This window comes from Manacus vitellinus, unplaced genomic scaffold (genome assembly GCF_001715985.3).
Source record: "Manacus vitellinus isolate BGI_N305 unplaced genomic scaffold, ASM171598v3 scaffold_46_pilon, whole genome shotgun sequence".
Classification (NCBI taxonomy): domain Eukaryota; kingdom Metazoa; phylum Chordata; class Aves; order Passeriformes; family Pipridae; genus Manacus; species Manacus vitellinus.
The window spans coordinates 6012910-6081748 of NW_021940578.1; the positions used below are offsets into that span (position 1 = coordinate 6012910).

The following is a 68839-nucleotide window of genomic DNA, read 5'->3' on the forward strand; positions in this document are numbered from 1 at the left end:
CTTCCCCGGTCCTTCCCCCGGCTTTTCCCCCTGCCCTTCCTCTGATCCTTGTCCCGATCCTTTCCTCCGTGTTTCTCCCGGTCCTTCTCCCGATCCTTTTCCCAGCCCTTTTCCCGGTCCTTCCCCGGCCTTTCCGCCCCCCCGGCTCCCGGCCCCGCTCCCCGCGCCTTGCCTTGTCCGCTCTCACAGAATCCCAGGATCACTGAGGCTGGAAAAGCCCTCCCAGCCCTGGATCCCCCTGTGCCCGATGCCCACCTTGTCCCCCAGCCCAGAGCTCTGAGTGCCATGTCCAGTCCTTCCTTGGACACCTCCAGGAGTGGGGACTCCAAACCTCCCTGGGCAGCCCCTGCCAAGGCCTGACCACCCTTTCCATGATGAAATTCTCCCTGTTGTCTAATTTAAACCTCCCCTGGCGCAGTTTAAGACTCTGTCCTCTCATCTCTGTGCTTCTGGGCTTTGTAACTCCAACAAGTGCCCAAACCAGCAACGCTAAAGCACCGTGCAAGGATTTGGTGTTCTTTGCAGTGACTGGGACGATTCCAACCTGGGTAGAACCGTCCCGTGTGTAAGAGATTGCGAGACATAAAATAAAAATTTATGAGCTGTAGCAAACCACAAGATGGTGCTGCCAGAAAATTATTCCTTTGGAGCAGCAGTCCTTGGCGTCGGAGAACTAATGAATTTGTCTGATCCTCTTCAATCAGTTCCAGCATTTCGAAGCAATGATGCTCCTGGTAGGAATTGCTCCATCATCCAGATATCTTTCCCATTTCTGGGCAGGTGCTTATTAAGGAAGTGGAAATTTCACAGAATTAGAGGCTTGGGCAATCTCTCTTACTATCACTGGGATTTGTTTAACACTATCAGAAGAATCTTCAGAATCTGCATGTGTTGAATTTTTTTTCTCCAAAGGAAAATAAATTTACAGACCTCCCACAGGTTAAAATGTGTTTTCATTACAGCAAAAGAACTTTGGAAAGTTTCACTGGATTTAGCAGAGCTTTTTAGAATTTATGGCATTTTTATGACTAGTTAAGGAGCTTTGTGCTGTACTACCCCACTGTGCCCTCACCAGATGGTAAAACCAGCTGTAGGATTTTGAGTTGCCCAGCACCAAGCTCATCTTTCCATGGTTTAAGCCTAACCTCAATTGTTCTTCCTATAGTTTTGTGTTGGGTTCTTTGTGTGACTTGTCCTTTTTCCTCTTAGAAGGCATAAATCAAGCTTGAAAAAAATATTACATCTTTAAATCAGCAGCTTTTAGATGGCAGAGTAAATACTGGGACTCTTTCACTGCCTCCGTGCCACTAGTCACATTTATTACACCCAACACCATCTGGTTTCCTGCACAGATTCAGGCTTTATTAACACTGTCTCTCAGCACTGAAGGCAGGCTGGATTCAGCAGTTATTTCCCTCTGGATGTCTGGACAGACCTGTGAAGAAATTTCACATTTTGCAGCTTGAGTGGCCTGCAACCTCCCCTGGGAGCCATGTGAAGGAACATGATGAAAATGGACTTTTCGTGCCCTGATGTCTGTTTTAAAGGTTGTTTTTCTCTGTGTTTTTCAATCTTTCTCTCTTATTACCATGGCTGTATCTAAAAGGCTACATAAACATGCAGATGCCACTGTAATTCTTAAATAAAAGTGATCATATGAGGCAGATTAAATAATTGATAATTGCTGTGCCTTCACTACGAGAATATCAATATGTTCTGCAATCAGTAACAGTGATGACTGCAGGGGACAGATGATTTCTGAGGTATACAGTGATTGTTATCAATTTCTCTGAGATTTTTTTAATCTGAAGAGGAATTTTAGAAAATGAATCAGAGGCAGAACAATTGAGGTTGGAGAGGGACCATCTTTCCCTGGGGATGGATGGTTCGAGTGTGGCTCTTGGGTGCTGAGTGCTCAATCACATCCCTGGTGAGACAGATGTGAAGGATTGGCCAGCACAGAGAGCAGCTTCTGAGCCTGTTCTGTAAACAAAGCAGTGTTGCAAAGCTGAGAGCTGGCTCAGAAGGGACGACACTGCCTGGGTTTGAGTGTCTGTGAGCACAGACAGCTGAGAGCAGTGACACCACACACCGCTCCCATCCCCGCTTCCAGGTCTGCACCCCGTGGGCAAGGACTCCAGAGAGGGGAGAAACAGCTCCTGCTCTTTATCTTCACTGGTCACCTCGTTTGGGTGAGGCTTGAGCAGGAATATTTACATGGTTACAGGGTGAAGAGCATGGAAAGATGGTTTGAAGACTAGGAAGGGTCTGTCGGTGCCTAAGCCTGATATTCCTAAGAACCAGCAGTGCTCAAAGGTGGAGGAGGAGGACACTAAAGCCAGTCACCTTCTGGAACTGAGCAGCTGAGACAGCAACTGTTTGGGACCTCTTGGGATCATAACCCTGGGAAGAACAACAGCAAATTCAGTAGAACTCTGGATTCTAAACCAAGGTAATAACTACTGCCAAACTTCCAGCAGCCAGATTTACTTGGATCTGAGGTTGGGACACTGCTGGGAAACCACCTCAAGAAAACAACCTGTACTGGCGAGGTCCTGAGGAAGCAGGGGGCAAAGAAAAGAAGGAAGGAAAGACACCTTTCCTTCCTTGCTTCATAATGATCTCTGATTAAGGGTCCTTGTCCACGTGTGGAAGAGGCAGAAAAAGCCTTTGCAAATTGCTTCCGAAAGCAAAGAAACCATTTTGGATAAGAGCGTGGGCTGACTGATCTCCTTGAAGAATGTCTGCCCAGGACACCGAGGACTTTGGAGCAGAAAACCTCTCAGAAAAGTCTCAGATGATCCCTGGCCTCCCACCCTATGACATGGATGACCAGCTCCTGCCCAGGGAGCAACGCAATCCCTGGTGCTGCCTGGCGTGGACCCTGGCCATAGGCACCATGAACTCCTTGGTCTTTCTCATTAATTTGCTCCTGATGTTCGTTATTTTCACCGTTGTGCTGCTCCCCACCATCGTGGTGGTTTATTTTGGCTTCCAGTGCCACTCCCAGGTAAGAAAGCCTCGCTCCCTCTGGCTGCTCCCAGCCACTTTAGGGCCACCCCTGAGGGTTTATTTGAGCAGTGGCTGTAAAGGTAAGGTGAGACACCCCAAGCTTTGGCTTTGTTTTCATAAGGGGTGTGTGCCTGGACAGATTTTTTTCCTAAGGGGGGTATGTGTAGAATCTGGGCTGACAAGAACAGGTACTGTGGGAAATGGCAGCTTGATTGGGCAATAAAGTTGTGTCCCCATGGAAACACCAAGCAGCAGTGCCAGGTGAGGTGAACACACTCCCCAGCTTGATTTTGATTAAAATGCTGTTTGCATTTTAATGTCACAACATTTCTCTCTTGTCTGTGACTGAGAGCTGCCAACCTGAACTCCTCTGCAACTCACAGTCCTGCCTGGGCTCTGGAAGGCTTTGCTGCTTTCTGTTTAAGTAAGATAGAATTAATAAAGTCTGGCAGAATATTTAATCCCCTTCTTATGCCAGTCTAACGTTCAGATGTGTTCCTAAATATGCTGTGCACCCAAAATGAGCCCCCTCTGCTCATAAAGGCTCTGGCTGCATGTGTGATTCTTCCAGTTGTTTGCTGTGCTCTGGATTGCATTATTTCCTTACAAATTTCTTCTTGGTATATTCCTATAAATATTTTTAGGATCACTTGATGAAACATGGAGGTGAAAAAGCAGTTCTCCTGCTTCCCTTGCAGGCATTAACTGTTAGACCAGCTCAATATGACTGTTTTATAAGTCAGAATTTATTGGCTTCAAATTGGACTGAAAATGGGAAAAAAAGGAAAAAGATGAGAACTGGCTCCCAGAACTGCCCCTTCCAGCTTCCCTCACCTTGGAAAACCTCAAGTTCTCCTTTGCAGGCACAGCCAAAGGCTTTCAGGAGATGCAAAAGGTTTTTGAGTGCAGCCAAACAGACAGAAGTGAAAGCCCCTGTGTTGCTGGAAGCCACAAGGAGTCTTTTAACACAGACTTTTCTTTAATACAATCGTAGCAAGGGATTGTGGCAATTGGCTTCACAAGAGCAGTCCTTTTGTCTTTGGGCCTTTCAATGCCTTCCTGGTAGCCAGAGGCTGATTTCTGCACTGCAGGTCCATTAGATGGATTTATTGTTGGTTTTTTGCAGTATGATGGGTTGTGTTTCTTTTACTGCTGAAAGGACAGGGAAAAAGGAAAGAAGTCTGGGGATGTGGGGGCTGCCTGCAGCCTTTGTTAATGCACAACAACTGAGTGCTCAGCTCAGCTCTGCTGCTGCCAGCACGAAAGGAGGGCTTTAAATACCACTCAGTGAGGCCCAGTTGGTCTTTGCTTTGAAGCAAATGGAGTGAATGGTCTTTCCTGGCAGGTTTTTCAGTGCCAAGAGATGCTCAGAGGCAGAAATGAGTCCAGTGTGTACAGAGGACAAGGGTCTGCTCCAGGGCAGGGGTCTGGAGGGTCTCCAGCCAGCAAGCAGCTATGGAATGACCAAGCTCTGTCTGCAGGATCTCACATCTTGCTGTGTTTTTATTTACTCTGTTGTAATTTCCACACACATGGATGTAGCACCAGGAGGCCTTTTGCTGCCCATCAAATGCTATTTGATGATTTAATAAAGATTAGTGTTTCCTGCTTCAGGATCAGTGTGCAGTGTCCTTGTCCCACAGCGATGCTGGAATAATTACAATCTTGATTAAGATGTGATGTCATCACCTAGTGCAGCCTGAAGTGTGCTGAGCTCAGCTCAGAGGGAGGGAAGAGGTATTTTTTGTGTGAAAGCACCAGGAATTCAAGGGTTCCCACCCACCACCAGACCTGTGAGAAGCTGCAGATGTGGTGCTTAGGGGTGGATCTGGCAGTGAGTTAATGGTTGGACTGGATGATCTTGGAGGTGTTTTCCACTCTCAGTGGCTCTGTGGCTCTGGCAGTGTGGATTACTGGTTGGACTGGATGATCTTGGAGGTGTTTTCCCCTCTCAGTGGCTCTGTGGCTCTGGCAGTGTGGATTACTGGTTGGACTGGATGATCTTGGAGGTGTTTTCCCCTCTCAGTGGCTCTGTGGCTCTGGCAGTGTGGATTACTGGTTGGACTGGATGATCTTGGAGGTGTTTTCCCCTCTCAGTGGCTCTGTGTTTCTAAGCTCTGTCTCACTCTCCCCCCAGGTCCTGCACTCATCTGCCCGCTACTGCAAGAGCATCCTGGATGACAACAGCTCTTCTGCCCTCATCATCCTGGGCTTTGTCATCATGTCCCCTCTCATCGTGGTGGCCATGGCCATCTACTGCAGCCTGGCCCGGCGCCTGCGGCTCTTCATGTGCTTCCAGCCCTACAGCCTGGCCGTGTACAAGGGGGGCAGGTGGTGCCGCTACGAGGGGGGAGGTCCCTGTGGCTGTGCCAGGGGCTGGAACACTCAGGTCAAGGCCTGGGTGTGAGTTGGCAGCGCCAGCACCGTCCTCTCCCCGCCCCGTCCCTCCTCGTCCCCTCGCGGTCCCTCCCCGGGATTCTGCGGAGGTCCCGCGGACCATGAGCTGATGCTCAGCCGGGTCAGCCGGGGCTCCCTCGGGATTCCAGCGGTGTCTGAAGTGGTAGCACAGATCCCCTGTCACACGGCATTGCCAAAAACTGCACGGTGCGGGCGAGAGGCAGGGGAGGGCAGGGCAGCTCCGTCCCGTCGCATCCCCGCGGTCTCTGTAGCGGTGTTAGTGGGGTCTGTGTGCTGCTCGTCACTGCAGGCTGTGTGTTCCCGCTGGATGCTGTTCCCCTGCCTCCCCAGTATAACCATCTTCAGTGTTCTGTGGAAATAAAGGAGATTCCAAATGCCCCGAGGGAGTTTCTCTCTGTTCTGTCTCAAGCCACGCTGTACCTGTTGTTCCACACCACAAGCACTGTAAGGCAAAAGGTAATTTTTCTTTTCCTTCTGAGGATTGGTTTTTCCAGTCTCCTTGCCCTGCATGGCCCTGGTACCACGCTGAGAAACAACCAGGTGTGGCTACAGGTGCAAGTGAATTGGAGAGGAAAAAAAAAAGGAGAAAAATACCTGTCAGCTTCTGGCAGGGCTGAGCTAAAACAAGGAAGTTCTGTTCCATGGAAAGGGGATATCATGCTACAGGATAACAAGGTTTTGCCTGAGGGCAATGTCTGCTCACTGGGTACAGATATTTGATATGAGCTGCTGTTCCTTTTGCTCACCTGTTCAATCCAACTGCTTTTACCAGGAAAGGATTCTTCAGCCTGGCCGTGCTGCAAGCATTGCAGTGAACCATCCCCACTGCTGTCCCTGCAAAGAAGCTCAGAGTTATTTGCTACAGGCTTCCCAATAAAGCCAAAATCGATTTAATTTGGTATTTTATTTTACAGAAAAATTTAATAACAAAGGGGAAATGAATCTACCTGAAATCTCAGTAGCAGAACACACGGCTCAGGCTGTACCTCAGGGTGTCCTGGCACGGGCAGAGCCCACAACAAAGCATTCCCAGCAGTGCTGTAGCTCTGAGCTGAAATTTAGGTTTGATCCTAAATTTCCTGTAGAGAGCACAGAGCCACCCTCAATATCCTCAGCCTTGGATCAAGTGCTGAGGGCAGCTGTGTCAGCCTGCTGTGTGCAGGGCTGATGTGCCAGGCAGGGACTGTGCCCACAGATGTGGTGATGCCTCCTCTGCACTCCCACAGGCAGGGCTTTGTCCTGAGAGCTCCCAAACCAGCCCAGAGCACAGCTCTGCTCAGCAAAGTGCTGCAGGAGGACAGAAATGTGTTTTAACTGTTTTTTTTTTAAAGTCCAAACTATGTATGGATTTAGTTTCCCTGTGACATCTCCACACTCAAAGCCATGGCACTAACCTGGTACTGATGGACCTCAGAAGACAGTAAAATGCATTTCCATCCAGCCTTTGGTCAGGTCCATGTTTATTTGTACTTTCCTGCTCCTCCCTCATGAGTGAACAGTGAGGTGAAGGCATTAGGAAGACACCATTCTCAGTGGTTATCAGCCCTCTGGTGCCTCCAGTCGTTGGAGTTCTCAGCTGGGGGCAGTGCAAATACAAACCATCTGTCAAGCTGAACTGAAATCAGGAATATCATCTTTTAGAGCCAAGGACAACATGGAATTTATTGGAAGGATGCTGCACTCCTCCTCTGAGGGAGGCCAGGGAAAGGAAGCTGGAACCTGCTGCACATACCACGAGAGGATGTGTTGCTCCCCATCCCATCACGGGCAGTTGAACGCTCCAAGTGCTGAGTTTTCTGTGAATAACTCTCCAGGTTAATTTGGCAGGATTTGCATGGTAATATAACCCCAGTGACACATGTTCTGGACAGTCTTCTTGTGCTCTCTCCACTTGTGTTGCTAACAGCTTCATTGTAACTGGAATGGCTTCGGGGAAGCTTCCCCGTCCTCCTTCCCCTCCCTTCTCTTTCCCTGAGCTAACTGGTCACTGGTGATTGTTTCCAGCTCTGCTGGAGAACTTGGGTGAGAATGAATGGAAGGAATTAAAGCAGGAATAATCAGGGAGTGCCTGCCAAGGGATTCTTCCCTCTGCTGGTCTTCCTTGTATGTAAGTGCCTGCAGAATGGGTCACCAACTGCACCCCGTGCTGGGAATCCTCCCCTGGGACTTGGCTGGGCACTAACTGTGGTTTTGGTCCCCCCTTTAGCTGTCTGTCATCCCCCAGGATGGAATTTCCCTGGATTTCATGTATTGTTTGCAAATGCCTGCTGTAGCTGGTGCTGTGCCTTGGAGGAGCAGCTGCTCTGGGTGTGCCCAGGCCTCGAGATGGGGCTGTGGGGCTGAGCCTGGGACAGTCCCTGTGCTCTGGGACATCCAGCCTGGAGTGGCACTGACCATCCATGTACCTGGGCACGGATTCTGCCTTGGAGCCCTCTTACTGGGCAGGGCCATTGCTGGTTAACAGCGTCTGTCCCTGGAATTTTGGCCAGATCTGACCCTATTTAGCTGGTGAGGGCTGAAAAATGCCAAGTGGGAGGGAGTATGGGATGGTGTGATCCTACGATCCACTGCTGGAAAATACAGTGTCACTTCCCAAAAGGAGACTCGGGGGGATCAGTGTGTCCTGGCACAGTGCACACATCACCTCTAAGTGCCAGCAGTCACCTCCCAAACCTCAGTCACTGCTTTCCCTCCAACCCAAGCACCTCCTGCAGCTGAACAGGAACCCAATTCCCACAGAGCTGAGCTGCTGATGGGAACAATCCCTCTGCCTGTCTGTGGCAGCAGGATAGTTGGGGCTGCCATCATCCCCCTCCCTGTGAAAGAGCAATGCCAGGGCAGGCTGGGCAACATTCCCAGGTTTTGTGGTGGCAGCCCAAGGGAAGGACCTACACCCCATTCCCCAGGGGCAAAAAAATAGGGGCATTTATCAGCCCAACAACAGAGCCACTTTTCAAGAGAAGAGCCGTGGATTGTCCACGCTGGATGCTCAGAGCTGCAGGGATTGTCACGGCTGTGCTGGGCAGTTCTCCCTCTGCCAGGGCATGAGTTCATGGAAATGCTGGTGTGGGGAAGCAGGACCAGCCCAGGCTGTGGGTGGGTGCCCTTGGATGCCAGAAGCAATTAAATCCCTGTCAGCTTTCCCAGCCAGCTCCTCCCTGGCCACACACTCCGAGTGCCTGAGTCACAAGGGAGGGGAGGACAAGGGACACTCGGAGCATCTACTCCAGTTACACCAAGTGAAGTGCAACCTGAAGCTGTGCTCCAGGAACTCTGCCTCACTGGGGGCCTGTCCTTGGCTTCCTTCCCCAAAGCCAGGCCTAAGGAAGGACTCCTCTTTCCTGAGCCTGCTGCAAGGAAGAGCAAAGAGATGTTCACTCAGGACATTCCTGCACTCAGGAAGGTGACTGGGAGTTATTGGAAGGGACACTGGCCCTTAGAGAGCATCCCAGCTCTGAGCTGCCTGCTGAGCTGTGCCAGCTGAGGAGCATTCAGGGAGTTGTCTGCAGCTGCCAGAGCATTCTACAGAGGTGCTGGCTCTGTAACTCCTTGGCAGCAGAGCAGTGGTGATGGACAGGAGGGTTCATTCCTCCCTCTCCCCCAAAAGCACTGTTCTGCTCCTGCTCTTCAGCAGCAGAGTTAATAAACCAGGGTGCTAAAATCACTCTTTTGTCAACACCTTTCCATCAGCGTGGCACCAGGCAGGAGGCTGCTCAAGTGTGTTAAAGCCTTTGTGAAGTGTTGCAATGCCAACATGACTGCTCTGCCCATCCTGGGGGGCTGGCAGCTCGTGTTTTATCAGTGTAAGGGGATAATCACAACTTCCCAGCCCCTGCACCTACCTTGTCTCTCTCCCCAGGAAAGGATGAGAACCTGCCTAAGGGATCACGGAATGGTTTGGGTTGGAAGGGACTGTAAAGATCATCTGGTTCCAACCCCACCAAGGAAGAGGGTCTTAGATAACATGGTGAAAACTGCAAAGAGAAAGTGCTGGCTGGTGTGGGGGCAGACAGGGCAGGTGGCCAAGAGTGAAAAGGGAGCTGGCTCCAGGTCCCTGGTCTGCAGGAGGAAACACAGGGATGCACTTGACTGCAGTGGGTGTCCCTATGAAAGCAATCTGCCTTTGGGATCTGCTGTTCTGAAAAGCTGCCACTGAGCCCTTCTCAAATCCCTGGCACCTCCAGGGACAGAGCAGGATGCAGTCAAAGGCTGGTGAGGATTTCCCACAGGTACAGAGTGGCTGTGGCCCATCTTTGATACCACTGGAAGGAACTCCTTGTGACAGACTTTTGGGGAGGAAGAAGGGGAAACAGAATTGTGCTTTTTTCCTGTGGCCTTTCAGCATATTTTTGTCAGGCTGCAGAAACTGGGGCTTTGAGCAGCTCTACTGGCACAAGTTATCACGCTGGATATTTAAGGGGAAGCTGAAAAGCCATTCCCAGCCCTTTTAGGAGCTGGAGATTGTTCTGACATCCTGTCTCTGGGGCTACTTTGGGAGACAGGACATCTCTGCATGAAGCAGTTTGTTCCACTGTCGGCACAGCCGGGGGGTTCAGCATCATAAAGGTCAACCAGACCATCCTGGGAAGCACTGCTGGGTCACACCAGGAGACACTGGAGTGCTCCTGCCCCCTGAGACACGGTGGGCAACCCTCCAGCAGGTAAAAAAGAGACAGGATGTGCAGGGCTGGACCTGAGTTTCAATGGTTTGTGTGAAGCTCAGGGAGAGATAAGAAGCAAAGCCAAAAAAACCCCAGACAAACCACTCAGGGAAGCAGTGGTGCTGTTTGCTCTCTGCTTTCAGATGCCTCCAGTTCCACTCGTGCCTCCTTCATTGTTCCTCACGTACTTGGATAGAACTGAGGAAACCAAGCCCTACACAGAAGAACAGAAGTAAAATTGGAAGCCAGGGGAGCAGACTTCCTCCAGACAAAAGCATCCTGCTGCTCAAAGCCCAGAATATCTGCTTTGTCCCTGAAAAGCCCTCCTGGCTCCTTCACCAGCTTCCCCTCATCAGTCTGGGCTGTTTCAGCCCCAGTTGTGATGCTGAGCCTGGGGCTCTGCTCAGCACATTTTGGAAAGAATTGCCTTTTGGCCTTCTGGTTTCTGTTTTAGGTGTGGTGACCATGGTCCCATGCTGGCCATCAGCACTTACACCGGGTTTCCCACCTTTTCAGCCATCCTGGATCCCTCAGCCTCCCTAAATCAGCTGCTGCTGAGATGTAGACAGAGCCCTCCACTCACACAGCGCTCACTGTTTGAGAGGAACAAGTATTAGCAGAGTCCAGCTGGGAAATAAAACTCCTTATCCTTATCCTTGTCCCAAAACGAGCTCAGCCCTGCAGCACACCCAGGGACTGCCTTTCCTGCCAGAAAACTGGGCTTTACCACAACAGGGCATGGGAGAGAGGGAAGAGATCCAACTAGTTTTCTTGCAAACTGCTCTTGGATAGCTCCTATTTCTTCTTGGAAATGGCTTTCCCCTCTCACACTGCCTTTCCCCTCATGAGGTCTTGACCCACAGACAGGGAGGGTGGGATTGTCTCAGCTTTGGGCACAGATGCTGTTACAAAGGGCACTTTTCTTGCAGGCACCAGCTGCACTTCACCTGCTGCTGCACACATTTAATTTGCTGTGGGGTCTGAACTCCATCCGAGCCAGATGCACCAGGCAAACACTCTGCTTGGGATATTCTGGCATTTGCTTTCTAGTCACAGCTTAGAAACCCAGAGAACAAAACATTAAGCCTAGAGAGGAAATCAATCAGTCCAAGTGTTTCAGAGCACCAGAGGGTTTTAGTTCAGGTTACAGGGAAAGGGTTCATTCAGTCTCCTGATTTACTGCTTTTTAATAATGCAATACTCCATATCCAACATAAATAGAGGGGTAAGACAGAAAACCCTTTTGCCTGGTTGCAGTTAAGGATGTCATGCAGCTGAATAAGGGTGGGAAAACCTCTGCTATTTTTCTAGTTTGTTCTCAGTACCTGGGCATGGCTCTGTGCCTGGGCTAGACCATTCCTGTCAGCACTTGGCAAATCAGGTTTCCTTGGGATTGCACAGGTGCTGAGGGTGGAACTCACCTTGGTTTCTTGACGAAGGGCCCTTTGTTCATGGGGCTTTTTGGTGCTTGCCTTGACCATTTAACATCTCACTGCCCCTTGCCACAATTTCAGCCCCTCCAATGTGGTACCCAAAGGCTGTGATGAGCCTTTAGGGGTTGTCTCATCAAGACAGCAGTGATGGAGAACAGGGTTTGCTATGACCTGTGAGCTGGAAAAACACAGGTGGAGACTTCCTGGAGTACAAATGTTGCAGCTGCAGAATCCCCCCATTTCCCCCAGAAAGCAACAAAGCCGTGTTTGTGCTGAACCATTTCACAGAGACTCACGGATTCCCAATAATAATGGTTAGAGGGAAAAGCTGCAGACCAACAAGCCCCTTTTCTTATCCAGGAAAGACTAAAAGGATAGAACAGAGCAACCCACAGGTGGTGGAGGTTGTTCTCCCATGTAACTGTACCCCAGGGCAGGGCTGTTCACAACAGATGCACCATCTCTCCGTCAGTCCTGCTGGACGTGGCTGCTCAGCAAAACCCCATGAACGTTCTGGAGGCAAGGAAAATTCCCTCCAAAGCCTGGCCAAGCGTTCCTCTGGCACAACACATTTCCATGAGGTCACTGTTGGAGTTCCTCCTGCGTCTGGATCGTTCACAACCAGAAATTAAACACTTTCTCTTTGAGCTCATGACCCCCTCGTGTGCAGGATGTTTTACTAGGGTCTACCATGGGACATTAAGTGTCTTTGCATTCCTGCTGGCATCCTCCATATCTGCTCCAGAAGGATTTGGGATACTCACTGCAGCACACACGACGTGGCTCAGCCTCCAGCTTTCATGCTCCTTTCCAAAACTGCAACACAGGAAAGTCTTGTCACCCTGATTAATGACGAACCGTAACAAAAATGATTCCAGGAATCCCTGTACTAAAACTTGTCTGCTTTTTGATCCACAGTCCTGGAAAACGTTTGATTCCTGTTTGGGGTCAGAGGTCTGACACAAGGGGTGAAAACATTGTGGTTTTGCTGCGTTCTGCTGATGAAATGTGGAGCAATGGGTGCCCCCTCACATCCAGCCACGAGCTCGTCTGAAGGGGCAGGAGAGAAGAGGGAAGAACCCCCCAGAATTTGGAGGTTTGTAGGGAATTCCACACAGGCAGAGAAATCTTGATAGCCTACATGAATGATGATGCAAGCAATAACAAATAGTCTGGGGGAAAGACTGCAGGGAAAAGGTGCTTTTTTTCCAGTTTCACAGGTCCATTGCGCATCAATTTTCCTCGTTTACCCTCTGGGACACCTCTCCATCATGTTCCACGTGTCACCTCCATTCCTGACCAGCCTGCCACGGCCTCTCAAGAGCTTGTCAGTGATGGAGATGAGGAAAGGCACAGAACACACGAGAAGAGAAACTCTGAGTGTCTTTTACTGGCAGAGTATCACGACAGCAACGTCCTTGACAGGTGCCAGGAAGCAGAGGCAGAAAGAGCCCCATGTGTGGGAGAACTCTCCAAAACAGGATCTGCCAGATTTCCTCTGCAGGACCAGGGATCAGGGCAGGTCCCACACTTTGGGCAGCCCAGTTTGAACACAGCCTTCCCTGCCACCTCTCCTGAACAGCAACAGAAACACCTGGAATTTCCAGCTGAACGTGCCTGAGGCTGACGACCCCTCCCTCCCTTTTTTTCTGCCCTGCATCCCATCCACATATAAATCTGTGCACACAGAGCTCTCCTCTTCTTTGGAGAGCCAGGAGGGAAAATGACTGTGGAAGTGGTAAGTGTAACTTCATTTCTTGGTTCAGCTGGGGAGGGCAGGAATAGCTGGAATTGCAGATTTTCAGTAAAGACCAGGATTTGAGTCTAATCATGCACAGAGATGTGGGTCAGTGTTAGTGTGAGTGCAGCTGTTGCTCTGTTGCTGTTCCCATACTCTACTTCTCTGAATGTTTAAGTGGCATTAATGTGACCCATCACATTTTTGGGGGGATTTCCAAGACCATTTCTAGGAATTTGCTGCAGTGGCAGATTTCCACGAGGCTAATTTGTTTAGCTTAGTGGACTTCACCTCCTTTCCAACTTCTGTAATGTTTCTTACTGGATTTGATTTGACTCCTCTTTCCTGTTGGGAAGTGAGGAGTGTGGATGTGGCTCTGCACTCACATCACCTGCCTCTTCTTTCTTGAAGAAGCAAATTCCTCTTGCAGAAGGAGCCTCCCTGGAAGGGTGGGGAGCAGAGGGGACATTTCTGTCCAACAGTGCCACTTATTTGCGGGGGAATATTTGTGCTCTTGTTGTCCTTTCACCACTGGGTCAGGCATTACAGCACCCAGCTCTGGAACAAAAGTCTCTTATCCCCAAAATAGATGGGAATTGTTTTGATGGCTTTGCAGGCATCAAGTCACCTCTTTCTTTATGGACTGCTGGAATTGCAGCTATTTCCCTGGTGTGACGTGGGAGGACACAAGGCTGGCAGGACTTGCAGTGAGGAAGAGTCAGGCAGAGTGTTTCCCAGCAGAACCCTCCACTCCCTCGGGCTTGTTTATGCCACAGGAATTCTAATCTGCCTTCTTTTGACTGTAAACAGCAACTTGTTGATGGTAGGAAGTCTTTCCCCCCTTATCACTCTCAGATTTCATCCTGCCCTCTCAGAGCTCAGCATGGCTCTTTCCAGGAGTGAGTTCAAGTTGGATATTAAGGGTTATGTCCCCCAGTGTTGGCATCAGGTGCAGTGAAGCTCCTGCCTGCATTGGGTGGCTCAGGGTGGAATTGGTCCCTTCCCACAGAAACAAGTGACTGTTCAGTCCTTGGAAATCTCAGCAGCCCTCCTCTACCCCTTTAATTGATAAAATGACCTCAAACTGAGCCTGTGATGGTGAAAAGGGACACGAGAGCCTTGCCAGCTCCCGAGGGTTGGTTTGTGAGGGCAGTGGCAGCCTTGCCCAGGGACAGAGTGTGCCCTGCTCCACATCCTTTCCCTCCTGAGCTTCCCAGTGCTCCAGGAGCCTGACTGGCTCAGCTCTTTTGTGCCAGAAAAGTCAGCATGTGGATTGTCCCATCCTGTCTGTGGCTTTTGTGCACCAGAGCCTGGATCCACAAAGCACCTCCAGAACCTGATGAACGCGTGGAAAATGAAGAATCGGTGCCTTGAGGGAGAAACTTGGAGCTGACTCAGAGATGATCCCATGCTGTGCTCCCTCTGTCGCTGCCCAGCATGGGGGGGACAAGTTTCCAAGTGTTCCAGGAGCATGGAGTGAGCTGGCTGAGGTCAGCCGGGCTGGAGGAGCCCTGCTGACGGCACAGGGAGTCATTCCCTCTCCTCCCACTCACTGCCCGGCTGCCGGGCTGGCTTCACACAAAAAGGGGGATTGTTTCTTGTGCTCCGAGCTTTGTTCCTGCTCACGTGTTTTTGCCTTATTTCTGAGAGGGGGTAAAAGGCTCCAGATGCAAAGGGAGCCCCCAGCAAAGCCCACCTTAGAGGCAGCCCCATTATAAACCCCAAAACTGGAGGTCTGTGCCCTTCTGGCAGCCTGGACCAGAGAAATAACTGGAAATCCCTGTCTCACACTGGTCCAGTTGTGCTCCTGTGCTGCAGTGCTGAACCTGTTCCACCCCAGCATGCCAGTTTTTGGATGGCATTTATCCTGAAGCCAAGCTTCTCTAGTCCCAAAAGCTGTGCTGGCATGAGGGGGAGAACAGGAAAGCTGCAGAGCTGGGAGGGGAGAGGCTCGAGCTGTCACCTGGGTGTTGAGGCTGATGGAAAATCGGCCTCACTCCGGTCTGAATTCCAGGCTGTGAGCAGAGAGCAGAGCTTGGCCAGCTCTCCTGCAGCTGCACTTGAAGTGGGGGCCAGGCGGTCTCTCCTGATAGGAACTCAGCAGCCACCCTCTGCTTCCCTTTCCTGTTGTGGCTGGAGGGGCTGATGGGTGCTCAGAGGCTCATCCATCACTGTCTTTGCCTTGCTTCCCCCCACCCACCACGCTAAGAACTCCCAGAGCCTGGCAAGATTTAGAGAAGCCTCTAAAAATAGAGCACACCTAAAACACAGCTGATGGGAGCAGGAACTCTCCTGGAGGGGGGGTTGCTCTATTCCTGACCATCAATGGGCTGTGGCTCCCAGGGCACGAGCTTGGGAGGGGGAAATAACGCCCTGGTGGCCTCTCCTTATGCCACCACTGCCTGAAAGGTGAGGCAGGGATGGATGAACAGCACTGTTGTCCAAACAAGCTGCTAAAAGTCACGATGGAGTTAACTGAGCCCTCCAAAACCCACCCAGCAGCGTGTCAGAGCTGCAGGGGCATGAGGCTGTGAAACTGCCTCAACAATTACTGCTGGGACTCAAAAGAAATTGGGGACAGAAGGTAAAATAAGCAAAACAGATGACAAAGCAGCCTCCTGGGGAGGGAATCTGATACCCTTTGCTTTGGTTGTTTCTTTACTGGCTCCTCCCTGAGACACCCTGCAGACAAACAAGCTGGGAAGGCTGTCCAAATGCAGAACCTCCTCTGTGCAGGAGGCTTTCTCTGCCACGTCTGGCTCTTGTGTGTGTGTGGACATGCCTGCAGGATGCTCTAAATTGTCTCTTCCCTCTCTCCCAGACTGACATGTTAAGAGCCTACAATTCTTGAGAGAGGCTGAGAGTTCACAAGGCTGAGAACTTGCTGTTCAGTGGGAAAGAGCAGCTTATTGTGTCGCTGGAAATTCCTCAGGAAACCCAGTTTCTAAGGAGATTCTCTTAAAACTGGCCTTTCCCAGTTGTCTGGGCTTTCCTAACAGGATAGAGATAAGGGATAAAAGTCAAGCAATAAGGAAAAGGATCCACTCCAAAGAATAGCCTTTGGTTAAAAACTGACCACTACATCCAGACCTCACTTGTACTGCTTAGAAGTGGGTCCAATTCCTGGAACTATTTGGCTTCCTGGCAAGCAAAGAGAGGCTACAGTTTGGGTCCAGCTGGGAAAAAGGCAGTAAAATCCTGTTTTGTGGAGGAAATGAAGCAGGAATCTGAAGTCTTGGAGAATCTCTGCTAGAGATTCTCAGGGGTAAACATGAAGGTTCCCCCCTGATCAGAGCCATCAAACCCACATGCCCTGCTAAGCCCAAGGAATTAGACTTGGACATGCAGTAGGAGCTGCATGGAGAAGGTGGTTCATCAAGGATTTGGGAATCTGTGAGCTGAATCAGTCACTCTTCCCCAAGTCCTCTGTGTGACCAGGCACCTCTGAAGCATTTAGGACAAGTCTTTGGAAGGAGATGCTAGTCCTCAAGACCTGATGGGTCCCTGCTAGGGACTATCAGGGGCCCATCCAGGTTTGTACCCTCCCTGCTGTGCAGTTCCTGGCACTGTGGGGTCAGTTCTTTACAAGCAACATCCACTCCCTTATTTATGGCAGCACTGTCATTGCAAAGCAGGGACTGAGGACACTCTGCTGGGAAAACCTCAGGCCCCAGAAGTCAAAGGGTTTTGCCCATCTGTGCCCTCCTCCCCTGGGGCTGGGGCTGGGGTTGTGGTCACTGCACAGACAATGTGTGATTTGGGGGAATCTGTGCTTTGGGACACACCAGGATGGCTCAACCTGTGTCCTGCCTGTTCCTTTGGGGGATCAGTGTTCCCCACCCTACTCCTCCTCCTCCTCGTCCTGGGCTGAGCTGGAAGCCAAGGATGAAGCAGTGAGGCAAAGGCTCTGCCAGCTCCTCCTTGGTAGGGAAGCTGATGCCTGTGGACAGCACTGGCATCTCTGCAGAGGGGTGGAGGATCATTCTGACATCCCAACAGCTCTGAACTCAGCCTGCTGCACACCAGGGCAGCCCTCAGAGTAACAGGGAGGGACAGAGACAGGGAGCTGGGCTATTTCTGACCTACCTTACAACAGGAGACATCCAGAAACCTCTGAAAGACCAAAAGTCCATGTTGTCTTTTGCTGTTTCTCCTGGTTTACCCCTTCACTGGTTTGCCCTGTGTGGGGTAGCCTGCTCTAGCTGTGAGCAGTTAGGATGAGTCAAAGGAATTACAGCAGTTCCAGGCAGGAGAAAATGAAATCTTTGGGCTTGAGGTACTCTGAATTTAGGGTTGAGGCACTCTGAATTTAGGGTTGAGGCACTCTGAATTTAGGTTGAGGCACTCTGAATTTAGGTTGAGGTACTCTGAATTTAGGGTTGAGAGTCTAGGCTGCTCCTGCACTTCACCCCAGAAGTGGCTGTATTCTTGTGTTGTGTGACATTTTAGGATGCTTTGGGATAAAAGAGATCATCTATAAGCTAGATCTTACCTCACTGTGGAGTCATTCCTAGGCACTGGTCAACTCCTGAGAAACATAAAACTGGTGAATGCAGCAAGTAAACACATCTATTTTTGTAGTTTGTCTTCCAAGTCAAACAAAAATAAGAGATGACTTGAGGCTGGAGACTCCATGACACACTGTTAACTGAGAAGTGGCAGCACGGGGCCTGATCCTCTGCTGGGAGCCAGGCTGGCATGTCTGGGGTCAGGGAGTTCAGGTTCATGCCCTCTGGCCATGCAGCCTGGGGCTGTGTAGAAGCTGAGTGTGACTGGGGCAGTGGGATGAGCTGTGCCTGGTCATTTTGGGGCAAAACCTGGAGCTGGCTGGGAATGCTGTTGGTGTTTCAGTAGCTCTCAGCATCCTCTGCTGGGGTCTGGCCTTCCAGCCCAAGACCTGGTGCGTGGATTCCAGTTGGATCCCTGGCTCCTTGGGTATCTCCCCACCTGTGCTGGGCTGCACAAACCTGCCCTGGAGCTCAAGGGGAAGTTTTCACCCCCATCATCCTCCCGGTGCTTGTGAAGCCGCTCCGCTTCCTTTCCAAATGGGGAATTTCCAAACTGCCATATATAGATTCCCCCAGCAAACAAACCCGCCTATGTGGAGCTGAAACAAGGCTGTGTTCCCAAAAGCCCGTGTTTGTTCCAGCTGCAGTCATTTGTCTCGGAGAGGATGTTGCATCTCTCCAGAAATTGTGGGTTGTTTACATCCCTGGAGTGTCACAGCAGCCACAGCACGACACCAGAACAAGCTGAGGGCTTGTGCTCCATAAAATATGTGTGTACCTGCCTGAGCCTCACTCAGCAACACCACGACCAAACTGTGGTTGACTGGGGAGGGTGGGGGTGGCTTTCATTTGGGGATTTTTGTTTTTTTTCCTTCTTGCAGTTGTCAGCTGATCCTGAGCTGTTCTGTAACTCAGCACCTCGGTGCCTGGATCACCCCTGGGGGGAATTTTGGCCAAGTCCAAGGCAGGTGGAGAACCCGAGCTTAGCAGTGATGGGGAGCTGAGCCTGAGCTGAGATCTGCAGCCAGAGTCTGAGCTCAATTTATGCAGGAGCAGATCTGGAGTGACACTTCAAGAGTGCAGGATGCATCCAGGAAAGAATCAGCATGAGCAGGCACCAGCCTTACTGGAAACAGGATTTGCCAATTACTGTAAAGTTTAAAAATAAACCCGAACTGTGTTAAGATCTAATTATTTTCCAGGCTGCTTTTTCCTGCTTCCACCTATCCCAGCAGGACCTACAGGGACATAAAGGCTGAAATCCCTCCAGGCTGCAGGGTGTGAGGCTGAATGGCATTCACATTGATAAAATGGCAAAAAAAGGGAATTATTCTAAGATGAGCAACACTTCCTTGGGAAGTGAGTAATGGAAGGAAATCATCTCCAGATACCCACCAGCCCTGTTCAAGGGGCTCTAGATGTGCATCTGAGAGCCCTGGGAACAAGACCCAGAGCATTTCTAGATCATTTTCTCAGAACAGGAGGAGAATGGGGCAGGACTGTCTGGGCTAGTTGATGAGAAGCAAATGGTTTGCAATGGAGCAACACTTGCTTCCTCCAGCTCATCCCTTCGGTATCCCAGGTCCAGAATCCAGCCAGTGTGAGAGCAGCAAGCAGGACACACACACTAGGAGAGAACAAGGATGAGACTGGACAAAATCCTGCACTCAGCAGTGGCTTAGAAAGCCTTTTACCTTCTTGGCTGCCACCATGGTCAATACAGCAGCACCTGAATGGAATGTGAATCTGTGCAAAAGGAGCTGATGAATTTGCTCAGATTGGTGAATTAGACCATGGTGTGATTTGCTTTGCTTTGTAATTTTTCCCTGGAAGCTTTCTTGCCACATGAGGCTGCAGACTGACAGCTCCTCTGCCACAGTACCTGCTCCTCCTACCGCCTCAGGACCCAGACTGGCACCTTTGAGGGGATCTCAGGATGAGAGCAGGGGTATCTCCTTCTCTTGAGTCCCTGGGATAATGCTTATCCCAGCCTGTAGGAACCAGTGGATGATGCTGTCACTCATACAGGGCCACCTGGGACACAGTTATTGCACAGCCTGATACTGCACAGCTCCTTTGTGATGCACATGCTACCAGACTGGCAGGGGAACACCAACTAAGTGCCCAGGAGGTTTAATTAGTTGACTGAATCCACGGTCTCTCAATTATATCTGATTTCTTGGGCCTGTTCTGACTTTCCACTTGGAGGGTGAGTTTGGATACAACTTTTTTCCACCCTGCACACCCCTTGGCCCCTAACCCCTCTTTGCTTTTTTGGCAATCCCCGGGGGGGGGGAGAAAATCAAAGTGGGGGAAAATATTGCTCAATGGTTTCATAAATCCCACAAAATTCTGAGCATTCCTCCTCTGCTATTTTTCAGCCTGTCCTGTTGGTCAGGCTGAAACACTCCCTGTGTTAAGGAGGTGATGGTTGATGAGTCTCTTCATAATTAGGTGGAACTTGCCAGCTTTTTCCTCTACGAGTAACATCTTGGATCCATCCAGAAGCAGCCAAAAACCCACAGGGAAAGAGGGAAAAGGGCTGTTGTCACCTGTAGCTGATGAGAAGGAGCCAGAAGCAGATCCATGGAGAGCAGGACAGCCGGGAGAAGGGTAAGGTTTGGTTTGGTTTGTGTTCTGGCTGATTCTCCCACACAGGAGCATTGAGAGACTGCAGCCAGTGAAGGCTGACCCTTGGGGGCTTTGGTATTTGCTCTCTGCCAAACTCTGAGCCCCTCCATCCAGCAGGACGTTTGTCACAGGTTTATCTTTAGGCGTGTGAGCCCCCTGTGACTCAGGATCACAGACCCGAGGACGTGTTTAACACCACGCCGAGGGAGACGATCCACAATTCCCAGGATCGCTCCGTGCCCTTCCTGCAGGCTCTGTGACTGCACCAGCCCTTCCCCAGGGCACAGCAGGTCCGTGTGTCCCCCCGTGTGCCCCCCAGGCAGGGCAGGGACACGCTGGGCAGCACTAGGACCTGCGGAACGCTCCGTGCCTCCTCCCCGAAGATTAGCCAATATTCCCAGGGCAGGGCAGCTCCCCAGCCTTTCTACTTTTTTCTTTCCTTTATATACGTGTTTCTCCTTCTTCCAGCTCATTCCAGAGCAGAGAGCTTTGGATTTCTCTGAGCGTTTCCCTCCTTTTCCCCCCCCCCTGGCAGCTGGCCCGCTGCCAGTGTCTCGCAGGGCCAAAGTTTTTATCTGCGGGGATATATTTTTCAAACCAGCCCAGCTGCGCTCGGGCTGCAACCGAATCCCCCGCTCCTGGGGCAAAGCTGAACTCGGGGAGAGGAAGAGCAGCAGGGGTGCCGCGTGTGCCTCTCCTCCAGCTATTCCTGTCAAGATGGATTTATGACTCTAAAAGGAGTGTGGGGGGGGGCAGGGGGTGGAAGGAAGGAAAATTGCCTCCAGGAGCCAGAGCTCACACCACAGCCCAGCGAAACACACGGGGAGGAGCAGCCGGATCCCAAGGCATGAGCAGCGTGGAAGTGGCACCCCGGGATCTGGCGTACTATGACTGATCTTAAGCTTTTCATCTGCCTTCACAGAGCCCAGCTGTTGGATTTAAGGTAGCTTGCCCAGGACCAGGCTTTGCTATGTTGGCCAAGGCAGTGCTTTCTCTCGGGCTGTGGCTGCGGTTTGCTGCGGGACAGGACACACCTGAGCGAGGTGAGTGCCTGGAAAGGCGAGGCGTTCCCGCGGTGCTTTCCCCCATTTAATGCCTCCTGCTCCTCAGAGCTTCTCCCGAAACCTTTTCAGGATAAAAGCTGAGGTTGTATTGATGCTTTAGGTGTATAGTTATACTTGTATAAAGAACAAACAAACAAACCTGTCTAAAATCGCCTATTGGAAATGTTGCCCTGTTTGTTTCCAGTAGGGAAAAGGAAACTATTTCAAAAACTTGCAGAGTTTAGTGTAATCATATGGAAAAAAATCCTTGTTCCTCACTGTTACCTCTGTACTGGAGGACATGCGTTAAGAGAAGTAAAACCAGTGATTAACACTATCCTTGTCTTCTCCTCTTGCTAATCTCTGTAATTCAGTCATTACAGTTTCTCTTTAAAATGCTTTCTCTTGGATACTGTTCATGGAAAACGACTGTGGGTCAGTCCTGCAGAACTGACAGTGGGAAAAGGGATGTGGAGGAGGTGAATGTCTCATTCCTGGTCCCTGCACTGTGCTGCTGGGCAGAGACTCATCCCACACCGTGGTGGCTGAGCTGGTGCAATTCATTTTTGTACGGCCTTTTTCCTCACAGGTAGAAAAGGTTCTGTGGCTGCAGGGCTAGTGCTGGTTGTGTCTGGTTTTCACTGCACCTGGGAAGTGCAATCCAGTGGGAAAGGAGAGTGAACCTCATGTCTGTGTGGACAGGAGGTCCTCTGACTCAGCGAGCAGCTCAGACTGCTGGGGTTTGATTCTGTTTCTGGTACCCAGAGCAGGCTGTGTGTGTAGCTCAGATCTCCTTGCAGGGTGCTGGATCCTGTCCCTCAGTGTCCCAAGCTGGTTCAGGAATGGTACTGCTGCTTCTGGCATTGCCACAGTGCTCAAAGTCCACGCAGGCAGCCGTTATTCCTATTGTCCTGCCACTCTGCTGCCCTGGGAGTGTATGTGGCAGCTTCCCAGCCCGGGCTAAAAAACAATGCTCAGACCTTCAGGGTATGTGACAGAGCAAGCCACGGCATTCCAGAAGGGCTGTGCCTTGCTCCAGAGGCGGAGGTGTGTGCTGTGTTACTGCAGGGGAATGAACCTGCTGGGGGGAAGATCCCACCCAGCAGCTTTTTGATGTGGAGCCTCCTCAGCTCCTCTGGGTGCTCCCTAAGGCAGCCCTGAGTGAGCAGCTGGCCTGGGAGGGCTCCTGGGAATGGGATGGTGCTTGTCCAGAGGTGTTGGGATGCTGTGCCGTGATCACACGCCGAGAGGGGCTGTTTGAGAGGTCAGGATGCACGTCTATAACCCTGTTTCCTTGGGACCTGACCAAAGGTGAAGGATTGTGGCTTCATTCCACAGTTGCAGTGGGCAAAGGGAAGAAGCTGCTGGATGGCCAGTGGTGCTTCCACATGCTCAGGAATGATTAGATTGTTCAGGGCAGTGGGTACTGATTTCATGCACCAAGGCACAGAGTCAAGGCAGAGCATCACACGGTTCCACCACTTTCCTCTTTGGGTCCAGGTTCAGATCTCTGTTGCATCAGTGTAAAGTGTGACCATTTGATAGTCTGGGCTTTGATAAATGAAATCAGATTGTCATTACTGGGTTACTCTGGACTAGCATCAGCTGAAAATGATGGGAATGTTGCCATCCCTGTGGGGGCAGTGAGTGAAAAATAAATACTTGGCCCATCGATACCCACTTTGTAGGGAGCCCTTACTGATCTCTGAAGCACAGCTTAACACCTGCTGTAATTCCATGATTCCAGAACTCTTGAGGCTCCAAATAAAAGAGCAGAGATAATGAAACTCCCGAAAAGATCCTAAGAGGTGGCAGTACAGCTTCCTTCCTGCTGTTGGGATTTGTCTGAAGGGCCGTTTCTCAACCCTCAGCCCGAAATCCATGGCACAGACAAGCTGGAACCTGCACAGGCAGTTTGGGCTTTTAGTCACACAAGTTTATTGTGCTTGGTGGGGCTCAGCTCCTCAATCAAGTGTGTGATCAGCCCCTCTCCCCTGGCACAGCCCTCTCTGGCGTGGTTTGAAGTGTAAAACCCCTCCTGGGTGGCTTGGTGGGACACCTCTCTGTCTGGGAGAGGTGGTGCCTTTCCCCTCCTGCCTCTCACTGTGATCCAAAGGGGCCACAGGGAAGCAGAGTCCGTGTTCCTCAGCCTCCAAACCTGCCTCCACTCACAGGAGAACTTCTTTTCCCTCGCGTGGCCAAACAACGAGATGAGAAGACAAATGTGGAATGTCAAGCACAGTTAACCAAGACAGGACATGATCTTTTCTGGCTGTAATCATGCTCCACGAGCTCCAAGCCCCACGTAAATCAGGCGTGTGGCATGTGTTCAGGTCCCAGCTGAGAGCAGGGGGAGCTCTGGAAGCGGATGTCTCCTGTCAGCATCACAGGGAAGTCTGGCCAGCTGTTTTTCTCCTGGAAAAGCCAACAGGCAGCACCGTGTCTCCATAGTGATGTGTTGCTCCCCTATCAGCCCCTTCCAAACACTTCTCTGCGTGGCTGATCTGAGTTTATTGACCAGGCAGTGACAAGAGGATCCTGCCCTGTGCTCTCTGGAGTCAAGCAGAGCGCGGGGACTGCAGTGATGGGAGGTCTGCAGAGTTATTCCAAGCGAAGACCTGACAGGCTCATGGACGCCTCTTCCCTCCAAATCCCGCTGGAAGTGAGAGATCCTCACCTGGCACGCTGCCAAACAGCCAATCATCCCTCCGTCTGGAGCGAGGGAACGGCCCGAAAACAGCAGCCGCTTGCGTAAGGCAGGGATTTGGTGGCAACCAACCTCCCCGGCCCCACCTCTGGCACGGATGGCATGTTTGGGTTGGATGCGGGACAGGGAGCAGGAGGAAGGATGAGGGGAAGGACGAGGGGGTGCCCAGTGGCTTTGGAAGCGTTGCCACGCTCCCGGTGTAGCGAGAGCCTTTGTCTCGATTTTTTTTTTTTTTTTTTCTTTTACGGGTTCTTTCCGCTGCCAAAATCCGAACGGGAGCGACTTGTTTGCCTGTCATGCAGGGCTGAGCGTTAGGTAGGTGGCGTTTGTCTGCATGAAGGATGAGGCTTCTGCTCCACCCACAGACAGTCCCTTCAGCTCCAAAATACACCCTGCCCACCACTGGGTTTAGCTGTTGGTTTTGTTAACCAGTTGTTAATCAGTTGTTGTTAATCGATGCTTTCTCCCCTGCAGGCAGAACCTTGTGGTGTCAGGCTGTAGCTGTTCCCAATTAACACAGCTATTCCCAGCTATGCTTAAAGGATGGCAGTGTTCTGCCCAGCTCTCTGGGTGCCCCAGAGCTGCAGGGTACAGACCAGAGGGCATGGCTGTGACTCTCCTTTGATGTCCTTCTCTTTGAATGGGGTGTTCCACACTGGTTTTCCCAGGGGTGTTCCCTCTGCAGGTCGTTCTGGCAGCAGTGGGATTTCTGCTTGTGTCTGCTCCCTCGAGGTGAACTCCAGATTCCCCTCCCAGGGTTTGTACATGTGACCCTGTTGTTTACTGCTTGTGAGCAGTGTCCTCTGGCCGCTGCCCCCTGCCCTGCCAGGGCCAGGAGCTTTTACAGCTGTTGGTTGCAACATTTGGGAAGTGAGTGACACTCCTCAAACCAGTGAGGAACCACGATGTCCCCCAGGGAGGTGGCAGCGTGTTCCAAGATCTCTCCCTGTGTCCTGCCAGCCAAGTCAGTGGCTTGTACTTCTGCCAGAAGAGAGAAAATAATAGAATATGCTGAGTTGGAAGGGACCCATCAGGATCATCCAGTCCAACTCCTGGCCCTGCACAGACACCTCAGCAATCCCACCCTGTCCCTGAGAGTGTTGTCCAAACACTCCTGGAGCTCTGGCAGCCTTGGGGCTGTGCCCACTGCCCTGGGGAGCCTGTCCAGTGCCAACCACCCTCTGGGGGAAGAACCTTTTCCTGGTATCCAGCCTAAACCTCCCCCCCAAAAAAGCAGAGAGCCATGGCTACGTGTGCTTGCCTTGCTCGTGCAGCCAGAAGCCCTAAACAAAGCCCTGCTGGAATGCCAGTAGGAGTTCTGGGAACCAGTGGCAGGGTCCTGTGGGTCACAGTTCAGCTCCACTGCGTGATGTGGTGATGAAATGGCAGTTGCTGCAGGCACACAGGAAAGCTCACTGGACTTCACTTTCATTTTCTGCTCAGCTCTCAGTGCCAGGTCACTCTGGAGGGTGTGTCTGTGGCACAGGGCTGAGCTGTGCTGGGCACATGGAATTGGCTGTGATCCAGGTGGATGGCAGGTCTCCTGCCTCCTCCTGGCCTCTCTAGATTAGTCAGAGGATCAAAGAATCACAGGATGGTTTGGGTTGGAAGAGACCTTAAAGATCATCCATTTCCACCCCCTGCCATGGGCAGGGACACCTTCCACTAGCCCAGGTTGCTCCAAGCCCCGTCCAACCTGGCCTTGGATGCTTCCAGGGATGGGGCAGCCACAGCTTCTCTGGGCAACCTGTGCCAGGGCCTCTCCCCCCCTCCCAGGGAAGGATTTCTTCCTAATATCTAATCTAACCCTATCCTCTGTCAGTTTGAATCCCCCTTGTCCTGTCACCACAGGCTCTTGTAAACAGTCACCTCCAAGTAACTTTAACCTTCTCCATTTCTGAAGGCTCCGCCTGATTTCTCTTGTTCCAGGAGGTCTGGTGGAACTCTGCCATCTCAGCAAACACCTCTCACTGAATTCTCAGATTTGGCATAGAACAACCAAGCTTTCCTGGCAGGTTTTGGGTTCACATCCCTCCTCTAACACTCTTCCCTCTCCCTTTCCCTTCCAGGTCCGCGGCCGCCTATTTCCAACACGGAAGGGGACCTCCTCTTCCTGCTAGACAGCTCTGCCAGCGTCTCCCACTATGAGTTCTCCAGGGTCAAGGAATTCATGTGGGACCTTTTGCAGCCTTTCACCTTCGGCCCCAGAGATGTCCAGACCAGCATCATCCACATCAGCACCACGCCCACCATGGAGTTCCCGTTTGACCGGCACCCGTCCAGCGGGAGCCTGCGGCAGGCGATCCGGGACACGCGGCAGCTCATGGGAGACACCAACACGGGCAAAGCTCTGTCCTTTGCCAAGGAAAAGCTCTTCAGTGGCGAGGCTGGAGCCCGGCCAGACGTGCCCAAGGTGCTGGTTTGGGTGACGGATGGTTTCTCCACTGATGACATCTCGGAGCCCATGCAGCTGCTGAAGGACATGGGGGTGACGGTGTTCATCGTCAGCACGGGCCGGGGCAACTACCTGGAGCTCTCTGCTGCTGCCAGCCAGCCCCCAGACAAACACCTGCACTTTGTGGATGTGGATGACCTGCCCATCATCACCAAGGAGCTGCAGGATGGGATCCGAGGTAGGCTGGCGCGGGGTTGTGGTCACTGGGAGTTTGGAATGGGGCTGAAGATGAGTTCAGATGCAAAAACCACATGACAGTGCCAAACAGCCCACAGGGAATCTTTCAAAACACCCGTGTGTGTGGGCAGCAGCACAATCTCTCTCTGCTGGTTGCCCAGATAAGCCCACCACTAATTTATTTAAGTGTTAATGAAGATGAGTTAATGCCTGGCTCTGCAGGGCAGGCAGTGGGAGAATCCCCCAAAACCAGTGGTTCTCCTGGCTCACAGGTGCTGCCCTTGCAAACTGTCCACAGTGCTACAGGTCCAAACATAAACCAGAGCTTTTGGGAGGTCTGGAACAAACATCTCTGCTCCCCTTGGAATGTTCCATGACTGAGTGGGACAAATTCCCTCTTGGAGATGTGTTAGTGAGATGAGCTTGTGTTTGTAAGGAGTTGTTTAGTTGGTAATGAAGGAAGGAGGCTCAGGCAGGGTATTCTCTGGATTCCTTAAAAACCCCACAAGCCTTTGAAGTGAGTCATGCAGGTCAGGCATCCGTACAATCCCAGCAGAGCAGGAAAATGCCCCCACCTGCACAGGCTGTTAACCAAAGGCTTCCCAAACAGGCAACGATTCAACCTCAGCAGGAGGTTGCTGACTGTGGGATCGAGGTGTCTGAGCCCCTTGAACTTGATTTTCATATTCAGGGTGATTTTTTTTTTCCTCTAAAACGTGTGTCTGGCTGGCTCTGTGCCAGCTGACAGAGGTGGAGGACACAAAGGTGTTTCTCTGGGGTTGTGGTGGTTGCTGTGAGAGGGAACAGGCAGCAGGTCAGATTTTTCATCAGTCCAGGTTTTTAAAGCATCCAGGAGAAGGTCTGAGGAGATCCAAAGCCATACTCTGGGCCAGAGGACAAGTATTGGGAAGCCAAGGGCAGTATCCCCTGCTGACCTGCATTCTGCACTGCCCACGGGGTGTTCTCTCCACAGCCCATCACTGTGGGACTGCCCTGACTGCAAAGCAGCCTCCCAGGTGCCTCTGGATTTGTTTGGAATGCCGAGGGAGTTACTATGACTTTGCAGACTTTCCATGGATTTTCTGGAGGGAAATCCTGATTTGATTACTTTTTTGCCTTTTGCTCTGTGAGTTGGTTGGAGCTGGGTTTGGTGTCCCAGTAACCCTTTCCACAGAATCTTCCCTGTGTAGCAATTCCTTCCTGTTTCCAGCTGTGATCATTTAACAAACCACACACAGGGACTGTGTGTTCTCTCCCAAACACCCACTTCTCTCCCATACCTGGGGCAGTGCCAACAGCCCCTCTCCTGTACCAGCCACCACACAGACCCCCAGATGTTTTGTTTCAGTGGTTATTTAGTTTCTAGAGCATCCTGGATCCAGATGGTCTAAAACAGCATCCCAAAATGAGAAATCTCCTGCAGCACAAGATCATCTTGAAGATCATAAGGTCTGCAAGGGTAATAACTACTCTGCTGTGCCTGAGGGCAGCATTCTGTGCATCTACCAGGTCTAAAAGCTGGTAGTCTGGGATTTTAATGGAAGGTGAGATTCCCACGTGAATCCAGGGGTTGGATGCTTTAAGGAAAATACCAGACACTGGCAACATCACCTGAGTTAACCTTTCTAAAGCCACATATGTCCTCTCTTCCCCACCTGGAGGAGGCAGCCCTCGATCCCCACTCCTCCTGCTTCTGGCCCCTGGGAGAGCAGGGACAGGCAGGATCTTTGGCAGGCAGAAATTAGAACTTTCCAACTGTGGAATGGCCCAGACTGGTTTAATTGTCACTGCTATCTTATCCTTCATCTCTTGCTACTGTTAAAAAACAGTGAAGTCTTTTGTAGAGGCACAAACAGGCTTTGTCAAGAGCTGCTCTCCTCCTTTCCAGGAATGGAGTGTTCTGTGCCTGCTCCACAGACACCCCACCACAAGGGTCCCTGCCAAGCTGCTGCTGCTGCCTCAGGTGGGCTGAGAACCCTCTGTGCAACAGCTCAGTCTCCACAGAGAGAGACATGGTGGACCCGAAATAGTGCCAGTAATGCTGCTACGTGGAAGGGGTGCAAGACAGCAGGGACTGTGGATGGATGTGTGTGTTCACACCCTCTCTTTTTCCTTGGCACATGGGCCCGACACAACAAGTCTGCAGAAGGCAGCTGCCAGCCAGCCTGGCTATGTATGGCACAGCTGGCTCCTTCCAAGTGGGAAGGAGAGGGACTCGGGCTGGGAAGGAGCACAGGCTCTTTCCACTGCATCTTTATATATCAGTATGTACCCAACAGATGGCATTTGGTGCTCTCCTGGGGAAGGACCAACCTTGTGAAACCAGGGCATTCCTCTGAGGTGACACCAGGTTCTGTGCTTGCACCCACTTGCTCTCCACTCAGCCACTTGAACTGACAACTGCTGACTTGTTCCATCCTCAGGCTCCACCTTCTGAGCCAAGTTTTGCAGGAGCCCACGTGCCTAGCAGGCACAAAACATCAGCCACTTCCCATGGGTACTCAGGTCAGGGTAACACATTTCTGATCTGAAATGAAGTCCTGGATAACTTCTGGTGCAGTGAAGGCTTCACTCTGAGGCCTCTGATATTTTCACCTGGAATTGAATATAAGCAGGTGACCAGAAGGAGGGATCTCAGACCTTGAATGTCCACCCTGGTAATGGAGGAGTGTATTCCCTCCCTCCTAGAACCAGAATCCTCCCCCATCCATATCAAACCAAAGAACTAAAACCGTGAAGCAGAAGTGGTTTGTCCCAAATCCCTGCAGCAGAGAGGGGATCATGTACCCAGGGCTGGAAAGGTTCACCTCCTGCCCCTCAGGAAAGCAGCAGCATTCCTGCAAGTCTGATCCTGACCTTGCCAGAGTTCAGAAGATGCCAACAAACTTGTGGCTGCAAAATAGTGCTTCAAAGTCACCAAGAGGCAGGAGATGGAAGGAAAAGTGTGTCATGAGCTGTCTCTGAGTGTTGCTGGATCCTGCCTGGGTCTAATACAGAAGATTAACTTGCTGCTTCCCTCTGGGAACAAGGTGGTGCTGGGAAGCATGCCATGGACATCTATTTTCTGGAGATTATTGCCCTCTTTATGTGCTTAAGGAATCTGTGATCTGGCAAGGAGGGGCAGAGCTGTTTGCCGTGGGCTTCCTGTGCCCTGTCCCTTTGATGTGCCCGATTTATTCACAGTGTCCCTGAGCCTCCAGGCTCACTTATTTCCATTCCCTGAGCTTTTGGCAGGACTTTTGGCACTGAGGCCTTTCCTCTGCTCCCTGTTCCTTCGTGGCTTTGCCACTGGTGTTTTGTGGGGCTCACAGAAGGGTGCAGCATCCCAGGACCTCTGATCCTTCTCCTGGCCTCTCCACGCTCCAAGCGGGTGGAGTGCTGCTGGCTGGCAGCATGTGGATGGGAGGGCAGGGCATGGAGCAGGCAGGGAAATGTTCCTGCCTGCCTGGGAGAGCCAAAGAACAGCTCAGAGGAAAAACTGAGGCTGTTTTACTTGGTATACAGGGGAGTTGGCAGGGACTCGGAGCAGCTCGGAGGAGGAGGAGAAGCTGATCCTCTCCCTGTTAAAGGACAAGTCTGGGAGTGCAAAGTGACCCAATTTTGCAGGTCTGGGCAGACTTTTGTGCCTCTTTTTTCCTCTGTGCAATGGGGAGCCAGACAGAACTACCCACAGGACTCTGTGAAGGATTTAGGCATGAGCTGGAGGGTTCTATCATAACGTTTCAGGAGTGACACTGTGCAGAGCAAATGCACTTCTTCAAGGCTCAGGGTGCTTCTAAAAATTCTTTAGAAACAGAAGAGCATCTTTGTGTTTTCATATGTCACTCCCCTGGAGAAACAAAGTCCCGTGTGTTTCTGCCCCTCTGGAAGAGCAGAGAACAGTGGAATTCTGCCCGAGATGGGCTTGGGAGGCCACGCATGTGGGAAGGGTCAAGAAGCAGAGGAAGTTGGGGGAGCTGTGAGCATCAGAAGAGGTATTTGTGCCTGGCATTTGGGGTCTGAGACTCAAAGGTAGCGTGAGCCTTGAAGAGAAGCCTCTGTGCAGGGGCAGGGAGAGGTGAGACAGCACAAGAGGGCTCTGAATGTTGAATGTCACCGAACAACAGTGCTCTGTGAAACCCCGTGGGCAGTGACCTCAGCTGGGGTGAATTCAGCTGGCTCAGCAATGCTGGGCAGTCCCCAGTTCCTGCCCCTTCTTCCTGGCCACTGGACACTGGCAGAGAGCAGGGAGAAATGTAGTCCTTCACACCCTGGGCTGCTTCTCACACAGGACAGAATTCAGTGGTTTGGCTTTGCTGGGAGGTGGTTCCCACAGGGAGCTCAGGATGGGCCACACCTTGGTGACTTCAGGGATCAGCCAATGCTGCTGCCAGCTGCATCTCCCACCCAGAAGGGCTGGGATTTCAGATGTTCTGTGTATTGATTCCTGCCCGTTTCCCTTGCAGATGTTCTCCAAGCCAATCGGCTCCACGCAGTCGACGTCACCTCAAGCAGCTTCCGTCTGATGTGGCCCAAGCTCCTCTCCCAAGAAACTGGCTACTACACCCTGGAATATGCCCCAACAGCTGATCTAGCAAGGAAGAGGACAAAGCAGGTGTCTGGGGCTCACACCAGCCTCGTGCTGAGCAACCTCGCACCAGAAACCACTTACGAGGTGGCCCTCATTCCTGAGTCCAACGTCCACTACTTCCCTCCCCAGACAACCAGGGTTACCACACTGGCAGGTAAAATGTGAGAGGCTGCAGCAGCTGCTCTGGGAACAAGGAACTCCCTGTCTCCTACCTGGAGGCTGGAGGAGCAGCTGGGGGAGAGGAGGGTGCTGGAAGTAGGTGTATGTGACTGATGGGAACTCTCTGTGTAAGAGGGAAGGAGAGGGGGAGTGCTCGGAGCAGGAACCAGTTCCTCTGTGCAGACCAGTCATTTGGGCCAGAGAGTAACTTAGATTTATGCTGGATGGCAGTATGCAAAAAGGTAGTACACTGAAAACCTAAGCAAAGCCAAGGTGAACTTGTGTCTGATATTAATTTCTTGTGAGCAAGAACAGTTTTGGCTGTGTAATTCTGGCCAGTCTATGCAGCACAGGTAGAGAAACCAGTCTCTTCGGGCTGAGTGGGGTTATGCTGACTTGGGTGACTATCAACATCCACTTGCTGGGTTGATTTTCTTCCACCTCCTGAAAGCCAAGTATGGTGCGGGTCAATTGTGCTCCTCTGACAGCATCCCTATGCCTTGAATTACATCCTCACTCACATCTCTCTTCATTTCTTCCAGAGGAAATAAGCCCAGCTCAGGTTCTCATCTCAGAGTCTGGGCCACGCAGCTTCCACGTGAGCTGGGCTCCCACGCTGGACAGTGTGATGGGCTACCAGGTCCTGTATGGACCCCTCCCAGGGAACTCAGTGAAGGTGCTGGAGGTGGATGGGAGGCACAACAGCACCGTGGTGGAGAATCTGGCACCCAACACCACCTACCTGGTGACAGTGACTGCAATCTACAGGTCGGGGAAGGAGAAATCCCTGTCAGCCAAGGCGTGCACCCAGGAAGGTGAGTGAGCAGCAGGGAACAAGGAGGCAGCACAAGGAGTGTCCCTGTGTCTTTCCCACCTGCCTCTAGGTGAGGCCAGAGAGCTCTGAATCCAGTTACTGGGGTGGGATGGCAAGGGGAAAGCTGCAGCTTCTGATGCTGTGCCATCAGGATGCAGCAGATGTGTGAGGACTGAAGAGAATCAGACACACACATGATGGATGGTACAGGGGGTGCTGATGCTGCTGGTTCAGCACAAGCAGAATGGACATGGATCTCTCTAAAAGAAAAAGAAAACTACCTTTCCCTCCTGTCTCCTCAGTGTCTGTTCGTTGTGATTTAGTGTTCAAGGAGTAAAAGTTTAACCAGCAGAAGCTTCTCCTTTGAAGAAATACCTGTAAAGGTATTGCAGGAGGCAAAGTCCAGCTCTTATCGGGGCTCAAGAGTGAGGAGCTCAGGGAATGACAGAGCTGAGGGTGTGGGAGGTCACAGTCAGTGCCTAATGGTGCAAACAAAAGTACTTTGTGCTGGACAAAGTTAAGGACTAATTAGGCTGAGCTCCTCCAGTGTGGAGATGTAGAGTTATGTTGGGTCTGTGCATCTACCAGGTCTAAAAGCTACTAGTCTGGGATTTAATGGAAGGTGAGATTCCCACGTGAATCCAGGGGTTGGATGCTTTAAGGAAAATACCAGACACTGGCAACATCACCTGAGTTAACCTTTCTAAAGCCACATATGTCCACTCCTCCCTACCTGGAGGAGGCAGCCCTCAATCCCCACCCCTCCTGCTTCTGGCCTCTGGGAGAGCAGGGACAGGCAGGATCCTTGGCAGGCAGAAATTAGAACTTTCCAACTGTGAAATGGCCCAGACTGGTTTAATTGTCACTGCTATCTTCATCTTCATCTCTTGCTACTGTTAAAAACAGTGAACAACAGAAAACAAATGCCCAGGCTGGCTGGCAGCCCCTCCTCGGGGGGGGGGGGGAATAGACACACAAATGTCCCACAGCAGTGACACGGATCTTCTTTCTCCAGAGGGCTCCAAAGTGAGGCACCTCCGCTTCGAGGACATGGGCCCCAACACCCTGAAAGCCTCGTGGGACTCTGCTGACGGGCAGGTCCTGGGTTACAAGGTGCGGTGCCGGCGGCAGACGGGCCCGTCCTCGGTGCTCAGCGTGTCCCCGCGGGTGCACAGCGTGCTGCTCACGGGCCTGGCCTCGGGCACCACCAACAAGGTCTGTGTGAAGCCCGTGTACAGGAACCAGCCCGGCAGAAGGCTCTGCCGCGTGGTGCACGTGCAGCCAGGTGAGCTGGGCTGGGGGGCAAGGCACGTCCTGGGGGCCCTCAGCCCAGGGTCCTGAAGGGCCCTGATGCTCCAAACCCAAACTCCTTAACACCAATTTGTAGGTGTTAAAAAGGGCGTTGGGAGGAGAGCTCCTCTCCAATGACAGATGGACAGGGCTTTTTATTACGCTTTTTATCACACACGCTGTTCACGTAGTCATTAGATGGTCTTGCTTACTTAATACATATTCATTAGTTTGCTTTACGTAGTCACACCTTTATTGGAAGTCCTTTTTTTGGTCCTTCTGGGTCTTCTTGCTTGTCTTGACCTCAGTTCTTGAGCGGCCACAGCATCATAGTATTTCACCCCCAAGAACTGTTAAGTTTGTTCTTTATCTTGTTTGGGTACACAGAGCTTAGTTTACGTGCTGTTTGTTTGAGTTACATCCCTTATCTAATTCTCTAAGGCTTCTCTAAGATTATATTGTTCCTTGTTTGGGCATTCCAGGATACTGTGAGTAAAATTTCTATTTCTCCTGTGAGCCCTGAGGTGCTGGAGAACCAGCACAGAGGAGCCCTCGTGGCTGGAATATTCTGTGCTCATTAGCTGGCTTGTCATGGGGCTTCATCACAGCACCAAACTGACCAAGGATGGGCTCTTTTCCCCTATTTTTTGGAGCAAGACTCCTCCTAGTGGAGCACATGGCAGGCAGGAGGAAAAGTGTGCAGTGCTGGAACTACTTTGGGATGCCAAGGGTGGGAATACTGCTAAAAGCTGGCATGGGCATTGGAAACACTGTTTAATTTGGAAGGTACCCTTCGCTCTCCAACGTGGCTGGGACCAGGTAACTATTAAAGCCAGTTACTAAGACACAACACATCTTCTTTCTTCCTCCTGCTGCCCAGAAGCCACTTCCTGCCACGGAACAAAAAGGGATTCTGGATAGGATGAAGTAAGAGCTGAACAGAAGGTGTGTGGCCATGCAGAAGCACGGCCTTTTTCCCAGCAAGAGGCTGGAGGGAGAGTAAAAACGACCACAAGGGGCGAGATCTGTGACTCAGTCAAATTTGGAGAAGGGTGGATAAAGCTGACATTGTATTTCTTGTGTTCTTCCAGTTACAGAGGCCCAGGGGTACAGGCACAGACAGAGAGCATGATGGACTGGAGTGAACTGATTCCCAGCAGAACAAGGGATCCTGCTTGGACAAAGACTTGGACGAAAAGGAGGGGTCAGGGGAAGCTCAGAGATCATCTCCCAGCCTGCACTGTCCCTTGAGGTGTCCTGGTGGTCGAGCCCAAAGGTGTCCTCAGCCAAGTTCTCTGAAAGCTTAAAGGTTTGGCTTGGCTGGGTGGAACAACCAATCTGAGTAATGGATCCCAAATCCGTACCCTCTTTTATATAAATATACCCAACAAATAACAAACAGAAGGCAAAGTGGTGAACCCTCACTCTTGCTTGCTTGCTGCCTGTTCTCTATTTATTAAATGTCAATACAGTTTTATTTTTGCAGCTTCTGAGCACGTTCTAGACTTGACTGTTCACTGCCCTGGCCTTTCATTCAGGGCACTCTCAGAAAGATTCCATGTGGCCAAATCCATTCCTGCTCTCAACAGCCACTGAACCTGGAGTCTGAGAGAGCAGGAAACTCAAAACCATGGGAATTTGCTTTCCCAGTAGGTTACTCCAGAGCTCTGAGCCCTCAGCTGAGCTCAAGGAGCAGCAGTGAGTCCAGAAAAGCCAGACAGCAAGACGATCTAGAGCACTTATTTTTGTTTCTCCTTCAAATGCACACCTCCAAACAGCAGTGCAGCCCTGCCTGGATCATCACCACTGCAATCATTTCACCAAATTGGATGTGAGTCCTGCTGTCAGAGCAGCTATATGGAGATTAATTAGCCTGTTCTGTGACTAATTACAGGCAATAAGTCTCCAGCACTATCATTCCTCTGCACACACCTAGCACATATTTAGTGTCTTTTCCTGGGCTTCCACCCAGTGCTAAGCTTGAGCTACACTTAAAAGTCAGTTTTTTAGGGGAGAAGAGTAAATCTGATTCCTTCCTTTTGGCCCCAGGCTTGAATTTGCTGTCACTAAGCTCCTCTGGAAAGCAGAGCTGGAAAAAACCCACAAATTAAATACTTAGTGACAAAGCAACTGGTCTCAAAATTCAGGGCTTAGGGCTGTAAAGAAATGTAAATACTTCTCTGCTAAAACCCAGATCAGTGGGGACACCCTCCCACAGTAGCACTTGCTCTGTTTTAAATGTATTGCTTATTTGTCCTACATGTGGAACTCATTTTTTAAAGCTGAGCTGTTCGTTGGGGAGCCCCATCCAGCGTCACAAACCCTCCCTTAGCTCTGCTTTGGACTTCTCAAAACAGCTCCTATTGGAGCTTAGAGGAACTTTATCCCTGGCCTTGTCTCCTGAGTGCTGAATTCATCATCTGTAGGTTTATGGAGCATTTTCCACGGTCTGTCTTGCACAGGAGGAAGGGATGGAGGGAGGCAAGCCACTCATTAACTGGATAAAGAGATTTCCTGTGATTTGTGTCCTCCTTTGGAATGTGCATTTGTGACTGATTAATCTCCATGCTGAAGGGATCATAAAGCCTCTGGAATCTCTCATGCAATAAGATGATCTTGTTTGTTCTTGCTGTAGGACAGAAATTAAGTTTGCACAACTCCCTGCATAGTTTATTAATCCATTAACATGTCACCCACCCCCCCATTGTAACACACCCTTTTGAAGACAATTAAATATAAATAGAAGAACTATTGAATGATTACTTTGTTCTCAATGGCAATAAGGGCAAATCTGTGGAATGTAGCTTTTGTTCCAAGGGTTGAAAAGCTGGTGTTCGTAGACTCATAAAAAGCTGGGAAAGGCCTCTGAGATCACCAAGCTGAGCTGTTAAATCATCTTAATTTTAAATGGCTGGAAAGTAAGTGTTCTGCCCATGACTTCATAGTCTGGTTTACACAAAACTTCACCCCCATCCCTCAAAAAGTGTGCTGGAAATATATAAATAGAAATATATCAGTAAAGTCTCAGCTCCACTAAGAATTGTTTTGCAAAGAGCCAAAGACTAAATAACCCTGAGCTCTTGGCAGAACTGGTAAGTATTTGTGAGCTGATTTTCAGGGAAATCCTGGTTCAGCACATAGATGGGTTTCCCTCCACTCTCCTTTTCTTTTACACTTTCCCATTCCCAGCAGTTGGAGTAGGAGCTGATTTTCAGGGAAATCCCGGACCAGCACACAGATGGCTTTCCTTCCATTCCCCTTTTCTAAAGGCTTTTGTGTTGTCTCTCCTGTTCCAACCAGTTGGACCAGGAGCCGATTTCCAGGGGAAATCCATCCCTCTGTCCCCGATAACCCCAGCGCCGTTTCCCTCCCCGCCCTTAGCAACGCGTCAAACTCCCGTTGCTATGCGGAAGCGCCGTTTGCCTTTTCCCGTGGTTCCGCCTCTTCCCCTCACACAACCAATCAAACCCCGCACGCGGTACCGTCTCTCCAATCACAGATCGGCCCGCCCCGCGGAGCGGGCCAATGGGCAGGCGATCCGCCCCCGGCGCGGGCCAATGAGCGGGCGGTCCGCCCCGCTGCGCAGGCGCGCGGCGCGCCGCGTGCAGCCGCCCGCTCTCATGTCGTGGCTGTTCGGGCTGAACCGCGGGGCCCGCCCGGGCGGTGGCGATGGAGGGCCGGAGGGGGCCCGGGGCGGGACCGGCCTCTCCCCGCCCCCGGCCCCGGCGGGGCCGCTGCTGAGAGGCGGGGGACCGCCAGACGCCCAAGGACAAATGGAGCAACTTCGACCCCACGGGCCTGGAGCGGGCGGCCAAGGCGGCGCGGGAGCTGGACGCGTCCCGTGCGTGAGGGGACGGGCGGAGGGCGCGGGTGGGGCTGGCGGGCCTCGGTACCTCAGCGGTGTGTGTGAATGCCCAGAGGGAGGGGTCGGCGATGCACCGGGATCTGCTCGGGGTGTTGCTTGACAGAAACCTCCGAGACTCGTTGGTGAGTTTACAAGTCTCGGCGTTCTTTACTCGGTCATCGTTTCGCGAGAGTGCATCCCGAGGTGTCTCCACTGCAGCTGATAGGTCAGCATCACATGGTTGACTTTGAGCTCCCCGCATTCCTGTTTACATATTCATTGGTATTTCCCAACACCTATTAGCATATTTGCATATCCTGTTAACATATGTACATATCCCCTCAGAGACCTTATTAGGGGCTTCTTCGGGGGTCTTTGGTGCTCTTCTGTGCCTGAACACCCTATAGTTCTGCCTTATGACCTTGTTCAAGGCAATTCACTTGGTTATACAGCAGCTGAGTATTGCTTTGGTGGCTGCCTCAGCTCCTCTCCTCGTTGTCTCTTTGCTTTGCTTGGTTAGTCCCTTTAAATCACTTGGCTCATCCAGATGTAGTTTTTAGGGTAAATTCCACTTACATCTCCAAACCCCGAGGTCAGGGCGTGCCCAGAAGTGGGACAAGAGGAAGAGGCAGGAACTCATGCCTGGGAAGTTCCCCCTGAATATGTGGAAGAACTTCTTTGCTGTGTGGGAACAGATTGCCCAGAGAAGGGTGTGGAGTCTCCCTCACTGGGGATGTCCCAGAGCCATCTGCAATGCTCTGGGACGACCCTGCTGGAGCAGGGAGGTGGGACCAGATGGGACCACTGTGGTCCCTTCCAGCCTGAACCCTTCTGGAATTCTGTGATAACTCATGTCTTGTCGGGTCCTGCTTGGCCTGGGGCAACCTCAGGCTCTTGCCCTGCTCACCCAGGGGTGCTGGAATAGAATCAGAGAATCCCAGACTGGTTTGGGTTGGAAGGGACCTTAAAGCTCATCCAGTCCCACCCCCTGCCATGGGCAGGGACACCTTCCACTAGACCTCCAAGCCCCATCCAACCTGGCCTTGGCTGGACCTTCTCTGCTGGTTAAACCTGTTGGCTTCAGGTCATGGGTGTGCTGAGAAGACTCCTGACCATTTTTGCCAGAGAGGGCTGAATGTGCAGCTGCAGAGCTGTGCTCTAGGGAGCCCGAGTGGATTGAGTAGTCTGAGCATCATCTTTCCTGAGAAAAGACCTTTCACTGCCCATAACCTCTCCCTGCTGCCCGTTGCAGGCCATGCCAAAGATGCCCTCAGCCTTGCCCAGATGCAGGAGCAGACCTTGCAGCTGGAACAGCAAACCAAGCTCAAGGTATGTTGGAGCTTTGGAACTCCTCCTGTGTTGTACACCCAGCCCACCTGAGGCAGCTGCCAGGTTTGGAGGGGCAGGAGTTGAAATCTCTGCCCTGCAGAGGATGGTGAGGTTTTCCTGTTGCTGTTCAGCTTCAGCATTATTTGCTGGCATTATTTGCTGAAGTTACTTGCCTCTTTAAAAAAAAAAAAGTAATTCTGGAAGGTGAAGTACAAGCTGATTTGGCCTATTCTGGGACATACTTTGTTTAAAACTTGCATTTCCTGAGTGGTTTTGTAACTTCTAAGTCACTTCTAAGCTTTTTTAACTTTCAAAGTGGTTTAGAAGGTCACCACAGTTTTGAGGGAATGACAAGGGTTTTCTGTAGGAAACTAAAGCAGTTGAGTGAGTATAGACTCATATATATATTTTAAAGGGATTTAAGGATTATTTGAGTGTTGGTTGGCTTGGTGGGTTTTTTAAAAAATAAATTGTCTTTAATCCTGAAATGGTTAATTATGAGATTTCTTACAGTTATATTTTATGATCATATTTTAGCTTTCTGCTGGCACTGGTCACCTTTTAAGGGCACCACTCTGATTACAGATGGATTTCTTGGAATGTAATTGTCAGTAGGGTTTCTCTGTTAAGTTCATTTGTGATAATTATCCATTTTAACAGGAGTATGAAGCTGCCATAGAGCAACTGAAGAACGAGCAGATTCGGGTGCAAGCAGAAGAGAGAAGGAAAACACTCAGTGAAGAAACAAAACAGCATCAAGCAGTAAGGGAATGAGGGGAAAGCCAAGTGATGGGAGACCCTGTCTTCCTTTGTGGAAAAGGCACCAGTGCTTTAATTCCCCCTTTTGGGGTTGGGGGAAAGGGGCTCACGGGCAGCCAGAGGTGTGAGGATGTTCACAGGCTGAGCCCATGTTCTATCCTGGCTTTGTAATGTTGAGCTTGATTTGTAGTTCCAGGCAGCTCTGTCCTCTTGAACTTTTGTTACCAAGTTGTTGAACATCCAAAGGAACTGGCAGCAGCACTTTCTCTCGTTGTGTGCTCTTTGGAATTTTCCTAAAGGACCTTTCAGGGAAGTGTTGAAGGCTTATCAAGTGTATTTGTTAGTCTGGACGGTGAAATGGCTCTGAAGTTATTTGGATTTCAGTTCTTAAGTAGCTTGTAACCCTATTTCTTCCAAGTTTGATCTGTTTGACAGGAAAAAAATATCTTAAGAGGAGAAGGGATGCAGATCTGAGAGTTACCAGAGGGGTCTGTTGTGGAAGTGTTGGTGCTTCCTGGTTTCTTTTAGCATGAGTTACTGTAGTGGCAATAATACTGAAACAGGGAAAATTAAACCTGGCCTTTATGCTGATGGCTCATATATGGTGACTTTTTAATTTGAGAGCACAGGAGATGAGGGAATTGATTAATTCTAATGGGTCACCTAGCTTGGGAAATGAGCTAAAACTGCTTATTTGGCACATGTTGCTTTTATCCTGTCAGGGTTTGGACTTTGAACAGGGCTGGCTCAGGAAGCAGCTGCTCCCTCCAGGGGTTGGCTCTTCACCCCCTGCAGCTCACAAGGCATCATTTGAAGTCAGAGCAAACCCAGTCCTGATTTGCTCCTGAAGTGCCATGTTTTACAGTGGCTGAGGAGATAAATTCCAGGCTGTTCTGCCATCCCTTTGGAATAGGGAATGATTCCACCCCTTGTGCAGAGTTCTCCTTGCTGATGGATATGGACCCTCAGACCACTTCTAGTTGAGTGTAGATGGCTTGGGTTTATTTGCCAGTGGAAAATTGATAGAGAAATTAATGAGGAACAAGTAAATCTATTAAAACCAGAGCCCATGTGACAGCCAGCATATCTTGATAGTTCTATTGCTTGCAGTCACCAGTCCAAATAATGTGTTTTAGAACATGAAATCTGTGGTCTTCCCAGTGAAGTAAGTAATTTCTGAGTCAAGAAACACTTGTTCTCTGTTTTTATTTCTGTAACATCTTAAAATGAAGTCAAACTATGTCAGTTTTTCAGCATAGAGGAGATTTTGATGCTGGCTGCCCCAAATTTTACCCTGTTCGTATTCAAACCCAGGATTGTTTTTTTTGGGGTGGGGGGGTTTCCTCACTTTATTTTGGTTTTGCACATTTCAAACCTCATTTCCCTCAGGACCAGGTTCTCTCTTCACTGCCAAATCTCTGTGTTCTGAGTCCTGTTTTCTTTTTTGAAGAGGGCCCAGTACCAGGACAAGCTGGCACGGCAGCGCTACGACGAGCAGATGCGACAGCAGGTAGGGTGGATTCCTCCTCTGATCCAGCTGGGAATTGGGTAGGAGCTCTCTTAAGCCCAAGAGATGATCTGGAGCTGTGCCCTGGCCAAGTGGCTGGTGCTGGGCACAGTTGCTTTCATCTATACTACCTGCTTGGCATCTGCAGTGCTGACCAAATCAAAGACTGAGAATTAGGGCAGAGCAACCAGGAGCGTGGGATTAGGAGAATAAATCTGGGAGATGGGGAGAGGAAGAATGGACTTCCACCTGAGCACTAGCTTCTTGAAAACATTTGTAGTGCTTGAACTTACACAAATGCCTACTTGATGGAGTTCTTACAACTTTAACACCTCTTCTGCTGTCATCTCTGCCTGTAGCAACTTGCCAATGAGGAGAATCTGAGGAAGCAGGAAGAATCTGTGCAGAAGCAGGAGGCCATGAGGCGTGGTAAGTCATTTTTCTGTGGCTTGTAAGAGTGTGTGGGCATATGAATTCCTTGTACTGATCTTTGACTCTTGGTCCATATTGGTTGATGCTCCATTAATGTCACATTGGCAAGTAACAGGTAAATCCCAGTAGTACCAGAACTACCAGTTGCTTCCAAGATTAGCTTGGCAGCTCCGTTTTGCTTCTCTTCCTTACAAGGGTTCTGCTCTCTGGGATTAAGCCAGCCCAAAAGATTGAGCTGTTCTCCTGGTGTTTGGTTTTGTGTTTTTTTTTTTTTTTCAAGCTACTGTGGAGAGAGAGATGGAGCTGAGGCACAAGAACGAGATGCTGCGGGTGGAGGCGGAGGCCAGAGCCCGCGCCAAGGCGGAGCGGGAGAACGCGGACATCATCCGGGAGCAGATCCGCCTCAAAGCCGCCGAGCACCGCCAGACCGTGCTGGAGTCCCTCAAGTACGTGCAGGGATGAGCAGCAGGAGGGCCCAGCCTGCCTTGGTCCTTTAGCAGAGTTCTCCCATCACGTGGGAAAAGTCGTTTGTTCCTCAGAGCTCTGAGGAATATGTCGGTGTTGTACCCCTTGTGCTCGGGGTGGGTCTCAGGGAAAGGTTCTTCCCCCAGAGGGTGGTGGGCACTGCCCAGGCTCCCCAGGGCAGTGGGCACGGCCCCAAGGCTGCCAGAGCTCCAGGAGGGTTTGGATGATCCTCTCAGGCACATGGTGGGAGTGCTGGGGCTGGGCCTGTGCAGGGCCAGGAGCTGGACTCGATGATCCCTCCCAGCTCAGCATATTCTGTGATTCTGAACAGCAGGAGTTGTGTTAACAATTCTCCTTAATTGTGTTAAGGAGAACCCTCTCCTTCACTTGTCTCACTACATTGTCACCTGAATGTGAACCAGACAAGCTATTTGTAGACTTGTGAGTTTTTTACAATTTTTCTATCATATTATTTCAAGCCCCATCCTCTAATATTGAGACTCAGTTACTCTGAAACCCCTCAGTACTTTCACTTTCTGAACATATGCCATAAAGGTAGAAAGCAGTCTGTCTCCAAAGGGGTGGGTATTTAAATTTGGAATCTGTTAATTTTAGGGCCTTTGAAATTTTGAATAACAAAAGAGCTTTAGAATTAAATACCTTTTATTGCAGTTCAGCACCAATAATGTATTAAAGAAATAAATACATACCATCTTGTGGCCAAATGCTTTTCTGGACTTAATCCCAGATCAGGTGTAGACATCAGATGATTATAAATGTATTTGCTGTGTTTGTTCATGTTTCAGTTCCATGGTGAGCCCTCACTTAGCTTTTGACTGGTTCTGAAGAAGATAATTGTAAAATTGTCTTGTAAATTGTTTCAATTCAGTCTTTGAAATCCCCTTTTCTCCTTCTTGCTTTGCTGTTTGCTCACCCCAGGACAGCTGGGATGCTCTTTGGGGAAGGATTCCGTGCTTTTGTAACAGACTGGGATAAAGTTACAGCCACGGTAAGATTGTGATACCTGCCAGTAACTTCCAGAAAAGTCTGTCTGTAAATGTGTGTTAAATCAACTCCTTGCTTTGGTGTGTTTATAAAGTGGAAACCATGATGATCTAAAACTTGCTTTGCTGCTTATATTACAGCTTTATATCTAATTTTGATGTAGCTGAAAGAGCACTTAGAGTACTGTTGTGTCTTAAATAAATCCGTTAAAAGCCAGACCAACATCTTTCCACAGGATAAAAGAGCTTCTTAGGGACACAAAGTTGTTTCTCAGTGTACTTCTTGCCACAAAACTTCAGTGAAAATATATTTTTGGTAGCGTGGCTGGTTAAAATGGACATTCTGCTTTAAGTCAGGCACCACCATCTGCTCCACCCTCTAATTTTATACACACAGGCTGGTACAAAAGACACTTTGCCTGAGAGCACTGGGGAGAACAAGACATGCTTTTAAATGGATCCTTTTGTCATCTGTACCTGGGGTGGCTCTGTATTCAGAGCCTTGTGCAGATCAGTGCTTGGTGCTTTTAGCTGTGTATTCACTTGACCCAGATACTGATTTCCTGCATTATGGTCATTTTTGCTTCTGACACGCTCTTGTCTTTTGAATTTGGGACATTTAGGTTAAAAAAAAAAAAGGTAAGTATGTTTTTGGAAAGGGGATAACACAGCTGGAACTCATATTTTCTGTTGCTTTGAAAAATGGCTATAAGGTAAGAACTAGACAGTTATTTTAGGGTTCCTGTGAATGAGGCAGGAATTTTCATCTCTTCCTGCTTATTGTACTGCTCTTTTCCTACCTCTTCCCATCCAAGCAGTACCCCAGATGTTCTGCTCCAAGTTTTTTGGGGCTTGTTATGTTTTTTAGTGGAATTCACTTTGTTTCTTCATCAGAGATCCAGTCCTTTGCATGATAACCAGGTAGGCACTGTAATCAGGCTGATTTTTAGAGTTGGCATGGTAGTTGGGTTCTTGTTTTGATACAGAGCTTATAGCTCTGTTTCTCTGTATCTTGTAAGATGAATGTCAGGGAAGTCCAAAAGTCTGAAATACTTATGTCAGATCCATGCAGGGAGAGGTGTGAGCTGTAACTTTGCTCAGGACTGGTCTAAGAGTGCATGAGATCAGTGGTATCTTGTTTTTAAAAGGGAGGCTGCTAAAAAGGTGAAGCCTCTTCTGTGTTCTGAGCTGAGTCAGGTGTGGAGGTTCCCTTATTCTTTGCATCCCAGAGCTCCCAGTTCTGAACCTTCCACGTTTCCACCCAGAGCAAAAGTGATGTCACCCATTTAAGCAGAGAGAAAGGGAACAGATGGTGTCTCATGGTTTGTTGAGCAGTGCCATCCTTGTTGTCCTTGGGGCTTTTGACCTTGGGCTGTACTTGCAGGAGAAGTCTGCTTACTTTAAAAGCAATTGCTGCAGTTTGCTCTTTTGTCTGTTTGGCCTTTCCCTCATATAAATTATTGGCATCAGCTTTAAGCTGACTCCTAAGCCTGGAGTGTTTCTGCTTCACTGGCAAATCGATGGGAATGTCTCATCTTCTGGGGTTTCTGACACAACAGTCTAATGCAGGGATGGTAATTCCCATGTAATTTTGGTTTTATTCCTCTGGAACACCTATTTCCCTGTTGTGTTGGGACTGTCACCTTCAGCAGATGTTCCCTGGCTAGTCCTTTCTGTTCCCTCCTGTGCACTGCCTTGGTGGCAGCCCCAATTCAGATGTTTATCCTGGCAGCTTTAATTCAGCACTCATTGTCTTGCATGGTGAGGGGTGGTCTGGCAGACAGCACCTGGTTGATACGGCTATTTGTCTTCATTACTCAAGTTAATTAAGTCTGAAAAGCCCCACACATTTTGAGCAGGGTGTACATACCTCTGCACACAGGACTATATCCTGCCCTTGTGCTTCCTCTGCCTTTCACTGTGCAGGAGCAGTGAATGCCCTGTGAGCAGGGAGTGTGAGACCGTGACTGTCTGCACAGGGATAAAACACCTTACCAAAAATAAACCCCTCTTGCTCAGCATTCGTCCTTGAATCTTAATTCCCCACCACGGGGCCTGCTCCACGCAACAGCACTGCCTTGCCAAGTGGTTTTGTCCTAATCCTTCCCCCTTTTCTTTGCAGGTGGCAGGTCTGACCCTGCTGGCAGTGGGTGTTTACTCTGCCAAAAATGCCACAGCAGTAGCAGGGAGATACATTGAGGCCCGTTTGGGCAAACCTTCCCTGGTGAGGGAAACCTCTCGGATCACTGTGCTGGAGGCTTTGAAACATCCTATCAAGGTAAAGCTCAGCTTTGCTTCTCTGTTACCCTCAGACACCAGGAGGCAAAACTCCTTTTGCAGCTGGGAACTGTCAGTGGGTCTGAATAAACACAGTGTTGGAGGGAGCAGAGGTGGGCTGAGCTCGCTGGTGTTTTATGACCTTTTTGTCCAGGCGAGCTGTTAAAAAACTGTGGCTGTTTTCTGTGTGAGTAATTGAATTTGTCCTCTCCAGGTTGGTAAACGTCTCACCAGCAAGGCTCAGGATGCCCTTGAAGGAGTTGTTCTCAGTGTGAGTACTCTTGTTTCCCTACCTTGCTCCGTGAAGGATGGCTTTAGAATCTAAATAAGAAGGGCTGTTTCCTTAAACTCACTTCAAAAGCTGTAATTCCAGCAATTTTGGAGGCATAGCACCCTTGGGGCTCTGAGACCATAAATAAGCTCCTGTGTTCAGTGTGACATGCATTAAGCAGTCTGTTAACCTTTTTTCCTCTGTAAAAAGCAGTTGGAAATCGTAGCTCAGTCCTTGCTCTGCTGCAGTTTCTCTCTGTAGTCAGCATGTTAAGATTCACATTCCACTTGTCCCATCTGATCTCGAAGGATTATTGAACCTTCATCTGCTTGTAGGCCAAAAAGTCTTAAGCACTGTGTGCATTTGCCCATCTTTGAATGGTTCTTACCTTACTAATTCTGTAGCTGCTTCTGTGTATTTGCTTCTGAGTTTGATTCCTGGATATATCAGGCAAATTTAAGAGCTCCTTGAAGCTGCTGGGGAAAATGCTCCTGCAGGAATAGCTTTCTCCCAGTATCCACAAATGCAGTAATGAATATAAACATGACTTATGAAGGAGTTAGCACTGGAAAGAGTTGCTTATGTTCTGACTTGTCCCTCCCAGGGCATCCAATAGGAAGTGAATATTTAGGTGTTACCTGTAGTGGTTACTATATTATATTTAGGTGTTATCTGTAGTAGTTACTGCACTGCTTCCTGCACTGCTGCTTTTTCTTATAAAAGAATTGTAGCCAAGTGGACAGAAAATGGAGTAAATCCTGACATAGGACAGGAAATGAGCCTGGTCTGGAGTCAGGAGCAGCTGAAGTTAAGACTTAAAAGCTTGAGCCTGTCGGATGCTGCCTCCTTCTTGCAGGTACTGATCTGGGAACCTGGTAGGTGCAGGTCTCTTGGTCCTTTCTGTTCCTTAAGTTTAACTCTTCTCTTGCAGCCCCAGTTAGAAGCTCGTGTGAGAGACATTGCCATAGCAACCAGGAACACAAAAAAGAACAAAAGCCTGTACAGGAACATTCTCATGTACGGTCCCCCTGGCACTGGGAAGACGCTCTTTGCCAAGGTAAAAACCCTGCCAGGGTTGTGCCAACCTGCATCTTGCAAGGTGCTCAGAAAACCTCAGGGGCTGAGCACCCTCCCTGGGCTGAAACCTCTTGCTGGAGTATTGCTCAGCATTGTGTTCCTGTGTTGGGAAGGGAGGAAAGGGCAGCCAGGCTGCTCCAGCTCTGAATTACTGCACTCACTTGGGTTCTAGTGCAGAGCATAGGCAGGAGAGCCCTTCCATCTGGGAAAGGCACTTGGCAGCTGGGACTCGTGGAATCACAACAGCAGCCACCTCATGTCCACCTCTTTGATTTTATGCACTCATCTAAGGAGAGTCTTTCCTTTCTTTGCTTACAATCCCAGAGCAGAGACAGGCATGGCTTCACTGTGCATGTGCACTGCCAGGATGCTTTTTACATGGATTTGAGTCAGAATTTCCATTTTTCCTTGCTCTTCAGTGCTTGTCCACAAGATCTGAGGTTTCACAAACTTACTTTAACAGTGGCAGATTTGACATGCTGCTGCAAGTTGGATTTTGTTTTCCTCTATCAGTACATTAAACCCCTATCCCAAGAGTTTTCTGACAGCATGCCACCTAGTTTGGATTTTGAAAGCAGTAGAGATGGACAGAAGTGGAAGAAATAAACAATACACAAGTAAAAGTTGCCACTAAGTGACTAAAGTACTCCCTTTTCTAAGCATACTTACCCTCTGCTAATAAGCACACTGATAGGAGTAAACTAGTTTTGTCTCCCTCATGTTCAGTGGCCTTGCAGTGAAAGGAACTCTTTGGTTTTGTTTCCTTCCAGAAATTAGCTGTGCACTCAGGCATGGATTATGCCATCATGACAGGAGGGGACGTGGCCCCCATGGGGCGGGAGGGGGTCACAGCCATGCACAAACTCTTTGACTGGGCCAACACCAGTAGGAGAGGGTAAGTACATGTTCCCCGGGTCCTGAATCAGGTTCTTGCTCAAAAAAACTCACCACAGCAATTTAGTTGCTTTTACTGAACAGTGCTAGTGCACAGAGGAGGTAACACTGACCAAAGGTGACATCTGAAGTTTTCCTGGAATGGGTGAATTCTTGCTGCTGGTAATATTTAAAAGGCTGAAAGCTTTTGCTCTTCTGTTCCCTCAAACCCTCCTTGTTTACCTCAGATTTTCCAGATCAGTCATAACTGGATTGTCTGCTGATCTCACCAGGCAGGGGGGGAAGATATTGCCCACTTGAAAGCTGGGACACATTTCTTTCAGGGTGATGAGTGTTCTGACAGAAGTAAGAAGATTTAGCACAAATGGAAGTGCAACCAGTTGTTTACACTCTCTGAATATTATCTTCCCTCCTCTGCTGCTCAGATTATAAACACTGATAGTGCTTACTTTTGAGTCTCAAGCAGAAGCAGTGAATTGAAAGAAATAAATGAGGATAAGGAGGAGACAGATGCTAAAGGCATTGGCATTAGGTGTAAAAGTCACAAGCTGTTGTGCCTTTAATAGCAAACTTCTATCTGCAAATAAGCATATTCATGTTGAGGCTAAATCTTGACTCCCTGATTTTGTAAGAGCATGGAGTTAATTTGCTCATCCTAATGCAAATGGATTTGTGCAGTGCAGAGGTAGATAAGAAGTTGCTTGTCCAGCCAGGATGTTAAAATTCAATATAGAATTTTCAGTGGGTGTCAGTTTGGGTTTTGTGCTGTCTTGATCTCAGGTCTTCTGTAAATGTGGCTAACCAGTGATTTATGTGTTCTCTGATTGCTTTAGATGGACATTATCTTGCAGTGTCTGTTTTAATCCTTGCTGCATTCGTCACCTAAATGTTTCTATTTCCTCTTAAACCAAAAAAAAAAGCAGAGAAATGTCCTAAAGATTTAAATTTTTTAAGCTTCTCCTACCCTGAGGAGCTATAGAAGGGAAGGTGTAAGAATTTAAGGGAGCTTAGAAACAGAAGTTGGAAGAGATGTGAGGATACTCAGCTGGATGAAGACTGCTGGATGCTCCCACTAAAGAATTCTTTCACAGCACTGCCTGGATCTGAATTTCTCTGCCCTGATAAAAACTTCTGTGCATTTGAACTTCATACACCTCAGATAGCCATTTTCTGAGGGTCCTGATCAAAGGTTACATGTGTCCACATCAATATTCTCACCTCCAGTAACACTGAAGGATTTAAGCAGGTTTTGCTCTGAATCTCCACCAGTTTTAGCTGTGAGTAGTGTTGCCTTTATTAGCTGAAAGCTGTTGTGATAAAAGACACTTCTCTGTAGCTGAGAATATTTTCAGAGAAGCTGGGGTTGAGTAAAAGATGTTAATAGGCCCTGAAATCCCCTGGAAGAAAGCTGGGTTTGAAGCTTGGCAAGAAGGTAATACAAGCCGTGACAGCTTTATGAGCAACTCGGTTCTGTTATTGATAAACATCTTTACAGGCTTAGTCTCTTGGGAAGAGCACTGCCCTTGGGTTATAAGTGAATTTATTTTTGTGAATAATTCATGGACTTTATTAATTCACTGCTCCACAGGTAGTAAAACCCTTAGTGCTAGTGTGGTTTGGAAGAGAAAAAACCCCTCTAAACAACAAAGCAAGTTGAGGAGAGGACTCTGGGTTGAGGTTTTCAGAATGGTACAAGGAAGAAAAATGGCAGGAAGGTGCCATTGTCACCAAGACTTCTTCTGTGCTTGTGTGCCTGTCTTGTACCCCTGCACACATCTCTCTAAATAGGAAGGAATGCTAAAATAAGCACTCTCTGCCTTTCAGATGTCTCCTGCAGCTTGGCAGTAACACACCAGCACTGTCAGATACAAGCCCACTGCCAAACCATGCCTGTGAAAACTCCTAGATATTTAAAAATCCAGGGGAGTTTAAGGTCATGGGCCCTAGAATTGCGTCAGTCTTCTTCTGAACAGCAGGAAAAACAACTCCAGAGGCCTGGGGTCAGATTTATGGCCTGAGGTGTCTCAATCCCATCCCTTTCTCAACTGCTGGGCCGGGCCAGGTGCAGTGGAAACGTTGCTGCAGCTCAGTGAGAAGCGTTGCCTGAAGAAATGAGTTTGCTTGTGCAATCCCTTGGGTGTTCACCTGGGCACAGCTCTGGGTGCCTGGCAGTGGGGCAGGAGGGTCCTTGGGCTGTCTGAGCCTCACTAACCCGTGTCCTGTTGCTGTGCTTTCCTCTTGCAGCCTCCTGCTGTTCGTGGATGAGGCGGACGCGTTCCTGCGGAAAAGGGCCACGGTAAGTGCTCTCTGTGTCTGTCACCAGCCAACAGCCCTGTTCAGTCTCATTAACTGCCTTCCACTGGCCAAAGATGAGAGCTGGCAGGGGCCTCACTGCTCACCTAATTAACTGATGCAGAGACAAGACACCAGCACCTCACAGCTCAATGCAATGAGCATCTCCAGGCTGGCTGAGAATCTCTCCCTGCAAAGGATGGGTGGCTCAGTCTTCAGGGGGGCTTTGCAGGAAGGAAAGAGGCAAATCTTGAAAACAAGAGGAGGTTGCTCACACTGCAGAGCTGGTGCCCTGCAGGGTGTGTGTTTTCTCCCAACAGATATTTATCTTAGGGAGGTTTTCGTGACAAAACTACTTTTTATCATTGGCAATCATTTTAATCGTTAGCAAAGCTACACCAGCATCTTCCCCTGTACAAATAATCTGTGTTTTCAAAGTCAGTCACCACATTCTACATTCAGTCTGGACCTGCTACTTGGACCCCAGTGGTCTATTTAAAGAGCTCTCCCTAGAAAATAACTTTGAGTGTATAAGTGAATTCTTTGCTCTGGCTTATTTTCCTGCATCTTACTGGACTTCCCAGCTAAAATGGTGTTCAGCAGGGAAAGCCACCTGGGCCAATGGGTGGAGCCTTGGGTTTGGAATCAAGAAAATCACTGGATGAGTGTGGATAAATATGTAATCTCTCTACTGGAAGCTTTAGTTCCTAACATTTCTCCTGGGTATACAAATTGATCCTTTTTCTCCAAGGTATTACAGTGCTTTGGATTCTACTGTAATTCAAGTGCTTGACAATAACAGAACTCCCTTTGTCCATAATGCTGCTCAAAGCTGTGACCTGGCTGCAGAGCCCAGCAGTTGATCTTCCTTTGGATTTCATCTTTGCAGGAGAAAATCAGTGAAGATCTCAGAGCAACTTTAAATGCATTCCTGCACAGAACAGGGCAGCACAGCAACAAGTGAGTATCCAGTTCCAGCCCTTACAGCAGTTGGTGTTTCTCTGGATTGAGGAGAATCTATGAAGGGTCTGTGGTGTACAAATGAAAGTTGGAAATTATATGTGCTGCTGAGGGCTTAAAAAAAATCTGCAGAGAACATCCCCTTTTCAGTTTATGTATTGAATGCAGCTCGGAAATCAGAACTATGGAGAAATTCTTTCCTGAAACCAGGATGGTGTTTGGACACCTTGATTAATATTTTCTTTTTGATAAGTTGCTGTTTATACAAGAACAGTATTGGGCCTGTGAAAATCAATATCACAAAAGAGAACTCAGAGTTGATCCTGGCTGGATGCTTCAGGAGCTCTTGAAAAAAATGCTTCAGCAGGTGCTTCTTTGAGCTGCTGCTCCTCTCCAGTGCTTTGGTGACCTCTTTCCATCTTGTGCATGTGTGAGCAGGAACTTTGGGGCAGATGAGTTCAAATCTAACTCCATTTCTTTCGCCTGAGCTGCTCAGAACATCTGTGAGCAGCCTTGCTCATGAATTTAGGGATCCCAGAGCTGTTCCCTTCCTGGATTTGCCAAACATGGGATTGCAGGGCTGAGCTGGCAGATGTCTGTGTGTGTGTGACTGTCACTGTCCATCCATCCATGCTCACCATGTCACATTGATGTCACCTTCCTGCACAGCACTGCTTAGTTTAACAAAACCCCTTTCCTGGCTGTCATAATAGAGAGGTGACCTTTCCTCGACCTTTTTCAAATAATATTTGATTTTTTTTTGGTGTGTGTGAACTTTACTTAGTTGTTAAACTTGTACAAAGAAATTGAGCCAACAAGAAAAGTTGTCTCTGTCTGTATGTGGGGAAGTGAGTTTCTTGTGATGAATTGCTCCCTTAGTAGTGTTGGAATGAAATACCTGTTATAGTAACCTCATGACATTGAAATAAATATTCTGGAAGGACAAAAGCAGGGCATTTTCTGTCCTTGGGGTATCTCGAACTTATTAGAACCAATGCAGTTCTAACTGGTGATTGCTTGTGTGTAGCTTCTCTGTCACAGGGAGGTGCCTGGGAAAATATACCTTCCCAAAAAAATGAATAAATTGTTAGAAAGCAAGGTGTTGAGCCTGCAAGAACTTTGTTTTTCCCTTTGGGAGGATGGCAAGTCTCTTCTGAAATTATACATCAAGTTGCTCTATAAAGCTGAGTTCATTATTATTGTTATTAATTGATATTGTACTTGCTGTTTGCAATAATAAATACAATAAATCTTTGCACTGCAAGGCAGGGGGTGGCAGGGGGAGGGTTCTTTCTTTCCCCTGATGTTAAATTGCTTTAGCAGAGCTCTGGGTCTGTTTGGGTGCTGTGGGTGCTCTTCCTGCCCTCAGAGCAGTTGGGCAGATGTTGAATTCAGCCCTGATTTAAACCATGAGCCATTCTAGGACACTGAACATGCCCTTTTGTGATTCATGCACTGCTTTTTACTTCTGAACAGCCTTATTGCTGCTTTGGGCAAGGAGGAGTCCTGGATCCATGAATGGGAGTTCACTTGAATAAGTGTAATGGGGCATGTAAATGTGGCAGCTTTGGTGAGACCCTGAGGAGAACTGTTACTTGAGCAGTGAATTGTCAGCAGCATAACTAAGCAATGTGAATTGCTGGCTTAAACGTCCCAAAATCTTCTTGCTGGGTATCTGACTGCAAATGCCAACATCTCTTGCTCATTTGTATCATTGTCATGATAGAAATGAGCAGTGCCTGAGTATCAGGTTGAATGTCAGCCCTTTATCCAGGCTGTGTTTCTGCAGCTTGGGGGAAGTCCTTGTTGGTAGAAAAGCCACAGTTTCCTGCCTCTGTGGCTCTTGGGTTGGCAAAGTTATCCTCAGAAATGACAGCAAGGAACACAGCCCCTTGTAGACTATGATTCAAACAGACAGGAGGAACGTCGATATTCCAATAGCTGTGGTTAAAAGCCCATGGCAAATTATTATGCACTATTAAGCTGGTAACATCAATTAAAGCATTAAAGTATTGGCACAGGGAAGAAGCATCATTACAAAGCAAAAAAAAAAAAATAAAAAGGATTTCTAGCTTCAAAATGCAGCAGGAGAGAGCAGGACCTGGAAGCAGCACATCTGTACAGTGGAGCAAAGCTTGGTAAAACAAAGCATCTTTGGTTCATAATGTTCATTCTGAATGTCTCTCTCTGTTCCAAATAGCCCAAACAGCACTGCATTTTAGCATGAGGCTTGAGATGCTGTTACAAAGCTGTTTCTAGGGCATCTTCATCTTCCCAGGTGATGAAATGTCTTTGGTACCGACCGTGGCAGTTCCCGATGTTCAGACGAGTTCATTGATTTTTGTTTTTATGGTTTTTTGAGTCTTCCCTCCCTTGTTTCATCATTCCAGGTTTATGCTTGTTTTAGCAAGCAACCAGCCTGAGCAGTTTGATTGGGCTATCAACGATAGGATAGATGAGATGGTGAACTTTGATCTGCCCCAGCTGGAGGAACGGGAGCGGCTCGTCCGGATGTATTTTGATCGGCATGTCCTGAAACCAGCCACAGAAGGCAAACAGTGAGTGTCCCTGCACACCTCCCACCCTGGGGAATTCTATTGCTTTTCTTCTTCTCCTTTTCTGTGTATTTTGTATTTTGTCACTTTAACCAAGTTAAGATTTGGAGAGATGCCTCTTCCTGTCACAGGAGGAGATGCCATCCTAGGATTTTGTGCCACAGTTTGTTGTGACCTTAAAATTCAGGAGGCTGCTGCACTGGAGGCAATAATGCAAGTAGGAACACCATTGGAACTCCTGTCATGTGGCTAAATGTCAACTAACCCTGGTCCCTCTGTCTCCCAGGAGGTTGAAGTTGGCCCAGTTTGACTATGGGAAGAAGTGCTCGGAGATCGCCAGGCTGACCGAGGGCATGTCTGGGAGAGAGATCTCCCAGCTTGCTGTGGCATGGCAGGTGAGTGGGGCTTTCACTCTGGGCTCCTTCTCCCTTTCTGGAAGGTTTGAGGGTTTGATTTTGGAGTCTTGGAGCTTCCCTTTGAAAGCTCCATTATGTCCAAAGGGTGGTCCCAGAACACTTCTGGCTCTGAGGTGAGTGTCAGAGCATCAGCACAGTTCCTCATCTCATAAACAGGAACAGTTCTGATCATCATAAATCATTCAGGTTGGAAAACACCTTCAAGGTCACCAAGTCCATCACTGATAGAAGATCCCTTACTGAATTTAAGTAAAGCAGGTGAGTTTGAAATGGGTTGGGGCAGATCATGCTGGCCATGACTTGTGGTCCAGCTCAGGAGATGCCTTGAATTGTTGCCCTCAGGTATCGACAGCATTAGGGCACTAAACCACCCTGCTTCCCTACTTTGTTCTAAACACATTTGTAGTGCAACTGGAGTAGTTAAAGAAACAAAACTAACTGGAAATGGAGCTGAAAAAAATAAGGTATTTCTTCCATTTATTTCTCCCTGTATAGAAATAAAAAATGCAGTCACTTGGAGTACAATTATTCATGTGCTTAACAAGCTTAAGTGCTTTTATTTTTAAAATCAGGCTTTCACCTGGTTTTGTCACAGCTGCCAGTTTCTTACTGGATTGTGCATTTTCATTTCATAGAAATATCAATGTAAGGAATATGCTCCAAATTGTATGTCGTGTAACTTACTCACGTCAGCTCCCTTTCAGGGATTGAATAAACAAAGCAGCTTTTTGTTTAGTTTTTAAATTTTTTATTTAGTTTAGCAGTTCACAAACATTTTACAAAGTTTGTGCATTTCATTCCTCCTGACACCCTTTTTCCGCCTTTAAAGGTACAGAAAATATTTATCCTTCCTGATCTAAATTAATTTAAACTGCAGTAGTCATGAGCTGAGGTCCAAAGCCACCATTTGAGAGCTGTTATTTTATTCTTTGGTAGCACACAGCTGGTTAATTTTAGTATGTGAATTTTGTGTTACTGAAGCATATTTCAAACTGTGTGCTGACACCTGCCCCATGTGTGCTAAAGGCTTTGCTGCCAGGTATTTCCAGTAATAAAAAGTTGTGATAAATGATCCTTTGCTTTTTATCACCCCTTCCTTATCTGCAAGCTTGTCATTAATCCCCAGGAATGACCTCAGCTTTTATCATTTATCCTTTAAGTGATCATGAAGGAAGGGGAAGGTGGGAGTGACTAATTCCTTAGTGTTGCACTGATAGCTTTTTAAAATGTGCCTCATAGTGCCAAGCCTATTAACAAGGTTCAGTGTCAAATTGCAGCAGGAAGTTCTCTCCTCTCTGCCATCATAAAACACTCAAAGGGTTTAAAAAAAACCCTGCAGGAGAGGGTGGGCAAAAATACACGAATTGGTTTGATGTAGAAGCTGCAAGAAGCTTCATCTGTGTCAAAATCAAAGTTGCTGGTGTGCTGGAACAAGGGGCAGGAAGGGAAGTGTGATGTGCCAGGGGTAGGTGCTAAAATAGCCCAGGTGGTGACTGGACATGTGGACACATTTCCTTGGGAGATGGCTGATGGGTGCAGTTGTGAGGGCATCCAGAATGGGATACAACTTGTCTTCAGCACTGCCCTGGGAGCTCCCTGGCAGAGCTGTTGATCCTCAGTGCTTCTGGAAGTGCTTTTTCAGTCACTGGGTCAAGGAATTTGGAGCTGTGACCGACTGGAGCTCAACCAGAGCTTAACAGAAGCTGTGTTTAGGTGTGGCCACTGAGCTTGGACTGTGGCAGTTTGGTTCTGCCTGTGTAAAGCACCAAGGTGTGGCCCTTCAGAAGGTGTGGTTAAAAGCCTCTCTAAGCAGGTATTTTAGGTACTCTAAACCCCAGCTGATCTCCTGAGTGGTGCTGGTGTTTTGGGGCCTGGGTTAGCACTGACAGAGAACTTGCAGGGATGTTTGTAGCTGGTGCAGTGCTCTGGGCTGTCAGGGCAGGATTAAGGCTGCAGTTTGACAAGCATTCCTGGCAGTGCTATTCCTGCCTTACATTCCTGCCTTCCTACTCTCCTTCCCGTGGTGCTGGAGCACCCCTGTGTATGGCTGTGCTGTGAACTGGGTCAGGGAGCTGAGCAGAGTTAAAAATAGCCTGGCAAGGCAAGTTAACTGCATAGCTACAGTGCTCTGGCACATCCCAGGGAGGGGGTCAAGGGAAGTAGGGGCTGTAGGAACCACATCACTGACTCAAAAAGTGCTCATCAGGCTTCCCTCAGCTGGATGGAACAGCTGTAGGGTGGTTGTGTGCTACAGATCCACTGTTAACTCTCGAGCTGTTGGTCTTTTAAACTCCCTATGTAACTGAATTTTGGATTCAAGATGCTGCATGCCAAAGATGGCTGATGTGGGAAATAACCTGGTCACAGAATCATTGAATATCCTGAGCTGGGAGGGGCCCACAAGGGTCCTCAAAGCCCAATTCCTGACCCTGCCCAGGATAAACTCAGTAATCCCCCCCTGTGCCTGATGTGAGCAGCACCTTTGTGAATGCACACTTGAGTTTTAATCATGTCCTCGGGGACCTGATGGAGTTGGGAGGTACCATCAGCTCTTCCTGGCTTCCCTGGGATCATCTCTCCTGGCCAGAACCGAATCTCAGAGATGGTTTGGGGAAGGGTGAAGTTCTGAAGCAGCTGGAGGAGAAACCATCCCAACTGTCAGCTCTTGCAGGAGTACCTGGGCAGCAGCAGTGCCACTCTGAAAATATTTTTGGATTCTTCTGCCAATATCACCCTTTAACAAAAGCATCTCAGTTAAACTGAGCAATAGCTGCAGCTTTCCTGGGCTTAATTCCACCATAAGCTGGGCTTGAGATGGATTGCCTGTCATTTACACCAAGTTCTAGTTCACCCTTGTTTCAGTCTGGCTTGATTGGTCCTGAATTTACCAACAGAAAAAAAAAAATAAGATGCAGAAAGGCAGAGAGTGTAACCTCTAGCACTGGGAAAAATATTGCTGTCTGGCACAGCTAATAGTCTGCGTGCTAGAAATCCATTTTAATCTCTTCTGCAGGAGACTGAGCATTCCCTTTTGTCCTTGTGCTTTTCCATCCCCCTGATCTAACCCTTTAGGACTAGAATATGGGCTGGATGAATTTATACACTGAAAAATTCCCCTCAGATCTGTTTATGGTTCTGCACACTGTACTTAAACCCCTTGATCTGCTTTAGATAAAATGTCAAAAAAAAAAAATCAACCTTTCACTATTCCAAACTGTAATCTTGGAAAACTGTTTTGGCAGTGCTTCAGGAGAATTCCCAGGAGTTTTATGTCCCAGTGTGAGCTTCCTGTCATTTCCTTGCCTTTTATGGCACTGACATAAATGCCTTTTTGCTCCCTGAACCTTGTTTGTATTTTAAAAATAGTGCTTGTGTGGTTTGTTGTTTTTTTTTTTATCAGGCTATTTTTATTATAAATGTGATTCAAAGGATACAGATTAGTCTGGCCAGGTTAAAATAAACCATGAGTCTTGGCTGAAATGAAGCTTTAGGTCATCTGGGCTGGACTTGTCATCTGTTCCTCCCTCTATTTCCCCACCAAACACTTTGTTTTCAGCTTATTTTGGAATTGGATTTGAGCAGTAAACCAGGAATAGCTGCACTGGAGAAAATGGGTTAAAATGTGTCCATGCAGGAGGCAGAGGTATGAATATAAATGAGGCTTGGTACCATTTTTGTGTGTGTGCAAGCTACTCCCAGAAGGGGCAGCTGCTTCTCCCATTTGCTTTCTTGACAGCAAGGGCCTTAAGGCTTTCTAAAAATAGAAAGTCATTGAGAAAATCAACAGAGCGTGAACTGCACAGCTTTGCAGGAGGTTCCACAGTGGGCTGGATGGGCTGTGCAGTGGCAGGGAGGAGGGGAGGGAAGAAAGACATCCTCTCTCTGTGCTGTGGAGACACATCAGTGCATCCCAGGAAAGCACCTTGTCCCTTTTCAAACACCCAGCCCTCCTGCCTGGAGGGGCTGTGTTGGCAGGTCCTGCAAAAGAAAAACAAAATAGAAAAGGGGGTGAGTGAAGACAGGTCAGGCTGTGATGGGTGTTGGGTAAATATTTGGCAGGTTGTGGAAGCTGTGCTTTCCTCCTGGTGGTGTGGAAGTGGCAGGCTGGCTGTGCTGAGGATGCCTCCTGCTCTGCCAGTGAAAGCAGGACAAGTGCTTTTAATGCAGAGTGAATTCTCTGTTTGCAGACCTTCTCCTTCCCTGTGGCCACTGTTTACTCCTAATCTCAAGCAGGAGCATTAGCCTAACCTCTCACTGCTGCCTGAAGGAAGGATTGCAAGGGTTTTGCACGGGGAAAGATCTTTGCAAAGGATTTGATGCTTCTTGCAGGAAAAACCAGCACCTGCCAGCTCTGTGGTTTGTGCAGCAAGACCTTTTGTAAGCTAACCAGTTCCCCAAAAAGGGCTGGAAAGTAGGTTAGAGGAGGCTGAGAACCAACTTGGGTGACCTTTTGCTCATTTCTTGAAATAATTATTCCTCCTGCAGTGAGGTAACACCAATCTAATAGGCAGGTATAGCTTACAGTACTGGGATAGTACCAGTACAACAGCTTATCCTGGGGTTTGTCTTCTCCCTCATCATCATCACATGGACAGGGGGTGCAGGAAATGGTCTCACTGGAGTTTGTTTCTGTGGTGCTTTTGCAGTAAACTTCATTTCTTGGTATAACTGACGTTTTGCACCATTAATGATTGATGGAGCCTGTGTGTAATACCTTAGAAACACACTTCAGTCTGTCGTGAAAGCCCAAGTTAATATTCCTGCCTGGGATGTTGCAAACCCTGCAGAGAGAATGTGGCAGTGCAGGATGTGACAGCTCTGTGGAAGGAGGTGTGGACAGAAGTTTGGGGCTGTTTGGGGCAGGCAGTGTGGGTGTGAGAAGCTGGAGGGGGTCCCACCGTGGGTGGTGTCAAGCTCCCTCATTTCATAGCTGCACAGGGAACAGGACATGGATTTGCTCTCAGGAGCACTTGCAGGGGGAGGAACCAGATTTAGAAATCTGCAGCCTGGGAGTTGCTCTGTTTCCTTGGAGATGGGTGCAGTTAACAGCATAAACATCCTCCCCTTCCTCGGAGGGACTGGCTGCACGTTGTCACCTGCAGGAGGATCAGTGCAGTTCCAGCTGCCCTGGGTGTGGGGACAAGGGGGACAGTCCTCTTGCTGCAGCTGGAGAGGAGTCACACAGCCCTGCTTCCCCTGGAGGGTGTTTGGCAAAGATGTCAGGAGTTTACAGCCCTTTCTCTGGGGAGCTGTGATCAGATCTGTGCTGCCTGTTGTAGCAGCTACAGGACCAAGTGCTTACCAAGCAGAACTGGAGGGACAGGGACTGTGGGATGAGTGGAGGGGGGACAAAAGGGAAGGTGCTGCGGGCAGATGAGTACAGGGGGAGAGCTGACACATGAGGAAAGCAAGATCAGTGCATGTTAGACATCACTGTCGAGGTGCCACCTCGCCCATGTTCCCCCCAGCATGTTAGTTCTGCTGTGCAGGTGTTTCAGACGGTTCCTGTTGCCTTGGGTGGGCTCATTCAATCCCCATCCTGCCCCCGTTGCTCTTTACCTTACTGGCTCCCCTCGTGCAGGGCTTCTGAAGCAGGAGAGGAAATCTAAACAGGCCAAGTGTGGCTGCAGCCTGACCATGAGTTCAGCATTAGGAACCCGTGGCTTTGTCTCTCCTGAAAGCAAAGATCTTGTCTCTCCCAGGAAATCCAGAGGCAGGAGGGCAAAGGATGTCAGTGACTGCTCCGGGTGCCACCCCTGACTGAGAACCAGCCTGGGGCTTGTGTTGGGGGCGTATGGGAGAAAGCATGCATGGAGAACAAGAGAGAATTGCCATCCCTGACCTGTCCCTCCTCCCTTTTCCTCTCCAGGCAGCAGCCTATGCCTCCGAGGACGGCGTTCTCACCGAGGCCATGATCGACGCCCGCGTGGCCGACGCTGTGCAGCAGCACAGGCAGAAGATGGAGTGGCTGAAAACAGAAGGTGCTGAAGAAAGCAAAGGGACTGGCAGGAACCCCCTGCTGCCTTTCCCCAAAGGAACCCCGGTGTGAGAAGTCTGCAGGCTTCAGACCAGCGTGCGTGGGGCCGAGGCCCCGGGAGAGAGCTGGGAGGGTCTTGTGGTTTGGTGGGATCATCTGTTGAGAGAAGTGTGTCCTTTGGTGCAAGGGAGGGGATGCTGCCTCAGCCTGCCTTGGATCTCGTGGTTTGAAACAGCACCAGAAAACAACACGGTTTAAAAGAGGCAGAAGCAACTGAATTAAAGGACCCCCTTGCTGAAATACCACTGACTGTGTTGGTCTGTGTGGCCTCTCCTGCTGGAGGGGCCCAAACCCCAAATCCTCACAGGGAGAGCCCAGGGCCTGTCCAAGCCTGCTACTCCTGTGTATTTGTAGGGTTTATGTCCAGCAGAGGTTTTTCTCACCTTTTTTCCCAGCTCCATGACCTGCCTCCTTGCTCATGTCCCCACATGTGGCATCACTCTCGTGTTGTCCTTCCCAGACTCAGAGCAGGCTTTGTGTTACAGAGGTGGATTTGGTGTGAACTCACCTGGTTAACTTGGAGTCAACACAGGTAGTCTGAGAGAAGCCTCGGGTATTTTTCCCCCAGGTAACTCCCCTTCCTCTTCAGGAGGTGAGCAGGCAGGGCTCAGGGGGTGTCTCTGGCACGAAGGTGTCCAGCACAGTTCTAGAGATGAAAGGGGCTTGTTTGCTCCCACTGCTGCCCTCGAGCTGCTCTTGCAACAGGAGTTTTCTGCTGCATTTCTGGAACAGCTGAGAACTGTGCCGTTGTCAAGTCCTGAACACGAGCCTGTGTTGATGAGCTGACATTCATTCTGCTTGTGTGCATATAAGAGACAGGTCAGAAAATCTCCTGATTTTTTTTTTCGGAGTTTGAACTGGATTTGAACCCTGTGCTCTGCTCCGAGGCCCTTTCTGTAACTACATGGTGCAAACATGACCCAAATCTGCACCCTTGAGTACCTTGCTGAGCTGTTCTCCTCACACAGGAACTGACAGCAGCCTCTTCACTGCTGGTTGTGGCTGAGCTCCCAGGGACTCCCCCTGGCAGGAGCTGGTGAGCCCAGGGGCAGAACCAGGCAGGTCACTGGTGTGCCCAGCTCTGCTGCCCACTGAACACCTGGGCCAGGTGCTGTCACTGCTGCTGCTGCTCCTGTGGAGTGGGACAGGAGGGGGAACTCCTGCCTCATCCAAGATTCCAAGGCAGGGCCCTGTCACCTCTGGCAGTCTCACAGGCCAGTCAGCCCCAGGGTGACTGCTGTCCCTGTGGAGGTGGCACCCAGCTACGTGACACTCCCTGCAGGGACAGAGAATGACAACCTCAGGCTGAGGTGAGCTCGTCTCATGACACTGAGTGAGTTATGAGCCAACAGCACTTTATTAAAATGGTATTTTGTGTTGGAGAGCAAATCTCAGAGCAGATGGATTAGCAGGCAATCCATCACTCCCCAGCTTGGCCTGTGCCAGCTCAAACGTGCTCCCTGTGCTCCAGCACTGCAGCTGGGAGGCAGATTTACAGCCTGGTCATCTCTGTCTCCTCCCAGTTGCCATCCACTGAAGTATTTACTTCTGGATGTGATACACTGGGAGCAAAGTCCCACTGTGGAAGCACAAGGGTGCGAGCGCCGCGCGCTGTGGGACTCGGGGAGGTGGGAGTCTCCCCAGGAAGCTTTTCTCTGCCAACCTGTGTCTGTGTCTGTGTCTGGAATGGAAAAGAAACACTCAGAGTCTTTTATAATCCCTTGTCTTGGGTGTTGGGCTTTATTTACTGCTCTGCCCTCACGTGGAGTCTGCACCCAGCCTGAGATGTGCCCAGACTTGGAGAGCAACTCGTGCAGCAGAATCTTTGTGCAGAAGGACTGGGGTCCCACTCAGGGTCAGACCTGCTCTGTTTTGTGTGTGTGGTTCTGTTCCAGCAAGGAGCAGACTAAAGGATGCTAAAGGGCTGGGCCATGGTGGCAGATTTTGGTACTGCTAGAATGGGAAATGTTCCCACTTTTCCTTCTCCCTGCCAAAGCCCTGAGTTCCCTGCACTTTTCCTGCCTTTCTTGCCCGTGCAGGCAACACGAGAGGCCCAGGCTGCTCTCTGGAGGTAACTTGCACCCAGAATTTAACAGTAAAATATTTCTCTTCCTTTAAAATCAGTTCTGGACCTTGGAGCTTCCCTGTGATCCCGGTGAGCAGGAAACAAGCAGGTGAAAATCTGGGACAGCGTCCTGTGATGTCACATAACCTGGGGGAAATCACACAGCCCTTCTTCAGAGATCAGGACAGGTTTTCCCACACCTTTCCAGCCTTGTTTGTACCTTCTCCTCCTCCTCTCTCAAGCCCCTGCCCAAAGCTGCTGCTCTGCAGTGCCCCAGCCCCTGCCCTGGGGGTACCGTGGGGTTCAAAGGGTTGGAAGAAACACTCAGATGCAAAACATGCAAAAAACTATTTTACTGACAAACAGCAAAGGACGGGCTTAGTTCCAGGAGCTGAACTGGTTATATACAAACATCTTATTGAAAGGGAAGGAATGGCTGAAATACACTCACTCGTTGACCCAAATAAAATCACAGTGTGCTTTTTCTATTGCCTCCCCCACCCCAAGCTCTCTCTGCGCCTTCAGCTGCTCCCTCAGCACAGGTTGTCACCCCTCCAGCACAGCCACTGGAGAGCACAAACCCTTGGGTGACATCTGCCTGTGCAAGTATATTGAATTTAAAAAATTCAACATTATTGCTTTTCAACCACAGTAGAGATTATTCTGTGATCAGACTCGGAGCAGAGTATAATCTCTCTCTCTTAGTCTCGACGTGTGCTGTGCCTCTCCCTGCCTGGTGCATGCAAAACTGGTTTGGGTGCAGAAATAAAGAAAAGAAGGATTAACAATCAGGGAAAACAGCACTCCAAGCTTCGTTCTCGTGTTCTCGGTGCAGAGCACCAGTGGAAAAAATCTGCCTGGGCTGAGTGCTCTGCCCTGCAAGGGCTTCCCCTGCCTTGGTCGGTGTGAGCTGGGGGCTGAGCCACCCTGGGGTCACCCCTCCCGGGAACCCCAGGGCTCAGCTCCGAGAGGGGACTCAAGCTGGCAACCCCTTTGGAAAAGAAATGAGTGCAAATGGGAGGGAGGCACTAGAGGAGGAACAGGCTCATGCAGTGAACACGTGAGGACACACGGCGGTGAGCGCACGGACACGCACGGACACACATCCCGGAGCAGGATCCTGGGGGCCCACCAGGATCCAGCAGACTGGCAGCCCAGCTCCTCCTTACACCTACCATGCTTTCCCACTCCTCTGCTTCCTTCTTTGCCCCAACAGCCCCCTGCAGAAAGATCATAGACTTGGCTTTTTTAGATTTTTTTCACTAAATTCACTTGCTGCTTCACGTTCTCCTGGGCACCCCAGTGAGCTGGGCTGAGAGGATACCTCATCTACTCCATCCTAGGATAGAATCAGCAATCCTGTGTCCCTGCCCTGTGTATTCCCTGCCCTACATCCCGTTGCCTCTCACTGAAGCACAGATCTGTCCCACCAACGTATCCAGGGTGGAAAACGATTGATCCAAGTGTCTGCTTGTACCACACACTCTAGTGATGGAAGTACTTCTGTTCTTTCCCAGCCAGAGGTGCTCTGGGATTTTCTGTTGGCTGTTTGTGCCTTCAAAGCCTCCTGAATCCAGAAGAGAACTTCATCACCCACACCCTCCATCACTGCCACACTGAATATTAAATGCTGCTGGGGTGAGATCTGGAATGAGACTGAGCTCCCTGTGCCACTGATCCCCTGCCAACCTCCACCTCCTGCAGGGCACTCTGGAAGGTGAACATCCCCCTCTTTTCACCATGTGCCTTCTCCCAAGCTGGGGAATGACCTTGGGTCAGGGATTTCTCCTGCCTGGGCTCACCTAGACCTTATCCAAGGTAAGCAAAGGCTGTTGGTGTTTGTGTCTGCACTGCCTGCTGTGGGCTTCAACCACCAGCTCTGGGTCTCTTCAGCCCCAGCTCACCTGGCACCTCTTGCATGGCTTTTTTTTTTTTTCACGGAATGGTTTGGCCTGGAAGGGACCTCTGGAATTCATTTAGTCCAATTCTCCTGCTCAAGCACAGCCCCCCAGAGCAGGCTGCCTGAGAACCACCTCCAGCTGGCTTTTGACTGCCTCCAAGGACAGAGACTCCACATCTTCTCTGGCAACTTGTCCCAGTGCTCAGCCACCCTCCCAGTAAAAAAAGAGATTCATGATGTTCAAGTAGATCCCCCCATGTTTCATGTTTTGCCCTCTGCCTCTGGTGCACCACTTAAAAAGCCTGGCTCTGCCTTCTTTGCACCCTCCCTCCGGGTATTTATGTGCCTTCTCTTCCTCAGGCTGAACAGCCCCAGCTTTCCCAGCCTTCCCTCACAGAAGGGATGCTCCAGTCCCTTAATCACCTTAGTGGCTGTGTTTATACCCCTTTTGATCAGGGATTCTCTTCTCCCAGCTGAGCACAACCAGAAAATGAGGTAGAATAGCAGTGAGAGTAACTAAAACCACCCCACCCTGCTGTCAATGCCTGGGACACACATTCCAGGCTCCCTCCTGGTCTTTGACTGATTATGGATCAAGTGCTGCCAGGTACTTCAGCCAGGATGGGCCAGTTGATGTGTCCCTGGCTGGCTCAAGAGCTGGCTGAGCAGTAAGAGGGCACAGTGGACAGATGGATGGATGGATGGATGGATGGATGGATGGATGGAATCACAGGAGACGCCTTCCCAAACTGTTCCTCAAAGAGGAAGGGTCCTTCTTGTTGTTTTTACGGGCAAAAGGGGTTTATTCAGCAGTGCTGGTACTGAGGACAGGATTTGATTTTTAAAAGGAGCTACTGGTTGATGCAATGGATTTCTCAATCCCCTGCTTTTCTCCACCTGCCTTTCCACTCCTCCCCTTTGCAGCAGCTCCCAACTCCCAGCACACACCCATGGGGTGTGCAGGCAGTCAGATCTGGGCTCCTCACACCAAAAACGCAGGAGAACATTCCCAGTGCCAATCCCAGCTCTGGAGGATCGACAGGCACAGTTTTAAGCTCTGCCTCTGCTCTAAAAATAGCCCACAAACCCCACCACCACCACCACCATCAGAGCCTCCCTCGAAGCATCTGGCGGGCGAGTGCTGAGAGTGGCCCACACTTCCCACTCCCCTGTCCTGCAGATCCCATTCCTGTGTCCCACAGAGCTGCCACCACAGGCACAGCTGCCAGCTCTGCACCCCCTTTTCTCCCTTCCTGCCATTGTTTTGTCAACTCCCTGATGCTGAAGTCACTTGCTCCCAACAGAACCCTTTTTGCCTGGGGTTGTCGCTGGGTTTGGGTGGTTTTGTTGTTGTTGTTGTTGTTATTTCCATCTGTGGTTGGTTTTTTGGTCTGTTATTGTGTGTGTGTGTGTGTGAAGACTGGATCAGAGGCAAGAGAACAACAAACAAGCCAACACTAGTACATCTGGGACAATTAAACGAGGAGAAAACACCCCCACAGCAGAGAGAAGCAAAACAGACACATGCACAGAGGAACAGCAGGACCACGGACAACTGAGCTGACAGCAAGAGCAGCGACCTCACGGGGACAGAGGGACAAGAGAGCACACATCAGACAGGGCTGGGAAGACTCTCCCTGGAGCAGGATCAGCTGAGAGGGTGGCACAGGGACAGCAGTGATGGTGGCAGGCAGGGAGAGCAGGGGCTGCAGGGCAGTGATGGTGCCGGGGTTCCACAATATCCCAAAACCTCCCTCACCTTCTGCTTCTCTGGGGGCTTTGTCACAGAGAGGGGACATGGCAGACACGTGGCTGTGGGGAACAGCCCTTGTCTATCTTTTTTTTGGCCATTAAATATCCCGTGGGACTGAGCTGTTCCTGTGCAGGGGGTTCTCACTGCTGCAGCCTGACCTGTGAGGGACCTTATCCAGCCCCACAACAGGCACATTCCCATCTCTGCTCCATAGGATGGATTCTATGGGACCTTATCCAGCCCCACAACAGGCACATTCCCACCTCTGCTCCATAGGATGGATTCTATGGGATGTTATCCAGCCCCAAAAGAGGCACATTCCCACCTCTGCTCCATAGGCTGGAATCTACAGCAGCTTCCAGGACTCAGAGGAAAACCCACCTCACACCAGGAGCTGCTCAGCTGTTTGAAACCACCCCTACACAGAAGATGCAGCAGATCTTGTGGGTCAGGAGTAGAATTCCCTCCCTGCATGGGAAGGAATTTTACTCCATGTTTATTAAGGATGAAAATCAAAGATCTTGTAAGCTCCCCACTTGTTTAGTTTGTGCTGGGACATGTCTGGTTTCTGTGCATTTAAGACCAGTAAATAACTCCCAGTAAATTTAATTGCACTGAGATTATCTTTGATTTATTTTTTTTTTGACTGTGTGAACAAGAGAGAGGCTCATGAGGTGAGAGCTACAGGCCCAATAAAAAAAAAAAATCTGTTCTTAAATAATGGGATTATGTATTGTGTGGGATTTTTTTTTTCTCCTTCTTCCAGAGCCTCAGGCTCTTCTGAAATTTTGCTGAGGATCAGACAGATCAGACTTAATGAGTGAGAGCCATCACTTCACTCTTTCCAGCTGTCCCATATTTAATAATGTTTCAACCAAGGTCAGCTGCTAGAGCAGGGCAGAATCAGGCTTCATATTCAAAGTCACTGCCTTAAGTCTCTCTCTTGAGAGGCTCCAAGTGGAAAGATTATTTAAAGTGCTTTTTTCCCCCCCCCATAACTAGTTCCAGAGATATTCTCCTTACCATGATGGAATTTTCTCCCCTACAAAATGTTGTCCCACCCAAAGCCATGTTGATAACACAGGACCTGCTCTTCCCTGCCCCTTCAGTGTGTGCCATGGCACAAGGAGGGTGCAAAGCTCTGTGTCTTGGAAAGGAGCTGCTCCAGGAAAAAGTCATTCCTTAGATCCCAACAGGTGGCTGCAGACATTCCAGGCACAGGGAACCCGGAATGACAGACAGTCAAACAGACATAAGTATGGACCAGGCAATTCTTTAGGCCCAGACAGAAACTGGGGCTCCAAGACAAGAGGCCCTAGGGAATAGCAAAGGTAGGAATGGCAGAGAAATGGGAATGTTTGGCTCTTGGGGCTTGTAATTAACTGATCTGACCCTGGGCATGACAAATTAAAAAAAACCAAACCCCAAGACACAGAAGCTGAAGCAGGGAGGAAAGAGCTGGAGTGATGGTGTCCTTCTCCCTCCACAGATATTGCCATCAAACAACAGGAGGCCACTGCCAGTGTCAGGGAATCCATGGAATAAACCAGCAGTTTCTGCCAATATTCATCTTCTTTTGTCCTGGGTGTTTTCCCCATCTGAGCACAAACCCACTCAATACAAAATGGTGAATGAAGGAGATGTGATTTCGGGGCTACCACCTTAACTTCTTGGGGCACCTCCCTCCTTTATTCCTCTCAATCAATTCTCCCTCTCCCCACCAGCAGAACAGGACCCACTGCAGGGATCAGACACCACCACACAGGGGCTTTATCAGCTCCTTCAGGCACCTCTGCCTGCAGGTGAGGGAGGTCTCTGGGTGTGCAGGTTGGTTTCAGACCCTCAGTCACACTCAGACCTTAAAACCCACATCTGAGATGTGACTGGGGGAAGCAAAGACAAAACCACATCAGAGCATCCTCATGCTTTGATTCAACCGTGTGAACGTGGGACATTTGGGACATTTGGCTCTGTAGAGGAGTTTGGCTTCAGGTTCCACATCTCTGTGTCCCTCAAGCCAAGCCTGGACCTGCTGCTGCTTCAGCTCAGGGCAGGAGCACGAGAAATAGGTGTTTGTTCATGTACAGGGGGAGTGAGACTGTTCACAGGACCCTCTCACTGCACTGCCAGTGGTCCTGGGGTGGTTTAACCAGGGCCTCGGGCTCTCCCTCCAAAAGAGGGGGAGAGCAGCTCCTCTGCTCCCAGGGAAGGGGTGGGGGGTGTTTATGAGCAGAGGGGTATGATTGGGGTGCAAAGTCAGATCCAACACCATCCACTCCTCCCTCCCTCCCTCCCCTCCAACTCTAGTGAAGAACAACAGCACTGACATCACCAAGATCCCACCAGAGGGGTGACCCAGGCAGGGCCAGCCCTGCCCCACGGGCTGGCACCTCACGGGGCCGTTCCCCTGGCACTAAAATTCCCTGGATTGCTTAAGGCAGGTTTCAGTGTGTACAGCAACTCAAACAACAAACCACTTACGCATTCCCAGGATTTCCTTCCCTCCACAGCGGCTCCCCAAAACATGAACCAAAGCAAAAAAGGGACACTGTGCCTTCCCAACCCGCTGGCAGCAGTGCCCATCCAAACCTGTGACCAGCCAAAGCCATTTTAGCAACAGAAGGGACAGGGCAGAGCAAAACCAAGCCAAAGGACCAAAGAAACGGGGGACTTGAGCTCTTGGATGAGACACTCTGCATCTTCTTCGTGCTGTCCCACCTCCATCCCCTCGGCCAACATTCCCCTCGGGGCAGCTGGATGTGCAGGACAGCCGGGAATGCCGGGGAAAATTCGGGGGAGGGGTGGGGCTTGAAAGTATAATGCAAATCTCTTTTCTCTCTTTCTCTCTCTCTCTTTTTTTTTTTTTTGTTGTTTGTTTGTTTTAGTTCCTCTGCTTTTTTTTTTTTTTTTTTTTTTTTTTTTTTTACATATGTACACGGGTCTGACAATAAAATGTGGAACACAGTGCAATGTCTTGGCTGCGTGGCATCCAGGACTGGCTTTAGTTGTGCATCGTGGCTCGTCCCGGGGATATGGATCAGTAAAATCGTGTCCTCGGCTGGGCTTCCACGGAGGAGCAAACCAGAAGCTGGTCCGGCTGGAAGAAGAGCAAAGTCCTTTTTTTTTCTGTTTGTTTGGGTTTTTTTTGTGGTTTTTTTTTTAAAAGCTCCCTGCAGTCTCCAGAGGGGGGGAGGTTTCCTCAGAGGTGCCGCGGGCTGGGGTGCCCGTTGTGGTACAGCTTCTGTTTGATGTGCACCATGTTCCCGGTCGCCTCCTCGTACTGCCTGTGGTGACGTTTCCTGAACTCCTTCAAGTTACAAAACTTGGGAATCCAAGACCAGGAGTTGTCTGGAAGAGCAGAAGGGAGAAGGAAGGTGAGGTGAGCC

At 49.6% G+C, this 68839-nt stretch overlaps 4 protein-coding genes across 4 annotated transcripts in view; 3 read left to right on the forward strand and 1 right to left on the reverse strand.

Moving 5' to 3' along the window:
• The first annotated feature begins 1956 nt into the window (after positions 1 to 1956).
• Positions 1957 to 5597, forward strand: TMEM88B (transmembrane protein 88B). The gene is made up of 2 exons (XM_008925614.2): positions 1957 to 3010; positions 5150 to 5597. Exons 1-2 carry the CDS (start codon positions 2741 to 2743, stop codon positions 5417 to 5419), a joined length of 540 nt encoding a protein of 179 aa, XP_008923862.1. The 5' UTR covers positions 1957 to 2740; the 3' UTR covers positions 5420 to 5597.
• Positions 5598 to 20854: 15257 nt separating this feature from the next.
• Positions 20855 to 36367, forward strand: VWA1 (von Willebrand factor A domain containing 1). The gene is made up of 6 exons (XM_018079518.1): positions 20855 to 21444; positions 26221 to 26784; positions 31229 to 31507; positions 32055 to 32327; positions 33342 to 33611; positions 34708 to 36367. Exons 1-6 carry the CDS (start codon positions 21372 to 21374, stop codon positions 34746 to 34748), a joined length of 1500 nt encoding a protein of 499 aa, XP_017935007.1. The 5' UTR covers positions 20855 to 21371; the 3' UTR covers positions 34749 to 36367.
• An 847-nt stretch (positions 36368 to 37214) lies between these two features.
• ATAD3A (ATPase family AAA domain containing 3A) lies at positions 37215 to 59977 on the forward strand. Its single transcript, XM_008925615.3, has 16 exons — positions 37215 to 37457; positions 38713 to 38789; positions 39450 to 39551; positions 40999 to 41058; positions 41415 to 41484; positions 41768 to 41933; positions 42892 to 42961; positions 45079 to 45234; positions 45448 to 45504; positions 46436 to 46561; positions 47352 to 47476; positions 49720 to 49771; positions 50657 to 50727; positions 53118 to 53285; positions 53569 to 53677; positions 59568 to 59977. The coding sequence occupies exons 2-16, from the start codon at positions 38745 to 38747 to the stop codon at positions 59745 to 59747; spliced, it is 1557 nt and encodes a 518-aa protein (XP_008923863.2). The 5' UTR covers positions 37215 to 37457; positions 38713 to 38744; the 3' UTR covers positions 59748 to 59977.
• An 8416-nt stretch (positions 59978 to 68393) lies between these two features.
• The window catches only part of TMEM240 (transmembrane protein 240), a 13148-nt gene continuing 12702 nt past the window's right edge, over positions 68394 to 68839 (reverse strand). The window contains exon 3 of the mRNA XM_029962453.1: positions 68394 to 68801. Within this exon, the coding sequence (XP_029818313.1) occupies positions 68653 to 68801 (149 nt within the window). The 3' untranslated portion in view covers positions 68394 to 68652. The remainder of the gene's footprint in view (positions 68802 to 68839) is intronic.

Bases quoted from the DNA above. Each gene is read 5' to 3' on its own strand.
- TMEM88B (XM_008925614.2), top strand. From the start codon at position 2,741: ATGTCTGCCCAGGACACCGAGGACTTTGGAGCAGAAAACCTCTCAGAA. The intron at 3,011-5,149 runs GTAAGAAAGCCT...CTCTCCCCCCAG, and splicing joins GCTTCCAGTGCCACTCCCAG to GTCCTGCACTCATCTGCCCG.
- VWA1 (XM_018079518.1), top strand. From the start codon at position 21,372: ATGTTGGCCAAGGCAGTGCTTTCTCTCGGGCTGTGGCTGCGGTTTGCT. The intron at 31,508-32,054 runs GTAAAATGTGAG...CATTTCTTCCAG, and splicing joins CAGGGTTACCACACTGGCAG to AGGAAATAAGCCCAGCTCAG. The intron at 33,612-34,707 runs GTGAGCTGGGCT...GTGTTCTTCCAG, and splicing joins CGTGGTGCACGTGCAGCCAG to TTACAGAGGCCCAGGGGTAC.
- ATAD3A (XM_008925615.3), top strand. From the start codon at position 38,745: ATGCAGGAGCAGACCTTGCAGCTGGAACAGCAAACCAAGCTCAAG. The intron at 41,059-41,414 runs GTAGGGTGGATT...CTCTGCCTGTAG, and splicing joins ACGAGCAGATGCGACAGCAG to CAACTTGCCAATGAGGAGAA. The intron at 45,235-45,447 runs GTAAAGCTCAGC...TGTCCTCTCCAG, and splicing joins CTTTGAAACATCCTATCAAG to GTTGGTAAACGTCTCACCAG.